At 40.6% G+C, this 72,089-nt stretch overlaps 1 protein-coding gene and 1 non-coding gene across 2 annotated transcripts; both read right to left on the bottom strand.

The window, feature by feature from the left end:
- Positions 1-36,686: 36,686 nt before the first annotated feature.
- On the bottom strand, positions 36,687-37,883 carry LOC122043828 (desiccation-related protein PCC13-62-like). The gene is made up of 3 exons (XM_042604402.1): positions 37,546-37,883; positions 37,237-37,462; positions 36,687-37,114 (listed from the first exon to the last, which is right to left on the bottom strand). Exons 1-3 carry the CDS (start codon positions 37,881-37,883, stop codon positions 36,737-36,739), a joined length of 942 nt encoding a protein of 313 aa, XP_042460336.1. The 3' UTR covers positions 36,687-36,736.
- A 10,965-nt stretch (positions 37,884-48,848) lies between these two features.
- LOC122044562 lies at positions 48,849-48,954 on the bottom strand. The gene has a single exon (XR_006129597.1). It is a non-coding gene; the product is annotated as a small nucleolar RNA R71 (small nucleolar RNA).
- Between the last annotated feature and the right edge of the window lie 23,135 nt (positions 48,955-72,089).

Genomic DNA, 72,089 nt, shown 5'->3' with positions numbered 1-72,089 from the left:
ATGTTGTTAGATAAATCTTGATTTATTAAAATCATATTTATAACATATTTTTTTTCTAAAATATAATTATAATATATGTAAATTTATGCCATGTTCATACCATATTGTATGTCTTGTAGATGTATTAATTATGACATGATTGTTGGGTTCTTCGAGCCGCGAAAACCGCTTTTTCGCGTCGCGGAAACCCCGAAGGACCCAAAGCCGTAGATCCGTGCAAAGATTCGTATAAAAAATTCGAAAAACTATTTCTTGTACGAGTTCAAAAACTGATCTACTACTTAGATCTATGAGGAAAAAGTGTTTACCCTTGATGCGATGCCCTTCGCGTTCCCGCTCGTCCAAATGATGCCGGATCTCAAGACCGTCAAGCGCCGGTCCTCTAGAAGTATCCACACGGACACACTAGATGGAGATGACCAAAAACCAAGGTGTGCTAGCACCTATGTGGTTCGGCCAAGGGAGGAGAGGGAGAGGGAGAGCTTGAGAGGGAGAAGGAGGAAGATGCACACAAGTGAATGAAAAATGAATTTTTCACCCAAAAACCAAGTGGCCGGCCACATTTCAAAATTCACATTAATTGCATTAATTGCAATTAATATGAAACCATAAAATCACATTAATTGCATTAATTGCAATTAATATGAAACCATTAAGAGAGTGGCTTTGTTACTTCCATGAGGTGGCACCCATGATGATGTGGAACATCATTATTGGTCCACCTAATGCCAACTCACCAATGAGGTGGCAAAAGGTCAAGTCAAAATTGACCTTTGGTCTTCCTTCTCAAGTCAAGTCAAACTTGACTCCATCTCTACCATGGTGGATCTAATCCAACCATTTGATTCGAGCCAACTTAATATAATGAATCTAATTCATTAAATTAAATTGATTCAATGAGTCAAAATCTAAATTAGACTCATTTAACACATGAATCAACTTGAGTCGAACTCAAGTTAGCCCAATTAGGATTACTCTTAATCCAATTTGATTCATCAAATGAATCTAATCCTCTTGGTTCATCATATGAACCTAATCTCCATCTAATTGTCCTAAGTGTGTGACCCTATAGGTTCTTGTAACGTTGGCAATGCCCTAAACCCATTTAGGAGCATAAGTAATGAGCGGTATCTAGCAACACATCATTACTACCCAAGTTACAAGAATGTCGAGATCCGACATCACCTTGTGACTACCAATTGTGACTACTCACAAAATAATGACAAGTGTCATTCTATCCTAGACATCTAGATTGATCAATATGAGGCATAGACCGTGTCATCCTCTAATCAATCTAAATCTTGAACTCAAAGTTAGACTCACTCGATCAAATGAGCTCAACATCTAATGTTGACTCATTTGGGCATGGCCATGCACTTAGTGGTCTCACTCTATCAAGAATACCGATGTCGCTCCCGTCATATGGGAGGGATAGATTCCATCTACATCACTCACATCCCTCTACATAATTCATTATATACCCAGTAATCGCCTTTATAGTCCACCCAGTTACGGGTGACGTTTGACGAAACTAAAGTACATAACTCCTTATGTAGGGATCCATTGTGACTTCAGGTCTAAGGACTAATAGTCATACTAATAGCCACATGAGAAAGTATATGACACTCATATAACGATCCATGATACTTTCTCATGGCGGGTCATTCAGTATACATTCTCTAATGCATACCCATGTGTCAGCTTGATATCTCTATATCCATGACTTGTGAGATCAAGTCATCGAGCTGACCTACATGCTAGTCTTATTGTATTAACATTATCCCTGAATGCTAATACTCGACTAGGAATGATTTAGAGTAGTGTTCCCTATATCATCTCACTATCAATTCAACTAATCGATTGATATAGGTATGAACCTTCTACTCAAGGACACTATTATACTTAGTCTATTTGGCACTAATATAAATAAGTATAATAACCAAACAAATGCCTTTATTAATATACAAGAATATGATATACATGAGTCCGTACAATCATCAAATGATTGGCTCTAGGGCTCTAACTAACAATCTCCCACTAGCACTAGTGCCAATCAGTATAGGCTCTAAGGCCTAAAGACCTAGTGTGACCATCATGCTTCCTCTGTGCCAAAGCCTTGGTCAAGGGATCTGCGATGTTAGCCTCTGTAGGTACTCTGCAAATCTTCACATCTCCTCTATCGATAATCTCTCGAATGAGATGGAAGCGCCGTAGTATGTGCTTGGTCCGCTGGTGTGAGCGAGGTTCCTTCGCATGCTATAGCTCCATTGTTGTCACAATAGAGCTCAACTGGGTCGGCGATGGTAGGAACCACCCCAAGTTCGATGATGAACTTGCGGATCCAACGACCTCCTTTGCCTCCGATGCGAATATACTACATTGTAGAATCGACTCGTATCACCTTGAACTCTTCGGTGTGACACCACCATTAATGCAAAATACGAACCACGATTGCGATCGGTAATCATCCCGATCGGTCTGGAAGCTACTGTAACCCTTTACAGTTAGCTCATCATTGCCTCCATATATCAAGAAATATTCTTTAGTCCTTCGTAAGTACTTAAGAATATTCTTGACCGCTATCCAGTGACTTTCACCTGGATCTGACTGGTATCTGCTCATCATGCTCAAAGCATACGAGACATCAGGTCGAGTACACAGCATGGCGTACATGATCGATCCTATGGCTGAGGCATAAGGGATCTGATCCATGCGGTCTCTCTCCTCTCTAGAAGAGGGACCTTGAGTCTTCGAAAGACTCACGCCATGTGACATCGGCAGAAATCTCTTCTTGGAATTCTGCATGGCAAACCGAAGGAGTACCTTGTCAATATATGTACTCTGACTTAGGCCAAGCAATCTCTTAGATCTATCTCTATAGATCTGTATCCCTAGAATGCGGGATGCCTCACCTAAGTCCTTCATTGAGAAGCAACTCCCTAGCCAGGTCTTGACAGACTGAAGCATAGGGATGTCCTTCCCAATGAGTAGTATGTCATCCACATACAATATGAGGAAGACAACTATATCCCCTACAACCTTCTTGTAGACACAAGGCTCATCTTCGTTCTTGATGAAACCAAACTGTTTGATTGCATCATTGAATCGAAGAATCCAGCTCCGAGAAGCTTGCTTTAGTCCATAAATGGACCTATGTAGCTTGCATACTCTGCTAGTATGCTGTGGATCTACAAAACCCTCAGGTTGTGTCATGTACACATCCTCGAGTAGGTTTCCATTCAGAAACGCGGTTTTGACATCCATCTTCCATATCTCATAGTCATGGTAGGCTGCAATAGCAAGCATGATCCGAATAGACTTAAACATCGCTACTGGAGAAAAAGTTTCATCATAGTCAATACCATGAATTTGCTTGAAACCTTTAGCTACCAAGCGACCCTTATAGATAAGTCCATCCATGTTAGTCTTTCTCTTAAAGACCCACTTGCACCCAATGGGTTTTACCCCTTCAGGTGGATCAACCAAAGTCCATACTTGGTTTGTGTACATGGATTCTATCTCGGATCTCATGGCTTCTAGCCATTTCTCAGAATCTGGTCTCATCACAGCTTCTTGATAGGTGGTAGGCTCATCCTCTATGAGCACAATGTCATCATGGTCAGATAAGAGAAATGAGTATCTCTCAGGCTGACGACGTACCCTATCAGACCTGCGAAGAGGTATGTCTACTTGAACTGGTTGTTGTTCCTCAACTCTTTGTGGAACAACATCATCCACAACACTTTGTGGTTCCAGTTTAACTTCCATCGAGGCATCAGTGCTATTGTTCGCATCTTGAACTTCTTCAAGATCGAACGCGCTCCCACTAGTCTTTCTAGAAACAAAGTCCCTTTCTAGAAAGACCCCAGTCTTTGCCACAACTACCTTGTGCTGACTGGGAATGTAGAAGTAATATCCCTTAGTTTCCTTGGGATATCCGATGAAATAGCACTTGTCAGATTTGGGTCCTAATTTGTCTGAGACTTGACGTCGTACGTAAGCCTCACAACCCCAAATCCTCATGAAAGACACCTGGGCATCTCTCCCAGTCCATATCCTATATGGTGTCTTTATCACGGCCTTGGATGGAACTCGGTTGAGAATGAAAGCTGCTGTATCTAGAGCATAAGCCCAGAGGTATGTCGGAAGATCTGTGTGACTCATCATAGACCGTACCATATCTAATAAGGTACGATTCCTCCTTTCGGACACACCATTCCACTGTGGTGTTCCAGGAGGAGTGAGTTGAGATAAAATCCCACACTCAGCTAAGTAGTCACGAAACTCATGGCTTAAGTATTCACCACCTCGATCTGATCGAAGTACCTTAATACTCTTGCCAAGCTGGTTCTGTACTTCATTCTTGAATTCTTTGAACTTTTCAAAGGATTCAGACTTATGTGTCATCAAGTACACATAACCGTATCTACTAAAATCATCAGTAAATGTGATGAAGTATCTATAACCGCCTCTAGCAGCAACATTGAAAGGGCCACATACATCACTATGTATGAGTCCTAACAAATCAGTTGCTCTCTCGCTATGCCCACTAAAGGGGGTCTTGGTCATCTTGCCTCGTAGGCATGACTCACATATCTCATATGATTCTAAATCAAATGAGTCCAGCAAACCATCCTTATGGAGCTGGGATAAGCGCTTGTCATTTATATGACCTAAGCGACAGTGCCAGAGGTATGTTTGGTTCATGTCATTTGACTTGAACCTCTTGATACTAATGTTATAGATAGGGCTCTCAAGGTCTAGAATATAGAGTCCGTTTATTAGTGGTGCACTACAATAGAACATATCTTTCAAATAAACATAACAACATTTGTCTTTTATTATAAAAGAGTATCCTTTCTTGTCTAAACAAGAAACTGAAACTATGTTCTTAGTAAGAGCAGGCACATAACAACAATCATCTAAATCTAGTACAAGCCCAGAGGGCAGAGATAGCTGATAAGTTCCTACAGCAACAGCAGCAACCCGTGCTCCATTGCCTACTCGTAGGTCTATCTCACCCTTCGTCAATGCCCTACTATTCCTCAGCGCTTGTACATTAGTACAAATGTGCGAAGCACATCCGGTATCTAATACCCACGATGAAGAAATAGAGAGGTTGACTTCTATAACATTTATACCTAAAGTAGAAATCTTATTTCTCTTCTTCTTAAGATCTTCCAGGTATTCTTTGGAGTTCCTCTTCCAGTGCCTTGCTTGTCCTTGATATAGGTGACAAAGATGTTCAACCATATCGTAAGCGCTCATCAACTCATGTTGCTTCTGAAGCTCAGAGTTCATGGTTGCGAGCATAAGACAAGACACATCTAATGCGTCATCTTGATGCTTCTTGTAAGCTTCTCGGTCTGCTCGCGTGGCAGGAGGAGCCTCCGGAATGGGCTGCTCCAGAACGTACAGTTTACGTTCTTGGGTGAGAACTATTCTCAGGTTTCTGTACCAGTCCAGGAAATTTGCTCCGTTGAGCTTGTCCTTCTTAAGGACAGATCGCAGAGAGAAAATGTTCGTATTTGACGTCATGATTATCTACAACAAAAAATAAATGCAGAAATAAATATCATATTCTTTTAAAATCATTTAATTAGGCCTTTAATTAAATGATGCTCCCACTGAATTCTATAATTCTTGTGGGACAAGATCCACATCATACTAACCCTTGAGTTAGCTTTGGCTAATACGCCCAAGGCTTAGTATGATCGGTAGGTAACGATTACCAATTACATCTCTATGCAACTCTTGTTTATAGAATCAATATCCGCATTTATATTAAAACTCGAGTTAGCTTTGGCTAATACGCCCGAGAGTTAATATAGATGTGATTTTTACCTATCTTTCCAACTATTGGAAGAATGCCTATAGTTGACTCGATCCAACCGAGTAACTATGAATACTCAATCTAATTGAGTTTTTATTCACCCATGCGTTGATAGACGGGACCAAGATTGTCCCTCCGTACCCTACCAAGATAATATGTATTGCTCTGCTTTGGCAGATTCAACAATACATGTGATCGAGGTAGTGATAGGTATCACGGCACGGTTAGGCATTTTAGAGTTGGTTCGATCTAGATCTAATCTAATCGAGAAGAATGCATCTTGTGCACGACTTAGATCTAATCTGATCGCAAGGGTGCATCATGTGCACGACTTAGATCTAATATAATCGTTAAGGCACTAATTAATTAATTAATTATTAAACATACATCAAATACATAATAATTAATTAATTAATCTATTTGTGATTTAGTCATGGCCCTACTACGATCTTCTCAAGACAATGAGAAGATCAATTGGTCAACCTAGGGTCAACAGCTTCTCCAAGCGCCTCCCTTTGACCACCTTGTGTTGCTCGTGCCTGCCTCGGAACTCCGTCTCGTGTGGACCCTCCACCGCTCCAATTTGTACATTACAATTTGAAACTCGAGTTACATTCGAGTCTAAATCTAATTTACAACAAGAATAAAAGACGAGGCACGACGCGCAGGTCGCGAATAATAAAATAAATACAACACGCGAAAACACATCACGGCACGCAGGCCGTATTATGAATTACAACACAACCAATCATATTGGGCTTTGGGCCATGACTATCACAAATTAATATATATAATTCAAAATTATATATTTTCATAATTTTCTATAATTTTAAAATTAATTTTTACAATTTTACAAGTAAAATTTCCCGGCGGTCCCGTTTAGCGGTTTCGGGCGCAATCGTGAACGGCCAGGGGCAGCGCCCCTACCCATGATCTAACCATCGCGAGGGTTCCTTTGCGATCCAACAGCGCCTAAACCCGCTGTCCCAAAACGATTTGGGCCGAGACATTACCGTTTCGGAAAAATCTTCCCGACGGGTTCGTTTTTAGCGATTTCGGGTGCGATCGTGGAGCAAATCCCCTTGCGGGGTTAGGGGCAGCGCCCCTACCCACGATCTAACCATCGTGAGTTGCTCCATTGCGATCTAAAGGCACTCGAGTCCGCTGTCCCAAAAGATTTTGGGTCGAAACGAAGCCGTTTGGGAAAATTCTTCCCGATAGCCGAAGCCTACAAGTGCCGAGACACTTGTGCTTCGCCTATAAGGAAAAATTACCCATAAAAACATAAAAATTGAATTTTTACAGAAAATCACAGAAGTTTTTTTGTTTTCCAAAAACCAAAAACTAACTCGTACAAGTCTTTGCACGTGGCTCTGATACCACTGTTGGGTTCTTCGAGCCGCGAAAACCGCTTTTTCGCGTCGCGGAAACCCCGAAGGACCCAAAGCCGTAGATCCGTGCAAAGATTCGTATAAAAAATTCGAAAAACTATTTCTTGTACGAGTTCAAAAACTGATCTACTACTTAGATCTATGAGGAAAAAGTGTTTACCCTTGATGCGATGCCCTTCGCGTTCCCGCTCGTCCAAATGATGTCGGATTTCAAGACCATCAAGCGTCGGTCCTCTAGAAGTATCCACACGGACACACTAGATGGAGATGACCAAAAACCAAGGTGTGCTAGCACCTATGTGGTTCGGCCAAGGGAGGAGAGGGAGAGGGAGAGCTTGAGAGGGAGAAGGAGGAAGATGCACACAAGTGAATGAAAAATGAATTTTTCACCCAAAAATCAAGTGGCCGGCCACATTTCAAAATTCACATTAATTGCATTAATTGCAATTAATATGAAACCATAAAATCACATTAATTGCATTAATTACAATTAATATGAAACCATTAAGAGAGTGGCTTTGTTACTTCCATGAGGTGGCACCCATGATGATGTGGAACATCATTATTGGTCCACCTAATGCCAACTCACCAATGAGGTGACAAAAAGGTCAAGTCAAAATTGACCTTTGGTCTTCCTTCTCAAGTCAAGTCAAACTTGACTCCATCTCTACCATGGTGGATCTAATCCAACCATTTGATTCGAGCCAACTTAATATAATGAATCTAATTCATTAAATTAAATTGATTCAATGAGTCAAAATCTAAATTAGACTCATTTAACACATGAATCAACTTGAGTCGAACTCAAGTTAGCCCAATTATGATTACTCTTAATCCAATTTGATTCATCAAATGAATCTAATCCTCTTGGTTCATCATATGAACCTAATCTCCATCTAATTGTCCTAAGTGTGTGACCCTATAGGTTCTTGTAACGTTGGCAATGCCCTAAACCCATTTAGGAGCATAAGTAATGAGCGGTATCTAGCAACACATCATTACTACCCAAGTTACAAGAATGTCGAGATCCGACATCACCTTGTGACTACCAATTGTGACTACTCACAAAATAATGACAAGTGTCATTCTATCCTAGACATCTAGATTGATCAATATGAGGCATAGACCGTGTCATCCTCTAATCAATCTAAATCTTGAACTTAAAGTTAGACTCACTCGATCAAATGAGCTCAACATCTAATGTTGACTCATTTGGGCATGGCCATGCACTTAGTGGTCTCACTCTATCAAGAATACCGATGTCGCTCCCGTCATATGGGAGGGATAGATTCCATCTACATCACTCACATCCTCTACATAATTCGTTATATACCCAGTAATCGCCTTTATAGTCCACCCAGTTACGGGTGACGTTTGACGAAACTAAAGTACATAACTCCTTATGTAGGGATCCATGGTGACTTCAGGTCTAAGGACTAATAGTCATACTAATAGCCACATGAGAAAGTATATGACACTCATATAACGATCCATGATACTTTCTCATGGCGGGTCATTCAGTATACATTCTCTAATGCATACCCATGTGTCAGCTTGATATCTCTATATCCATGACTTGTGAGATCAAGTCATCGAGCTGACCTACATGCTAGTCTTATTGTATTAACATTATCCCTGAATGCTAATACTCGACTAGGAATGATTTAGAGTAGTGTTCCCTATATCATCTCACTATCGATTCAACTAATCGATTGATATAGGTATGAACCTTCTACTCAAGGACGCTATTATACTTAGTCTATTTGGCACTAATATAAATAAGTATAATAACCAAACAAATGCCTTTATTAATATACAAGAATATGATATACATGAGTCCGTACAATCATCAAATGATTGGCTCTAGGGCTCTAACTAACAATGATTAGATTTACCATGCATGTGATGTGTCATAGTATGTCATGCATGCGATGTGTCATGTCATCATTTATGTCATGCATACGATGTGTCATGTCATCATTTATGCCATGTGTGTAATGTCATGTAGATATAATATTTTCATGATGTAGATAAGACCAAATCCCTTACACAATATTAAAACCCTTTCATTAATATGGTAAGAACTAGAGTTTAAGTTCTTGTTTGAGTTGTTGGCTAAAGTCAAGCTCAAAACTTGAAATTAAATATGTTCAAACCATAGAGATACAATCTCATGATTAACGGGCCAATTTTAAACTTGAAGCATTGATTTGTTGTGCCAAAGTCATGATCAATGTGGATAGAAGTGAAGTTAAGTAATATGCATTTGATGTATACTTGTTAATGTGTTAACAACTCAATGTTTATGCGAAGATCAATCAGTTGCTAGTATAATGTGATAGTTGTATATAAGTGATATACAATCGGTAAACTTGTTATCTATCGCTATAGCTAAGAATGACTTGTCAGTCAAAGTCAAGGTTATTCTTATCTGTAGTGGATATCAACCCACTTGGAGAAAACCTACCATCTCCCGAATTCAAAATAAGGATATTTGAATTTGATAAATAAGTGGGCTTTTATGTAAATTGTTTACATAAATAATATAATGTCTCTCATACACTCTCATTTTTGTATTTCTAGGTTAATCATTTAATTATGATTTCTGTTAATTTACGTTCGATTTTGGACTCGAATAAACTGACTGGGTCAAATTTCTTGGACTGGTTTCAAAATTTGAGAATTATTCTCAAAGCTGAGAAACTAGCTTATGTCCTTGATCAACCTCTTCCCACAAGTCTTGATGTCGATGCAACTGTGGACTAATTGTTGGCTCTTCAGAAACATAAAGATGATTCTGTACTTACAAGTTGTATCATGCTAGCTACTATGACTCCTGAACTACAAAAACAACATGAGCATTTAGATGCTTATGATATCGTCTATCATCTTCGTGAGCTATTTGATGAGCAAGCTAGATCTGAAAGGTTCGAGGTCTCTAAACTTCTCTTTTGCTCAAAGATACAGGAGGGTTTGTTTGCAGTACAATATGTACTAAAGATGAACGGCTACATAGATCGTTTAACATTTACAATGGATAATGAGTTAAATATTGACTTAATTCTACATAGTTTACCGAAAGGTCATTCACAATTTATGGTGAATTATCGGATGAACAATTTGGAATCGACCATTTTCAAGATAATTAATATGCTCAGGACTGTGGAGCCTTCTGTTAAAGGTGAACAGAAAACTATGATATTAGTAGACTCCTCCAAGAAAGGTTCTAAGAGAAAATCAAAACATCAGGCTAAGAGGAAAAGCAAAAAGGCCAAGACAGTAGAACCGACACAAAAGAGCTCATGTAATCATCGTGACAAGATGGGGCACTGGAAAAGAAAATGTAAGATCTATCTTGAGTCTGTAAAGAAGAATAAGCCATCTGTGTCCCATCCTCTTCAGTTATTTTCGTTATTGATTGTCATGTTATTTCCTCAGACACTTGGATATTAGATACTGGGTGTGACTCACATATATGTAATGACATATAGGGGCTAAGGAATAGCAGAAGACTCATCAAGGGAGAAACAAGTCTATGAGTTGGGAATGGAGCAAAGGTTGCTGCAGTCAGTCAGAACATAGTTGTTACAACTTCTTAGTGAACTTGTTTTAGAACTAGATAATTGTTATTTTATTTCCTCATTAAGAAAGAACATTATTTCTATTTCTTACTTAAATAGAAAAAATTTCTATTTGACTTTTAATAAGAATTGTTATTGTATAACGTTGAATGGTGTTCTTATGGCACGGGAACTTTAAGCAATGACATCTACACGTTAGATACATCTAGTGATGAATTCAATATCGATACGAGCAATAAATGCACCCGATTAGATAATTAATTAACCTCTTCACTACAAGAAAAAGCTGAAAGACAATGCTTTTTATGCGTTGCCTATGTGACTAAAAAAATATTATTAAAAGCATTGTTGTTAAAAGTCTACTAAAAGACAATGCTTAAAAAGCATTGTTGTTTTCTTGCAAAGACAACACTTTTGCAATACTTAAAAAGTGTTGTCTTTTTTTGCAAAGATAACACTTTTGCAATGCTTAAAAAGTGTTATTTTTTTATTTACAAAACTGTCGTCTATTATATTTACATCATGAATTGATTAATTAAACCATTATAAAAAATATAAATTAAAATATAATGAAAGTACAACTAATTAAATTTCTTATTATTAAACCATAAATGTGTCATACAATTTAAACAAAAAATAAGTAGACATAATCCACAAACTTTGGATCCATGTTAAGTCTAATAAAAGTAAAAACCCTACCTACTAGACATGCATATCAGTTCCAATATATCTTGCTTCTTGGATTGAAACTTTTCTTCTTAAAAATATATGAGTGCTCTTCTTGGTAAAATAAAAACTCCACTTTCAATTTCTTTCCACATTCATGTACGTGAGGAAGAAACATATTACATTATAATTAAGATGAAACAACTCACATAATCAATATATTAAATTGTCATATTATAATTAAGATGAAGCAACTCATATAATTAATACATTAAATCCAACCAATGAATAAATTTAACAAAGATAATAAGCTAACAACATATGCAATATCTATATATTAAACTCAAGACAATAAACAAGCTGATATAGTTAATACATTAAACTTAATGAACAAATCCTACATCTATAAAATGATTTTCTTTTAAGTAACAGATAATGAATTTCACTTTGAAAAACCAAAAAATAGATACCTTGTTAGTGATGTTGCTAGAGAGATAATCAAGTCCTTCATACAAACCTTCACCTAGCACAAGTGCTAAACAAGTATGCGTGAGTGATCAATGCGCAACCTCAAAACCTGAGTAATATAGAAAAGAAACAAGTATCCCATAAACCAATAGAATTAAATTGTGAGATTTAAATGGGTATCAATGATGGGTTAAGCTCATTAATTTATCACAAGATCTAATAACAGGAAGCCTAGATTCTTAAGCATTTCAGAAAACTCAAATTCCACTACAAAAATACTCTTAGAATATCAATTTTCATTAAATTGTTGTTTTATAGCTAGTCATTCCTTATTTCATTTAAATAAGTACATATTCTTACTCTACTCCGTTATCCAAAGAATATTTAATATACATGTTACAGAATTATGAAATTCCTCTAGTAGTGCATTTGACACCATTTAAAGTCCTGCTTGAGCAATCGGGGCCAGATCATTGAATAATCAGGGCCTGCTTGATGGCATTTTGTTTTATTACTAGTGCTCGAATTTTAACTAGGGATCAATTACCTTCCATCCTATTGATTTGGCATGATTCATGGCTACAACAAGGTCACCATTCGTAGCTAGAAGAACTTTATCACCTTCACTGTCTTCATACTGTAATGTGTATACATAATGACCAAGGCTCAATCCTTATAAAAAAATACATAATGAAGTACTAAGATCTCAACTTACCAAGAGTTTGATTTTGCATTTCTCTCCATCAATTGCTATACTCTAACCAATACTCATTTGAATCCTTTTTTGTAAAGGTAACAAAAGGATATATCACCAATACCAGCAACCCTAAAATATAAGAAAAGTTCTAATAAAAGTATACTTGAATATATATATATATATATATATATATATATATATATATATATATATATATATATATATATATATAGACACTAACTACATGCATTACTGATGAAATCTGCAACAAATTCATAAACAAGAAATTATCTGCACGCAATAAATTAGTTGAACTACCAAATTGATTTCCAAATTATGAAATGATCGTATCAAGAAAGAGTAGTATATGATTAACAACACACACACAAATGAACTATCCTGCAATTCATTTCTAGATAAGTAAAAATAAAGAGTTGGAAACTCTTGCTTGCATGAAGAGAAACTAAAACTTTTGAATTTTTAGCAACATAAAGATAACTATTAGACAAAAGTTAAAAGGTGACGTGTCTTATCGGTGCCCAATCTTTTGGCACTAGTAAAATGATGAACTAGTCTATATGAAAGTCAATGTGGAGACTAGAGAAGAGGAATTGGAAATCCAAAACAAAATAGTTTAACTATTCCTCTGTCCTCAAAGTCTCTTGTACTTGCGAACAAAGAATTTAGAGCATCCATGAGTATTTACTTGAACATGTCTAACATCTAAATTTAAATCTTCAAGCTTTGAGCATGGTTCAAATTCAATACCTGTTAGAGTGTATACTAAAAGTTTAACTTTTGTAAATATTTATTTTGAAATAAAAAATCACATTGGTCAAATGTCTATATTTATATGCTAAGTGTAGTTATTCAATTAATTTATATTGTAGATAACATGGTGTGGTGTCACACACAGAAGATCATGTTATCAGTTCCTTATAAATTATAAACAATAGCTCACGACTAAGATGGATAGGAACAAACCATTGGAATAGTCGTAGTGTAATTTGGTATTAATTTATTTTGACTATAAAATTATACTAGTATACTTTGAGTGTATTGAGCAGGACCATTTAAGATAAGTTCTTTTTATACTGACTGCATAAAAGAACAAGACCTTTGTTATTATGGAAGTGTGTGCTCTTAATCATGATATAATAACAAGCATATATACTCAATATTCATTTCTTTAATTTATCAAAGGGTGTGATTTAGTTCGATAAATCAATAGGTCCGATAAGTTGGGAAATGATATTATTTATATGGTATGTTGTTGATTATAGAATAAAACTGTGTCCTAGTAATCTAGGTTGATAATGTCCCCAAGAGGAGCTTATAAGGATTGTCATGTAAACCCTACAGGTGGACTTAGTCTGACATGACGATAAGGTTGAGTGGTACTACTATATTAATTAAAGTGAATTGCCAGTAACTCATTTAATTAGTGGACATTCAATATCTTAAACACAGGGAGATTAACACACTTATGATAAGAAGGAGCCCATATAGTAATATGGGATTGGTGCGGTAGTTCAATAATAACTCTTTAGTGGTATGAGTTATTATTGATGAACTCGATTTGGGTGTTTGGGGCGAACACGGGAAGCTCAAGTTCATCGGGAGACCAAAACCAATTCCTCCTCTCGGTCCCTGTCATAGCCTCTTAGTTATAGAGTTTTATACCCACATTCTTACCCATCCCAAGGTGGCCGACCAAGCCTAGCTTGGAGCCCAAGCAAGGGCCAGCCAAGATAATGCTTGGATGGGTTGAAGTGTGGCCGACCTAGCATGAACTCAAGCTTAGTGGCCGGCCACAATAAAATTAAAAGGATTTTATTTTTTAAAAATATTTCCTTATGTGGAATCTATGATTTAAAAGAGAGTTTTAAAATTAAATCTTTCCTTTTATAGTTTCTACAAAAGAGAGAAAGGTTTAATATCTTTCCTTATTTGTAGATTGAAAGGAAGATTTTAATTTTGAAGAAAACTTTCCTTATTGTAATCATCCACATGTTTTAATAGAGAGATTTTAATTTATAAAAGTTTCCTTTTATAACCAACCATGAAGGGAATTTTTAAAGAGAAATTTTTATTTTAAAAATTTCCGGAAACAAATTAAGAAGTTTTAATTTTGTGTTTAAAACTTTCCTTCTTTGGAGGATTTTAGGTGGCCGACCACATTAATAGAAGAAAATGAATTTTTTTATTAATTAAATTTTCTTTTCAATGGCAAGGAAATTAAGTTTTAATTAAAACTTTCCTTATTTACCAAGACCAAGGAATATAAAAGAGAGGGTAGAGGTGCCTCACCTCATAACAATATATCTTCTATTATTCCTCTCTTCCTTGGCAGTGGCCGACCCTCTCTTCCTCTTCCTCTCCTATTCTTCTTCCTTGTGTGGTCAGCGGCATCTTCATCTCAAGGAATTTGGTGGTGGCCGAATCTTGTTAGAGGAGGAAGGAGAAATAGGAGACTTTGTTTCTTAGCATCCCTTGGAGTTTGATTGGTGGCCGAAAGTTCTTCATCTCTTAAGAAGATTGTTGGTGGCCGAAACTTACTTGGAGAATAAGGAAGCTTGGGTGGATTCTCGTCTCGGTAGATCGTCGCCCACACGACACCTGAGATAAGAAGAGGAATACGATAGAAGATCGTGAGGTCTATAAGCTACAAAAGGTATAACTAGTTATCAGTTTCCGCATCATAACTAGTTTATTCTTTTTTTTAGATCTTGAAATACCAAACACAAGAGGCTAACGTTTCTAGGTTTCAAATTTATGATTCGAGTTTGTGTTTCTTTTATTTTTTCAATCTTGTGATTCAATTGTTCTTAATGGTTAAACCTAGGGTTACTATATGGAGATTAAATATTGAATTTCGTTGAAAGACTTTGTCTAGGAAGTGGTGGATGCTTTTATAACCAAGAAGGCCTAGTGCCTCGCCATGTTTAACCTGGAAGCCAATATCTGAAATAAATATTTAATCAAATTTGGAATATAGGTGGATTTGGATTAAGAATGTTAAGCATCGTTTGTGATCCAAGTCTAAACCTTTAAGAACAGATAAATTGAATTTGGAATCAATAATGTTAAGTTCTGTTTGCGATTCCAAATTTAATTTCTAAAAAATACAATAGGTTGTTATGAAAGGTTCAGGACTTGTACAAAATTTTTGTACAGGGGAACCGGTGTAACGCACGAAAATTGTCAAATTAATTTTAGAAATATTCTATTATTTTCTAGAATTTTAGGATATTTTTATGGAATTTTTGGAGTAGAAGAAGTAGAAAAATTAAATAAAAACATAAAACAGCCTAAGCGGGAATTGAACCCGAGACCTATTAGACCCTACGACTTATAGATGACTCTAGTAACCAAGGGGCCCCAGCAGGGGTGTGCTGAAAGGAGAGAAATTATATTTATGAGTTAGTTGGGAAGTATTAATCACTTAACATAAATAGGGGAAATTAAGTGAGGATTTATTATTTGATCGACAACTTTCCCCTCAAACCCTCACCACTGACCCCTCTCTCTCTCCCGCACCCTCTCGGCGCACAAGTCCCAAGAAACCTAGGGTTCCATCCCTAGGATCATAGGAACACTTTCCGGTGACAACTCCGGCACGAGGACGTTCCTCTCCGCGAGAAGAACGCGTAGACGTAAGAAGATCATCGAAGAGATCTTCTTCTCCGGAAACTTAGCGATCAGATTGTAAGGAAACTTAGCGCAGGATGTAAGTAACCCCTCACCTGCAGTATAAGTAGCTAATTGTATGCTTTTATATTCTTAGTTCACTTTTATACCCTTAGTGCAGCCATATGCAGAGTTAAAGCACGCCAGGTGATCGATAAAATGACTAGTACAGTTATATGCTACAGTAGCCATTTTAATAGTTCAGTTAAATGCCATAGTTGCATTTTAAATAGCATACATAGCCTTGCTTCAGTTTATATGGGACTACGGTCCAATGGGTGGGCTCCCATAGTCGCCTCTAGGTTCAGATAACCTAGCTCAAGGTTCAGATAACCTAGTAAAAGCAAGATGAGATAAATTAGTTATGAACAGTATTTTACTTTTATCAGTGACACTGTACTGGACTCTTAGATGTCCTTGGGTTGGGCTCCTATAGTCGTCCCTAGGTTTAGATAACCTAGTAAATCCTACTAGATTCGGGACTAGCTACCTCGGGTCTAGTTAGGGATGCGCGCATAGCAAGTACAGTTATCGGGCCCATCAGCAGCATGATTAGTATTTTTATCTATTTATGAAAATAGTTTTCAAACTTCATAAACCAGATATGTGAATACAGCTCAACTTTAGTTTAGTTTTCTTATTGATATAACAATTAGCTTTATGTTCAGTCTTTGATTACCATGACTTGTATGTCCATATGCCATGTTTTAGCATGTTCATCATGATCATCAGCATGTATTTCAAATAGCATCCTTGAAAGCATGATTTCTTCATATGCATGTTTTTGTGAGGTAGATGGTTCTTACTAAGCTCCCAAGCTTATAGTTTCATTTTCCTTATACTGCAGATAAAGGTAAAGGGAAGATGGATTAGCGGAGGCTGGAGTTCAATGCGACCAGATGTGTGTGAGAAGGAACTTGGAATAAAGACCTTGGAGACCAGCAAGTTAAAGGATTAGAACTCCTTATAGTTTATTTTCTGCACCTTTTTAGTGTCTAAATGTTATGAATCGTGAAGGTATGCATTAGGTTATGCCTAGACTTCTAGTTACCTTGATGTTAGTCGGTAAGTTATGAATCATGACCTGTTTAGTAAGAGTTTAGTGTTTATTAGTTGATATATCCATGTTGTACATGAAATTCTAAAATGCAGCAGAAATCAGAGCTCCAATTGATCAGCCGATCGATTGGAGGGTCCCCAATCGATCAGCCGATCGATTGGGAGGTAATGACCTAGGTGACCCGACTCGAGTTGACCTGACTCGAGGTATATTTTGATGTTTGACAGGAATAGAGAAGTTGTATTTTGATGTTTGACAAGAATAGAAACTTGGGATTGTGGGTGCAACCTTTGGTCAAGGTTAACCTGGTTGACCCGACTTGAGTTGACCTGACACGGGAAAAAGTCCAAGTATGGAGACTTGGCACGGAAAAGTCCAAGCAGGGAGCTTGGCACGGGGAAAAGTCCAAGTATGAAAGCTTGGCATGGGAGGTCGGAGAGGGCTCGGTAGCTCGTTCTCTGGACTAGGTCAGAGAGGGCTCGGTAGCTCGTTCTCTGGACTGGATGGAGTCGGAGAGGGCTCGGTAGCTCGTTCTCCGGACTACGTCAGAGAGGGCTCGGTAGCTCATTCTCTGGACCGGACGAAGTTGGAGAGGGCTCGGTAGATCGTTCTCCGGACTAGGTCAGAGAGGGCTCGGTAGCTCGTTCTCTGGATCGGACGAAGTTGGAGAGGGTTCGGTAGCTCGTTCTCCGGACTAGGTTAGAGAGGGCTCGGAAGCTCGTTCTCTGGACCGGACGAAGTTGGAGAGGGCTCGGTAGCTCGTTCTCCGGACTAGGTCAGAGAGGGCTCGGTAGCTCGTTCTCTGGACCGGACGTGGAAGTCGGAGAGGGCTCGGTCGCTCATTCTCTGGACCGGACGTGGAAGTCGGAGAGGGCTCGGTAGCTCGTTCTCCAGACTAGGTCGGAGAGGGCTCGGTAGCTCGTTCTCCAGACTAGGTCAGAGAGGGCTCGGTAGCTCGTTCTCTGGACCAGGAAGACGTTAGGTTTTAGGGCTGGGAAGCTCTAAAACCAACAGAGGCATTGGATCGGTCTGTTGACCGATCCAGTGATACTTTGGCTGTCTGGATCGATCTGTGGACCGATCCAGTGATGCCTTAGTTATTTGATCGGTCTCGTGACCGATCAGTAACCACACAGTAGCTCTCTGTGGGTTATCTGATCGGTCTGGTGATCGATCAGTAACCGCTACTGTCTTCGGAGAAAGGAGAGGGATCGGTCTGTGGACCGATCAGCCTAGGGCCTGATCGGTCCACAGACCGATCAGGATCGCAACCGACTCGCTGATCGGTCTGGTGACCGATTAGCCTAGGGCCTGATCGGTCCCCTGACCGATCAGATCCATCCTGGACCGATCAGGGTGGAGCCTGATCGGTCCAGGTCTAGCCGTTGAGACACAACGGCTAGATTTCTTCTTTCTTCTTCTTCGCAGGTTCATATAAATCAAGGGCCTCTACAGTAGAGCTGTGTTCTTGTGCTTGCTGCTTCTTGTTCTTGCTGCTTCTTGTTCCTTACGATCAGAGCTTTGCTGAGCTCTCCATTACTGAAGCTTCGTGTGAGCTTCCCTCGGCTGGACTCCAACTGATCAGTTGCTGCTGTTGTTGGCATGAAGTTGCTGCTTCATCAACAGTCGACAAGAAGGCAAGCAAACTAGTGTTTTTACATTCATATTGTTCTTGGCTTCTTGTTGTATTTCTTGTACGCTAATCTTGTTGTTGCAAGAGAGATTGTGGCGAGGTTTCTCCACCCAGAAGGTGTTTTTATTAGCCGGTTCTCCGGGGTCTCATCCACCGACGGATTGATAGGATTCGTCCACCTTACGGACACGCCGAGGAGTAGGAGTATCATCTCCGAACCTCGTTATATCGTCGCGTTTGAGGTTTGATCTTCTCCATTTTCGTTTCCATCTTTTATTTCCACTGCGCTAACTAAAATCGTAGGAAGAAACGTGAATTTGGGGTCGGCTATTCACACCCCCCCCTCTCTAGCCGCATCCAAAGGTCCTAACAAGTGGTATCAGAGCTAGGTCGCTCTTCGTCGGATTAACACCCGGGGGAGCACGAGCTAGAGAATGGATCAACTTGGAGAAGACATCACGATTCCACCCTTCTACGATCGCGACGACTTCGCGTATTGGAAGGTAAGAATGAAGTATTTTCTTATGACTAACCTAGTAAATTGGAATTGTGTACAAGTAGGTTTTATTCCTCCGGTGGATAAAGAAGGAGAACCTCTTGAAAAGAAGAAGTGGACGAAGGAACAAATCCACCAATCCATAATCAACGACGAGGTAACGAAAATCTTTGAATTTTCATTACCTAATGATATCTTGTGTAAGATAGGTGGATACAACAATGCCAAGGAGTTGTGGAACAACTTGGCTAAGTTTCATGAGGAGAGCTCCAATTCAAGTCATGAAGAGGAGTCAAGTGAGCCAAGTAGCTCACATCATGGAGATGTGGAATTAGAAGTTGAGGGATACTCAACATCTAAGGAAGAAGAGGAGGAGAGTTCTTCTTCAAGATTGGAGCAAGAAGAAGAAGCCTCTACCTCTGGAAGGGATGAAAGAGAGAGCTTATATCCATCTTCAACCCTAGGTAACTCAAGCAACTTAATTTCAAGTAAATTACATATAATGTGCTTTGAGTGTAGGGAATATGGGCATTACAAAAGTAAATGTCCAAAGAGGATTAGGAAGACTCCACCGGCACCAAAAGTCAAGGAAGCCGGAGTCCCGATACGCAAGGGCAAGGAGCACGTGGTGTGCTTCCAATGCAAGCAAAGGGGACATTATAGGAGTCAATGTCCAAGGGGGAGGCAACCTCACAAGGACAAGAGACCAAGCACCTCTATAGGGGGAGCTAAGGCAAATCCTAAGGTATCCTTTAAGGCACATTCTTGCAATTCTAATAAGACACATGCTAGTAGGTTATTGCAATTGTCAATAATGATAAGCATGATAACCATGGAAACCAATACATGTGCTTAGGTGCCAAACATGTTAGCCTAGATAAGGACAATGCTAGAAATGTCAACCCTAGAGTTAACTCATCTAAGGTTAAGGAAAACCTAGATAGGAATCCCAAAACATCTAGACATATGCCTAGGAATACCTCAAAGAAAAATGGAAAATTAAAGCTTGAGGTATTAAAGAAGGAAAATCAAGTCTTGAGGTCAAGACTTGACACTTTAGAAAAGGCTCTTAAGAATTTGGAGAAGTCAACTCTAGGGTGTAAGGGTCAAAAATCAAAGCCCAAGGACATGAGAGGTTTGGGCCACAAACCTAAGTCTCAAGTGGTCAAGCCCGCTTATCATAATGTTCCATTCGATTATGGAACAAGACCTAGGGCTAAGAAGACCATCACCAAGGTCACAAGGGGAGTTACCCCTAGAGTTGATCTTGATGAGTACCAAATGATCAAGGCTTTAAAGCCTAGGAGGGTCATTAGGAGGGTTGCTAGGGAAGTCATCCCTAGTGAATATTTAGTGAACCCAATGAGCTCAAATAGGTATTGGGTTCCTAGGAGCGTGATTCCTTCACGCTAGATGGTTTAGGGTGTGCCAACCTTAATTGGATAGGTAGTTAACCTACTCATGGCAAAAGGTGGCATTTTAGGAATTTTCAAGGTGTAATCAAGACTTGAAAATGAAATTAAAAATTATTCCTAAGGTGATTAGGATGTGCCAACCACATTTGAGGAGTTTCCTAGGATCAATCTAATTGGCACATAGTGATCTAAAAATCTTTAGTATATGATTTTAGGTCTATTTCACTTAGGAATATGGAATTTATGGTAAAATGATCAAAATTATCAAAAATGGCAACTAAGGCTAGAATTAGGTATTTTCTATATCTTTATATGTTATTTGTCATACATTGTTTGTCATATGCCATGTCATGACATCATATTTATTTTATTATCATTTGAAATGTCATGATAATGCTTAGGTTAGTTATATGTCATGCCTTATTTAAGTTTCATACTTTATGCCATGACATCATGACATTGGCACATGTTTCCACTTATGATATTATTTTATGCCATGTCATCATCTCTTGCATTTATGATCAATTAATTTGATTTAAGGATAGAAACACAATTTGATTTGGAGATCAAATTGTTGTTTAGTAAATGCATGAGAACTTAGCTTAAGATGACCTAAACCCATATCTCACATCAAAATTGACTTGGATGTGTTTGATACACCTTAGATGTGTGTGAGATATTAGGATTATGAGTTAGGATCAAGGTGCATAGTTCTTGTACTTAGATGAGCCTAATTCGAATTTGAGGATCATAGCGAAAACTTGTGTACAAGTCATGTACATTTAGTCCTAAGATTGTGGTCCTAAATTGAATGGTTTAAGATCATTTCAAAATTGATTTGAAAAACCTTGATGAAGCTTTTCTAGTGATAGCATTCATCATTGAGCAAGTTGATACAAAGATGGATTAACCTTGAGCTATTTCAAAGTCTTTCGAACTTTGTATCAAGATTTAAAAATGGAAGTTATTTTCATAGAAAATTATTTTTCCATGATAATATATGTTATGAGGAATGTATCCTCAAAATTTTACAATTTTTGGAATTTTCTGTAATTTTTTAGGGGTTTTTGAATTTCGGGAGAAAAATTAAAAATTCTTATCAGAGAATCATGGATCGATCAGAGAAGAATCTGATCGGTCCAGGGCAGTGTGGATCGGTCACTGGACCGATCTAGGGCAGTGTGGATCGGTCTGGTGACCGATCCAGTGAAGTCCTGATCGGTCTGGTGACCGATTAGAGCATGTCAAATTGCTGATTTTCGACTGTTGTCTGAAATTTCAGCTATGGAAGTTGTGTTTTAGATTTCTAAATGGTTGAAACTCTCCAAGACATTGTTGGTGCGATGGTCAAGGAGGAGTTGACCTTTAGGGGGAGTTTTACCTATTGGTCAAGGGGAAGTTGACTTTTAGGGGGAGTTTTTACTCGTCAAGATTTCTGAGGATGAGTGATATGGGATTATCACTAAGTTGATTGTTGACTTTAGTATCAAGGGGGAAATTAAGGGTTTCAATGAAAGGTATGGGACTTTCATTAGGAAGAAACTCTTGACCTTGATTCACTCTTTTTGATGTGTGTCAAAAAGGGAGAGAATGTCCGGAGAATGTTCAAGGAAGAACATTAGAGTTTGGGGAGAATGTTCAGAGAATGTTCAAGGAAGAACATTGGAGAACTATTGGAAAACCTATGTTAGGTTATCGGGTTAACCTAATTTGATTATGGTTTTTATCAAACATCAAAAAGGGAGAGATTGTTGGTGCAACCTTAGGTCAAGGTTGACCTAGGTGACCCGACTCGAGTTGACCTGACTCGAGGTATATTTTGATATTTGACAGGAATAGAGAAGTTGTATTTTGATGTTTGACAAGAATAGAAACTTGGGATTGTGGGTGCAACCTTTGGTCAAGGTTGACCTGGTTGACCCGACTTGAGTTGACCTGACATGGGAAAAAGTCCAAGTATGGAGACTTGGCACGGAAAAGTCCAAGAAGGGAGCTTGGCACGGGGAAAAGTCCAAGTATGGAAGCTTTGCATGGGAGGTCGGAGAGGGCTCGGTAGCTCGTTCTCTGGACTAGGTCAGAGAGGGCTCGGTAGCTCGTTCTTTGGACTGGATGGAGTCGGAGAGGGCTCGGTAGCTCGTTCTCCGGACAACGTCAGAGAGGGCTCGGTAGCTCGTTCTCTGGACCGGACGAAGTTGGAGAGGGCTCGGTAGCTCGTTCTCCGGACTAGGTCAGAGAGGGCTCGGTAGCTCGTTCTCTGGACAGGACGAAGTTGGAGAGGGCTCGGTAGATCGTACTCCGGACTAGGTCAGAGAGGGCTCGGAAGCTCGTTCTCTGGACTGGACGAAGTTGGAGAGGGCTCGGTAGCTCGTTCTCCGGACTAGGTTAGAGAGGGCTCGGTAGCTCATTCTCTGGACCGGACGTGGAAGTCGGAGAGGGCTCGGTAGCTCGTTCTCCGGACTAGGTTAGAGAGGGCTCGGTAGCTCGTTCTCCAGACTAGGTCAGAGAGGGCTCGGTAGCTCGTTCTCTGGACCAGGAAGACGTTAGGTTTTAGGGCTGGGAAGCTCTAAAACCAACAGAGGCATTGGATCGGTCTGTTGACCGATCCAGTGATACTTTGGCTGTCTGGATCGGTCTGTGGACCGATCTAGTGATGCCTTAGTTATCTGATCGGTCTCGTGACCGATCAGTAACCACACAGTAGCTCTCTGTGGGTTATCTGATCGGTCTGGTGACCGATCAGTAACCGCTACTGTCTTCGGAGAAAGGAGAGGGATCGGTTTGTGGACCGATCATCCTAGGGCCTGATCGGTCCATAGACCGATCAGGGATCGCAACCGACTCGCTGATCGGTCCCCTGACTGATCAGATCCATCCTGGACCGATCAGGGTGGAGCCTGATCGGTCCAGGTCTAGCCGTTGAGACACAACGGCTAGATTTCTTCTTTCTTCTTCTTCGCAGGTTCATATAAATCAAGGGCCTCTACAGTAGAGCTGTGTTCTTGTGCTTGCTGCTTCTTGTTCTTGCTGCTTCTTGTTCCTTGCGATCAGAGCTTTGCTGAGCTCTCCATTACTGAAGCTTCGTGTGAGCTTCCCTCGGCTGGACTCCAACTGATCAGTTGCTGCTGTTGTTGGCGTGAAGTTGCTACTTCATCAACAGTCGACAAGAAGGCAAGCAAACTAGTGTTTTTACATTCATATTGTTCTTGGCTTCTTGCTGTATTTCTTGTACGCTAATCTTGTTGTTGCAAGAGAGATTGTGGCGAGGTTTCTCCACCCAGAAGGAGTTTTTATTAGCTGGTTCTCCGGGGTCTCATCCACCGACGGATTGATAGGATTCGTCCACCTTACGGACACGCCGAGGAGTAGGAGTATCATCTCCGAACCTCTTTATATCGTCGCGTTTGAGGTTTAATCTTCTCCATTTTCATTTCTATCTTTTATTTCCGCTGCGCTAACTAAAATTGTAGGAAGAATAATGAATTTGGGGTAGGCTATTCACACCCCCTCTCTCTAGCCGCATCCGAAGGTCCTAACAGGTAAGTTCTGAATCATGACCTGTTTAGTAAGAGTTTAGTGTTTATTAGTTGATTTATCCATGTTGTACATGAAATTCTAAAATGCAGCAGAAATCAGAGCTCCAATCGATCAGCTGATCGATTGGAGGGTCCCCAATCGATCAGCCGATCGATTGGGAGGTAATCTGTCGCGTACAGAGAGCTGTTGAATCAATTAGCTGATCGATCGGCCATGGATCGATCAGCCGATTGATCGGGAATTTAATTTTCGCGAACAGAGAGCCTCTGAATCGATTATCGGATCGATTGGCCAGGCTGGATCGATCAGCCGATCGATCCAGAATTGACCCCGTGCACAGTAACACGTTGAATCGATCAGTGGATCGATCAGACCACTCCAATCGATCAGCCGATCGATTAGAATGTCTGATTTCAACTAGAAGTGTCAAATTTTAGCTTTTTGATTAAATAGAAAGTTAAGTTCCCTTCTTTAGCATATGTACAACTTCAGAAGTGTATTCTGAGTTTAATTTCCAGATTTTATAGTAAATAGCAGAGAGTTTTAATTATTTCAGCTTTTCCGCACCTTAATACTTAGTGATATCCCAAGAATAGTTTAGCATAATGTAACCCCCGGCCTTACAACCTAGTAAGTAAAGGCGGGTCGTTACAGAGTGGTATCAGAGCAAGTTCCATATTTCCTCCACACACACATCAGCATTGAATCTGCAGCTTCCAAGTAAGAATGTCTCTCACTTTATTTATGTTTCTTGCTTTCATGTTTAGAGATAACTAAAGCATGTTCATATATGATAGCATCCAACATGATAATAGTAGTTATGTAAATATGATTGTATTAGTTATGTATGTCCTCTATTTCTCTAGAAAATGGTACGAGGACGCCCAGCAAAAAGTGCACCAGCTACTAAGCCCCAGCATGAGACAGACAGCTCAGTACCTCCCCCAAACCTTACAGAGGTAGTGGCTCAGTTACAGAAGCAATTAGCTAAATAGCAACAGGAGATAGCCACCTTAAAGGCTAATCAGCAGAACACTCCCACTGTCACTCCAGAACCTAACCTAGCAACCCCAGTAGTTACAGAGGTTCCACCAGTCCAACCTACAGCGCCAGTAGCCCCAACAGTAGGGGCAAGGAGAAAAGTCTATCTGATCCAGTGGCAGAAAATCAAACCAGAGAACTTCTCAAGCACCAGTGAACCATGGGATGCCCACGCCTGGTTCAAAACACTGGAGAGTACGATGGAGCTTCTGATTGTCCAGAGTTTGAAAAGGTGAAATGCGCCTCATTCTCCCTGACAGGAGACGCACGTATGTGGTGGAAGAGGATTAAAGCAAAGCGCCCAGTGAACCAGATGGCATGGGCCAACTTCGAGAGAGAATTCTTTGAGGAGTTCTTTCACATGCGGGTCACAAACCGCCACTACGACGAGTTCACTGAATTTCATCAGAGCAACCTTTCAATTAAGGAGGCCGTGAAGAAATTCAACAGGTTGGCTCATCTATGCCCTGAACTAGTCAGCACTGAAAGAGAACGAGTCCGGTTGATGCTCAAAATGCTAAGGCCAGAAATAGAAATAAACGTGGCCAGCGGTGTTCATAGGTCGCAAACCACTGAAGAACTAGTAAGTAGTGCTCTAATCACCGAGCATTACCAGAATAACATCAAGCAGCAGAAGCAAGCCTTCTCAGAGTCCAAAGGCCAAGGAGGCTCAGGTACTCAGAAACACCAGGGCCACAGCTCTAACTGGAAAGGGAACTCCAGCAACAAACGTAAACCAGGGAGTTACCCAAAAGGAGGACCAGCTAGCAAACAGCCTAGCTATCCCAAGTGTTCTACTTGTGGGAAATTCCATCCCGGAGTTTGTCGCAAGGGCACATGAGGATGCTTCAAATGTGGCCAGGAAAGGCATATGGCTAAGCAATGCCTGAACAAAACCAGTTTTCCCCCATCGCAGCCGATTCAGTACGGAGACAGACCAACCCAGTTGCACCAGATGCAGGCTGCTTTAGATGGTCCACACATCAGCTAGGGCAGACTAGAAGCCCCCTCAGCCACAACAAACGCGAGGATCTACTCACTCACAAGAGAGGATGTAGCGAATGCCTCGACAGTTGTTACAGGTCAGATCAGTATTTTACAGCAAAGTGCAACTGTCTTATTCGATACTGGGGAAACCCATTCTTATATATCCAGGACATTCGCTGAAAAGTTGGCAATATCTCCAGAGGTACTTAGTGGTCAGTTTTTGACAACACTACCTTCAGGAGAAGTTATGGCATCCACGCACTGGCTCCGAGCAATGCCAGTCATTATAGCAGACAGAGAGCTTTTTGGTGATCTTATAGTGCTATATATAGCTGACTACGATGTCATCTTGGGAATGAACTTTCTGATCAAGTACGGTGCCTCCATAGAGTGCCGTAAACAGAAAGTTGTATTCCAACCTGAAGCAGGAGTGCAGTTTGGGTACATCGGAGAACCAAAGAGAAAGGCCAAGAAGTTTCTCTCAGCTCTGAAAGCACAGAAATTACTGGATTCAGGATGTAAGGGATTCCTAGCACATGTAGTCAGTACCAGTCAGAACAAGGACCAAAAGCTAGAAGAGGTCTGAGTTGTATGTGACTACCCAGCAATCTTCCCTGAGGAGTTACCGGGCCTAGCACCTGACAGAGAAATTGAATTTGAGATATAACTCATCCCCGGTACGAATCCCATCTCCAAAGCACCCTACCGCATGGCTCCAGCCGAACTGAAGGAACTTCAGGAGCAACTACAAGAGCTGCTTGACAAGGGTTTCGTACGCCCTAGTCACTCACCATGGGGAGCTCCTGTATTGTTCGTGAAGAAGAAGGACGGGAGCATGCGCCTGTGTATAGACTACCGGGCACTAAACCAAATCCTCTTCCCAGGATAGATGACCTGTTTGATCAGCTAAAGGGAGCAGCAGTGTTCTCTAAAATAGACCTCAGATTGGGATATCACCAAGTGAAAGTTAAAGAAGGTGGCATACCCAAGGCAGCTTTCAGGACCAGATACAAACATTATGAGTTCATAGTCATGCCCTTTGGTGTGATGAATGCTCCAGCTACTTTCATAGACCTCATGAACTGAGTATTCAGAGAATACTTAGATAAGTTTGTTATCGTGTTCATCAACGATATTCTTATCTATTCCAGAACTCAGGAAGAACACGCAGAGCACCTGAAGATAGTACTGCAGACCCTTCAGCAGAACCAACTATACGCCAAGTTCACGAAATGTGAATTCTGGCTCGATCAAGTATCCTTCCTGGGTCACATCATCTCCAAGGATGGTATCATGGTAGATCCCAGTAAGATAGAGGCCGTGAGTAACTGGAAAAGACCTAAGAACGCCAGTGAAATCAGAAGCTTTCTGGGACTAGCAGGCTATTACAGAAAATTTGTAGAGGATTTCTCCAGGATAGCCTCCCCACTAACAGCTCTCACCAGGAAGAACAGGAAATTTCAATGGGCAGAGGACTGTGAGAACAGTTTCATTGAGCTAAAAAGAAGATTGACCAGTGCACCCATTCTGACTCTGCCAGAAAACACAAACAGTTTTGATATTTATAGTGATGCCTCTAAATTGGGACTAGGAGCAGTACTGATGCAAAATGATAGGGTGATCGCCTATGCCTCCAGACAACTCAAGGACTATGAGAGGAACTATCCTACTCATGACCTTGAGCTTGCAGTAGTTGTTTTCACCCTCAAAATTTGGAGACATTACTTGTATGGAGCTCAGTGCAGAGTGTATACAGATCATCAGAGTCTGAAGTACTTCTTCACTCAGAAGGATCTGAATATGCGACAGCGTAGATGGCTTGAGCTGGTCAAGGACTATGACATAAGCATCCTCTACCACCTAGGAAAAGCCAATAAGGTGGCAGACGTACTTAGCAGGAAGTCCAGTGCCACCTTACTATCCCTAGCAGCCATGTCACCGCCCCTACAAAAGGAGATTACAGATTTCGATCTCGAACTTGTAGATGGGCAACTCTCTACTATGACATTAGCATCTACCCTGCTTGGTGACATCCAGACAGCTCAGGAGTAGGATCCTAAAATTCAGAAAATCAAGCAAGGGTTAGCAGAATTAGAAAGTGGAGAGTTCAGAGTATCTGATAGTGGGGTACTGTATTTTGGTGATAAACTGTGTGTTCCAGATCAGGAGGAACTACCAAGGAAGATCCTATATGAGTCTCACAAGACTCCTTATTGTAGGACCATTGGGTCGGCTAGAAGGGGGGTTGAATAGCCCTGAAAAAAAATAACCCTTCTCGAACTCTTAAACTAACACTTGTATAAAATTAGCTAAGCAGAAATACAAGAAAGAAACGAGGCACCGTGTTTGACTTGGTTACAACCGGGGAGGTTGTTAATCCACGGAAAGTGATCGCACTAAAAACTCCTTCGGGCGGAGAAGCCTCTTACACCGGTGAAAGCACAAAACCAGAAGCTAAACTAGAACAGTGAGCGCACAAGTGTTTGGAATGCTAATTACTGAGTTAATGAAAAGCTTCTAGACCAAAGCTATATTTATAGCCTTGGTTGGGGCGCCTGGAAGGGTTCCGGGCGCCCTGGGGGGATAAAACTTTATCCTCCAACGTTCAGATCGCGTAAATCGTGATCCTGGTCAAAATCAGGGTCCGAGCGCCCGGAAGGGTTCCGGGCGCCCCGGAGGGCTCCGGGCGCCCCGGAGCCCAAAGTCAATAGGCGTTGACATTTTCGTCCGGGACCTCTTCTCTGGTTCAGTCCCGCCTCGGTCCGGTTCTTCTCCTCCGGATCCGCTCACTTGGGGGATCTCTGCCATCCGGAAAAGGGCTCACCCGAACCCAACTTCCGGTCTTCTCGAGCGTGCTTCCCTCCGGCTTCTCGTCCCTCGGAATCGCCGCGTGTTTCCTTCTCGTCCGCCGGCGTACTCATCCGTAGTTTTCGTCCCTCAGAAGCACCGCGTGCCGTCCTTCTCGCTAGCTGCGTCTCTTGCTCCTCGAGCAATCTTCCGCTCCGACTTTCGTCCCTCGGAACCATCGCACGCTTCCTTCTCGTCCATCGGGGTACTCTTCCGCAACACCTCGTCCCTCGGACTGTCGTCCTTCTCTCTAGCTGCGTCTTCCTCTCGACTACATGTGTTCCTAAGCTCCTGCACACTTAGACACAAGGTTAGAAACACACAGGACCTAACTTAACTTGTTGATCACACCAAAACAACCTTGGGGTTCCAACAATCTCCTCATTATTGGTGTGATCAACCCAAGTTAAGCTAGGGTAAAATAGACATTAAATAAGATTAAGTAAACTAACTTAATTTACAATTTAAGTGCAAAAGTAAAATGAGTTAATATTTTGGTCTACCTCCCCCTAGACTTATACTAATCCTTCTCCCCCTTTGATCACACAAAAAATGGGGTTTCAAGAAAAAAAAATCTAAGGGTTAAAGACTTAGAAAATATTGAAATAATTTGCAATAATTGGAAAAAAATAAATAAAATTTTCTAAGGGAAATTATAAAAAAATCTAACTTAGGCATTTAAAAAAAACTTGAAGCAGAAATTTTCAATTTCATTATAACCTTTAACTAAAGACATCTTCTGAGAATTTTTCTAAGTGTTAAAGAGAATTTTCAAAAACTTTCTAAGTAAAAAAAAATTTTGAAAAAACTTTGACAGCATTAATTAATTCTAAATTTAATGCTTTGACAGAAAGTTAATTAAACATTTATTTCAATATTTTGGCTTCCAGCTCGTGGCGAGGCACTAGGCCTTCTTGGTTATTGGAGCAACAACCACTTCCTTAGACAAAGCCTCATAAAGAAATTCATTGTTTAATTTTCTCACTTAAAGCGCTAATTTTAATTTTAAAATTTAGTTTAAGCATGATTTAGGAACCCAATATAGGTTCCAACCTACTGGATTAACTAAAAAGTGTTTAGGAGCATATTTTCTTGAAATGTTCCTATTTTGTCCAGGGTGATATTTAAAGTACCAATTTAAATTATTAAATCTTCTAACATTGGTTTTAGATGAACATGCATGGTTTTTCAAGTTATCTACTTGAATTTTCAAATCATCATTTTCAAGTTTCAATTTTCCATTTGCTAGTTTTAATTTATCTAATTCTTCTAAGGGACAAGACTTAGCTAGAATTACTTTTAAATTTTTATTTTCACTTTCTAATTTGCAGCAATCTTTTGTTAAAAGTTTAACGAACTTAAACATTTTATCGGGAGGAAGAGATCGTACCTGACTTACCTTGCTGATCTCGTTGTCCGTTTCTCCCCCTGAGCTGCTGCTTTCTTCCGACATGTCTCCCCCTTCATCGATGCTATCGATGCTCATTTCGGAAGAGCTTGAATCGCAGTCGTCGTCTTGATGACTCACCATCAGTGCGAGTCCGAAGAAAGCTTCGACTTCCGATTCGGACGATGTATCGTCCCACGTCGCCTTTAGGGCCTTTCGCTTTTGGATAGGCTTCTTACCCTTCTCCTTGTCCTTTTTCTTCATCTTGGGGCAGTTGTCCTTGACGTGCCCTTCTTCGTCGCAGTGGTAGCAACGGATCGTTCTTCTCCTCTTACCCTGCGGATGGTTAGTAGATCTGGATTTACAAAGTTTCTTGAATCTTCTTACCATCATTACCATTTCCTCGTCGTCGAGAGAGGATTCCGATTCTGGTTCGTCTCTCGAGGCTTTGAGGGCGATGTTGTTTTTAGGCTCCTTCATTCCTGCACATCTTGACTCATGCACTTCAAATGTTGAAAAGAATTCTTCTAATGAAATCTTTTCTAAATCTTTAGAAATATAAAATGCATCTACGAATGATGCCCAATTGGTATTTCTAGGAAAGGAAATTAAAGCGTACTTGAGCGAATCTCGGTTACTTACCTTTTCTCCGAGATTCGAGAGTCCGGTGATAATTTCTTTTATTCTCGAGTGCAGATGCGCGACTGACTCGTCTTCCCCAAGTCACAGGCTGGTGAGCTGATTGCGAAGCAGATCTCTTTTGGCGAGCTTGGCTTCGGACATCCCTTCGTGCAGCTCGAGGAACTTCTCCCAAAGTTCCTTTACGGATTTGTATTTACCGATCCTGTTGACTTCTTGAGGCGGAAGAACGCTTAGCAGATGGTACTCTGCTTTGCCGTTCGCCACGAGGTCGGCCTGCTCCTTTTTTGTCTATTTATCTATTTCCTTGTCCTTTGGAGCTTCAAAGCCAAGTTTCATCGTTAAAAATAATTCAATATCTGTTGTAAGAAATACCTGCATCAGTTTTTTCCAGGTAACGAAGCCCCCTTCGTATCTCGTTGCTTCGTTCGGCGGTTAGTCCTCCTGAAGCGTTTCGTCTGATACCACTTGTAGGACCGTTGGGCCGGCTAGAAGGGGGTTGAATAGCCCTAAAAAAAACAACCCTTCTTGAACTCTTAAACTAACACTTGTATAAAATTAGCTAAGCAGAAATACAAGAAAGAAACGAGGCACCGTGTTTGACTTGGTTACAACCGGGGAGGTTGTTATTCCAAGGAAAGTGATCGCACTAAAACCTCCTTCGGGCGGAGAAGCCTCTTACACCGGTGAAAGCACAAAAACAGAAGCTAAACTAGAACAGTGAGCGCACAAGTGTTTGGAATGCTAATTACTGAGTTAATGAAAAGCTTCTGGAGTAAGGCTATATTTATAGCCTTGGTCAGGGCGCCTGGAAGGGTTCTGGGCGCCCTGGGGGGATAAAACTTTATCCCCCAATGTTCAGATCGCGTAAATCGTGATCCTGGTCAAAATCAGGGTCCGAGCGCCCCGGACTGCTCCGGGCGCCCCGGAGCCCAAAGTCAATAAGCGTTGACTTTTTCATCCTGGACCTCTTCTCTGGCTCAGTCCCGCCTCGGTCCGGTTCTTCTCCTCCGGATCCGCTCACTTGGGTGATCTCTGCCATGCGGAAAAGGGCTCATCCGAACCCAACTTCCGGTCTTCTCGAGCGGGCTTCCCTCCGGCTTCTCGTCCTCGGAATCGCCAAGTGTTTCCTTCTCGTCCACCGGCGTACTCATCCGCAGTGTTCGTCCCTCAGACGCACCGCATGCCGTCGTTCTCGCTAGCTGCGTCTCTTGCCACCCGAGCAATCTTCCGCTCCGGCTTTCGCCCCTCGGAACCACCGCACGCTTCCTTCTCGTCCACCGGGGTACTCTTCCGCAGCACCTCGTCACTCGCACTATCGTCCTTCTCGCTAGCTGCGTCTTCCGCTCGACTACCTGTGTTCCTAAGCTCCTGCACACTTAGACACAAGGTTAGAAACACACAGGACCTAACTTAACTTGTTGATCACACCAAAACAACCTTGGGGTTCCAACACTTATGCGATGCATCCTGGTTCCACTAAGATGTACAAAGACCTAAAGAAACATTTTTGGTGGCCTGGGATGAAAAGAGACATCGCTAGATATGTCAGTACCTGTCTGACCTGCCAGAGGGTCAAGGCAAAACACCAGAGACCAGGAGGAGTTCTGCAGCCCATTCAGATCCCAGAATGGAAGTGGGAGGATATTTTTCATGGATTTTATAGTGGGACTACCCAGAACCACGAATGGTTTTGATGCCATCTGGGTAATAGTCGACAGATTGATTGAATCAGCCCACTTCTTAGCTATCAGGATATCCTACTCCATGGAGCAGCTAGCTCAGTTGTATCTCAAGGAGATCGTCAGACTGTATGGAGTCCCACGGACCATCATTTCAGATAGATACGGTAGATTCACATCACACTTCTAGGAGTGTGTACAGTCAGCACTGGGCACCAGGTTAAAGTTTAGCACAACTTTCCATCCTCAGACAAATGGTCAGATGGAGCGAGTAAATCAGGTACTCGAAGATATGCTCCGAGCATGTGCCCTAGACTTCAAGGGAAGTTGGTGTAAATATCTGTGTTTAGCAAAATTTGCATACAACAACAGCTATCAGACCACTATCAGCATGGTACCCTACGAGGCTCTCTACGGGCGGAGGTGTAGATCTCCAGTCTGTTGGTATGAAAGTGGTGAACAAAAAGAACTAGAACTTCAGACAGATCTAGTAGCAGATACCACAGCAGCTATACAGCAGATCCGCCAGAGGATAGAGACAACTCAGAGCCGCCAGAAAAGCTATGCTGATACACGACGCCGACACTTAGAGTTTTCAGTTGGGGAAACAGTATTCCTCCGAGTGGCTCCCATGAAGGGAGTAATGCGTTTTGGGAAGAAGGGCAAATTAAGTCTTAGATATGTGGAACCATACCTTATCATCAGAAGAGTTGGCAAGGTAGCATATGAGCTAGAGCTACCCCAGGAGATGTCAGCTATCCATAACGTATTTCACGTCTCAATGCTGAAGAAGCATATCTCAGATGCCACCCAGGTGATTGAGCCCCAATCGATACAAGTCCGCGAAGACCTCGGCTATGACAGTCGGCCTATTCTGATAGTAGACCGAACAGTTAAGAAATTACGGAACAAGGAGGTACCATTAGTAAAAGTCATTTGGCAGAATCACACAGCAGAAGAGGCAACTAGGGAGACAGAAGCTAGTATGAGACAGAAGTACCCAGAGTTATTCTAAGTTCGAGGATGAACTTTTTATAAGGTATGGGGGATTGTAATGCCCGAAAATTCTCAAATTAATTTTAGAAATATTCTATTATTTTCTGGAATTTTAGGATATTTTTATGGAATTTTTGGAGTAGCAAAAGTAGAAAAATTAAATAAAAACATAAAACAGCCTAAGCAGGAATTGAACCCGAGACCTATTAGACCCTACTACTTATAGATGACTCTAGTAACCAAGGGGCCCAGCAGGGGTGTGCTGAAAGGAAAGGAGAGAAATTATATTTATGAGTAAGTTGGGAAGTATTAACCACTTAACGTAAATAGGGGAAATTAAGTGGGGATTTATTATTTGATCAACAACATTCCCCTCAAACCCTCACCGCCGACCCCTCTCTCTCTCCCGCACCCTCTCGGCGCACAAGTCCCAAGAAACCTAGGGTTCCATCCCTAGGATCGTAGGAACACTTTCCGGCGACAACTCCGGCACGAGGACGTTCCTCTCCGCGAGAAGAACACGTAGACGTAAGAAGATCATCGAAGAGATCTTCTTCTCCGGAAACTTAGCGATCAGATTGTAAGGAACCTTAGCGCAGGATGTAAGTAACCTCTCACCTGCAGTATAAGTAGCTAATTGTATGCTTTTATGTTCTTAGTTCGCTTTTATACCCTTAGTGCAGCCATATGCAGAGTTAGAGCACGCCAGGTGCTCGATAAAATGACTAGTACAGTTATATGCTACAGTAGTCATTTTAATAGTTCAGTTAAATGCCATAGTTGCATTTTAAATTGCATACATAGCCTTGCTTCAGTTTATATGGGACTACGGTCCAATGAGTGGGCTCCCATAGTCGCCTCTAGGTTCAGATAACCTAGTAAAAGCAAGATGAGATAAATCAGTTATGAACAGTATTTTACTTTTATCAGTGACACTATAGTGGACTCTCAGATGTCCTTGAGTTGGGCTCCCATAGTCGTCCCTATATTTAGATAACCTAGTAAATCCTACTAGATTCGGGACTAGCTACCTCGGGTCTAGTTAGGGATGCGCGCATAGCAAGTACAGTTGTCGGGTCCATGCAGCATGATTAGTATTTTTATCTATTTATGAAAATAGTTTTCAAACTTCACAAACCAGATATGTGAATGCAGCTCAGCTTTAGTTTAGTTTTCTTATTGATATAACAATTAGCTTTATGTTCAGTCTTTGATTGCCATGACTTGTATGTCCATATGTCATGTTTTAGCATGTTCAGCATGATCATCAGCATGTATTTCAAATAGCAACCTTGAAAGCATGATTTCTTCGAATGCATGTTTTTGTGAGCTAAATGGTTCTTACTAAGCTCCCAAGCTTATAGTTTCATTTTCCTTATACTGCAGATAAAGATAAAGGGAAGATGGATTAGCGGAGGCTGGAGTTCAATGCGACCAGATGTGTGTGAGAAGGAACTTGGAATAAAGACCTTGGAGACCAGCAAGTTAAAGGATTAGAACTCCTTATAGTTTATTTTCTGCACCTTTTTAGTGTCTAAATGTTATGAATCATGAAGGTATGCATTAGGTTATGCCTAGACTTCTAGTTACCTTGATGTTAGTCGGTAAGTTATGAATCATGACCTGTTTAGTAAGAGTTTAGTATTTATTAGTTGATATATCCATGTTGTACATGAAATTCTGAAATGCAGCAGAAATTAGAGCTCCAATCGATCAGCCGATAGATTGGAGGGTCCCCAATCAATCAGCCGATCGATTGGGAGGTAATCTGTCGCGTACAGAGAGCTGTTGAATCGATTAGCTGATCGATCGGCCATGGATCGATTAGCCGATCAATCGGGAATTTAATTTCCGCGAACAGAGAGCCTCTGAATCGATTATCGGATCGATTGGCTAGGCTGGATCGATCAGCCGATCGATCCAGAATTGACCCCGTGCACAGTAGCACGTTGAATCGATCAGTGGATCGATCAGACCACTCCAATCGATCAGCCGATCGATAGGAATGTCTGATTTTAGCTAGAAGTGTCAAATTTCAACTTTTTGATCAAATAGAAAGTTAAGTTCCCTTCTTTAGCATATGTACAACTTCAGAAGTGTATTCTGAGTTTAATTTCCAGATTTTATAGTAAATAGCAGAGAGTTTTAATTATTTCAGCTTTTCCACACCTTGATATTTAGTGATATCCCAAGAATAGTTTAGCATAATGCAACCCCCGGCGTTACAGCCTTGTCAGTAGAAGGCAGGTCGTTACAACTGGTACGATATTCCGAGTAGCAACCAACAATTGGTATCAGAGCTAGAGTTTGCCTCTGTGTGTTTGGTTTTCAGTTAAATTATATACATGTCAAACATAATTTAGGTAGGATAATAGTAGAATATGCTAACTCTGTGGTTGCAGACTCCAACTATTGTGACATAATGATTGTGTGTGATTAGACCCCTGGAAATGTCAAAGACATCTTATGTGTGTGCATGATTGTATGATTGGCGATGAAGTTGACTTTTGTTTGACCACTTTTTCTGATCAGTTTCTGTTTTTGTCTCTTTTACAAATTTATGTTAAAATAAAGGCCAAATATATTGCTTGAGATGGACACTCACACATAATCTCGAAGATTACAACGCGATTATACACATAATCTCATAGATGCCATCATTATTCAATCCGAGCTATCACTCTAATCTCTTCTCAAGGAGATGCCAAGAATGCCCTTGCGATTTTCCCATCCCCGCCTTTAGGGAGGAACCCTCCGGGCACATGCTCACTCCCAGTCCCATACACCACCCGGAGCACCTCTGCCGGTGTTCGCTTGTAGCCGAGGGAATCCTTGTTGGCCGACAGTATGTTGGTGGACATCCTTGCCTCGGCCCCCAGCTCCCGCGGCACCAGCAGCCCTTCGTCCTTCATGCCGCACATCGCCAGCCGGTTCCTCAGCTCCGATATCCGAACCGTGAACTCCGCCACCGTGATATTGTACGGCGCCACCAGCTCGTCCTTGCGCTGATACAGAATCGCCCTTATGATCGCATCTTGCCCAGCTTCCACGGCCAGCAATCCCGCCAAAAGCTGCGCAAATTTACAGTTACAAACAGTTAATCTATAATAATATAATTATATATATATATATATATAATTATATATATATATATATATAATTAAGCCATTCGACGATCGATCTCTAGGATTACCCTCTTGGCGACGAAGCCATTGGTGTTGGGGTTTGCGCCGACGTAGGCGACCAGGCCCATGTAAGGGATCGCGTAGGAGGCGAGGAGGTAATTGAGAGTGTCAACGTAGGGATCAAATGGAGGATTCAGATGGTATCCCAAAGCATTGTCCATTATGTTCGCGAAGTTGTGAGCGCTCAAATCGAGTTGAGGCCTCGGGAACCCTCCGACAGTGCTCTTGATCGCCCTTCATATATCAGTTACGATGCGCGATCGATCAGCTAGTTCAGAGTGAATCAGGAGGCGTAATTTAATTTAATGAATATATACCTCAAATGGCCGACTTCTTGATAGGCAAACTCCTCGATGATGAGCTTTGTGGTCGCGTCGAGGTTGGCCTTCCTCGCGCCGATCGGCGGCGGCCCGCCCATGGCCAGCTCCGGCGCGACGGAGTCGAGCCCGCGGCCGAGGGCGCCGAACAGGAAGAAGTCACACTCCGTGTGCTCCAGGTTCAGCGCGAACTGCAGCAAGTCCCTGTCCAGGGGGAGCAACGGCTCCCCGATCGTCGGCGACCCACATGTTGGATTCTTGGCTGCTCCGATCACCGTCACGACCGCGGCCGTGGAGAGGACGAAGAGAGACAAGACACGGACCGCCACAAAAGCCATGCCGATCGACCAAGCTCCAAGCAAGCGAGTCTGATGCACGAGATCAAGAGGGTTCCCTGGCTTTATATAGATCGAGCTGAGCTGAGCGGGATATTAATGCGTTTTCCAATTTTATGTATTTTTTTTTATTTTACACTTGTAATAATTATTATTATGGAAAACTTATTTATTTATTTCCAGTATTTTAATGTGTTTCTCGTATTTTCCTATTTTACATGTGTAATAATCAATGTTTATTTATTTATTTCAATGTGTTTTCTTAATTTAGGTATTTTTTTTCTATTTTATACTTGTAATAATTAATATTTATTTATTTATTTCCCAGCATTTTTTTAGTATGTTTTCCTAATTTATGTATTTTCCTATTTTATACTTGTAATAATATTTATATACCATATATTATTATTAATAAACTAGTGTATTATATTGTCAATATGGTATCAAAAAGCTAAGCTTAACAGTAATTTTCCCCCTCAAATCCTAACCGCCGCCCACAATACCCACCGACTACCTCGTACATTAGCTGTCGCCGACGACATCACCCGTCGATTATCTCTCATAAATGCTCCTGATTCACCTTCCTACATTATAGTTCTCAACGTCAATGCTCAGGCACCTTTGAAACTCACCACTTCCAATTATTCTGTTAGCACTTGTAGTTCACTTCTTTTATTTGGATTTGACTTACTGGGATTTATCGGTGGCTGACGTTCCTGCCCCTTATGTTGATAACACCTACAGGCGCTACGTTCCCTTAGGCGAATCCTGATCATATTCTCTGGCTCCGTTAAGATCAACTTCTCCTCGACGCTATTGTAGGTTTGATGTCTCCTACTCTTGTGGAGTTTATTTCTTCATCAACTTCATCTAGAGACGCGTGGCAGACGCTGGAGAGAACCTATGCTGCTCCCCCATATGACAGGATTATGACTCATTATCAAAATCTTGCCAACCCTCACCAAGGTAATAGATCTATCACTGATCATATGTAAAACATCAAAAGAAATATTGATGTTCTTGCGCTTATGGATGTCAAAGTTGACTTTGATGAGCTTTCCATTCGTGTCATGAATGATTTTAGCCAAGACTATTGCAATATCTAATATGCTTTGCAAGTTAGTTACCTTTGATGAGTTATTTGAGCAACTTCTTAGCTAAGAGGCCTAGTTAAAAGTTTCGACTCCATCTCCATCTTAGGCATGTGATTCAATCTCCTTATATTTATATTTTCTTTATCTTCTAAGTTTATATTATTAGTTGAATTTTTTAGATTAATTTTATCTAAATTATTATCCTTAAGATTTAATTTTTTATTAATTAAATTATCTTAGTTTTGAATAGAAATTTCTAGATTAATGTTATCTAAATTGTCAAATATTATTTTAAGGTATTTATTAATTTTATCTAGATCTATTTTATCATTTTAAGTTTCAAATTTTTATTTATTTTAAGCTTTTGAATTGATTAAATTATTATTATCAATTAGATTATGAAGGAGAAAATTTGAATTAGTTAATTGAGATTTATCTTGTTTAGTTAAGTTTTAATTTTTTAAATTTAAGTTATTTAAGTTTGAAATTTATATATTAATTAAAGTCATATTTTTATTAATTTTAGAATTAATTAATTTTATTAATTTCAGAATTATTTGAATTAATATTTAAATTTTTAGAATTATTTAAATTTGATTATTACTAAGATTTGAATTAGTTAAATTTGACTTATCTAGATTTATTTTGATAATTAAATAAGTTTGAAAAAAAATTAATTAGATTTCAATTATTCAACTTGGATTTATCTCAAATAAAGAGAAAACTCTATCAAAGATTATAATTAATTTTATCAAGATTTAGATTAACTTGGTTATTTTCTTGATTAAATTTACTAATTAATTTTGAATTATTGAAATTATATTTATTTTTTAATTGAATAATTATCTAAATTCATATTATTAATTAAATTATTTAAATTTAAATTATTAAATAAATGATTATTTGAATTTATATTTTAAATTAAAATGGACTTTTTCATAGTAAAATTATTATTATTAAATAAATTATTATTTAATTCTAAATTTTTAATTAAATTTGATTTATTTAAATTCACTAAATCATGTAAATCTAAATTATCATAAAAAAAAATAATTTTTTCATATAAAATACTAAGTGTTTTCAGAAATATCTAAATTATCATGCATGTTATCTAAAGTACTACTGATAGAGATATTTTTAGAAATATCTAAATTATTATGCATGTTATCTAGATTACTAATGACAGAGGTATTTTGGTAAATTGTACTAACATTAAATGTAACCCTTAATTCTGTATGCTTCTCCGTTGATTTGGACTCGAGTCTGGATTCACTTTTGACTCGATCCTCCGGCTTCAAAAACTCCTCAAGAAGCTTGATTAGTTGAGTCCAAAACTCGTGGGCATCTCCGTGTTCTCTTATTCTTGAAATAATTTTGTCAGACAATAAACTCGAAATTAACTTCATTACCTTTATATTTGATTCCAAATTTTGAGAAGATTGCTTCAGTGCCATGCCACCATCAAAGTCATTCATAAGCATGAAACTTTTCATCTACATCCTCCATTGATTGAATTCATCCATCTTGTATATCTCGATGGTTGCACTATCGATGGTTGCACCAAATTAGAGCGTCCTTGCTCTGATACCACTTATAAGATCGATTGCACGTGAGAGGGGTTGAATCACGTGTATTTTAAAACTTTTTTTTTTTCAATTTTATAAAATGAGTGTACAACATAAAAATAAACTTAGTAAGAAAAATAGAAAGAAATAAAGCACCATTATTTTTACTTGGTTTAGAGCCTTAAACGACTCCTACTCGAAGACCGAAGCCCTTTGGATCTTTCTGATGGATAGTCCACTAATCAATCATAATTGAATACTCAAAAAAAGAAGAAAGTGTAACAACTATAATTTTTTTAAGCAATAATTAACTTTAAACCAAAACTATTACCCAATACTTAGACAAAGATTTGAATGCGCTTGTGCATTGGTGTTGGTCCTTCTGTAGTAGTATGGTGTAGCAGCATCGTAGCATAGTAGTAGTACAAAGTCGAAGCAGCCGGCCGATCGAGAAATCGTGTAGAAATGTTATTTTCTTTCTTGGATATCTAGCCTCCTTTATAGATGAACATGTTCTTATCAAATCCATTGAATTCGAGATAAACTTTCTGACTTCAGATCTTACGGATAATTATGTAGAGAAAACTAATTAAATAATTTAAATCTTATCTATTGCTTCAGTTCGGTCTGATTTAGTTTGGTTTATTTTGGTTCAGTCCAGTTGGGTTTGGTTCGGTTCAATTTACTTCATCCACTTAAGACACCTCCAATCACTATTCAACATAGTAATCTTCCGGAGGTCATATCTTTTGACTCTGGACTCGGAATCAAGCTTTGTCAGTGGTCACGCATGCAGGATTTGATGATCTACGTATGTATCTACAAGACAGAGTTAGAAAAATATATGCATAAATAGTTTATTTATGAGTTATATCCAGTCTTACGAAGACCATGATCTAGTCATGGTCTTAGCTTAGACTTTCAAAATGGATCTAAGCTGGATCAGCGCCTATAGTCTTACTAGGACTCATCCTCACTAGATCACTCTCCTTCAGTTGACTTACCTCATCATTTGCAGTCTCTTGACTTGCCTCTTGACCCATCATGTCTTCCTATCAGAATCGTACATCTGAACTTCAACCAATTGTCTAGAATCGAACATCCCGACTAGACTTCAATCAGCTGTCAGGTCTCCCAAACCAAGGCAGCTGAACTTCCTACTAGAATTGCACATCTGGACTTCAGTCTGATGTCTGGTCCTCTAGACTCATCAATTCTTACACACTCGATAAAGAGGTTAGACAAACATAACATTTAAATTTAAACCAATTGTCATTCATCAAAACCTGAGTTTGATCATTAATGTTAATTGCACCAACATATTACACATCCTCCGGGCCTACTCACTTAAGTAATGGTTGAGAGAAAGCCCTCTTGTATAAATGATCTCCGACCAAGCTGAACCGACCAACTCTTTTCTTGATCATATGTGCTTGTTCCCGGTTGGATGGTAAGGTGCCTTGTTGAAGAAATGAGATTAACGGTGCCGACCAATCACTTTGTAATTCTAACTCGACCTATCTTTTAATATGAGCTAGTAGCCCACCGGCTTGTCCAGAGTCCACGGGACCAAGGAGTTAGCCAATTTGTCTAACTCGTCTGCATTTTAATTTTCTGCTCAGGGGATTTTCTATAAAGTAACTCCTTAAAACTCTGCTTTTAACTTCTCAAATGCCTCCACATATATCTTGAGCCATTCATTATTAATCTCAAAATTAACCTACAATTACTGAGCGGCTAACTGAGAATCTGAATAGATTAAGACCCGGGTGGCTCCCACATGCCTTGTAGCTTGCATGTCGGCTATCCATGCTTCATATTCTGCTTCATTATTGGTAAAAGTTATCGAATAGCCATCCAAAAGGAAATATAGGCTGGATGGTGCGCCTTCCGATTTGGAGGGGGGAAATGGATTTGGATTGAAAAACAGAGAGATGAAAATTTACTGATATAAGACATCTAAAATAAATCCCTTTTTTAGCAAGAAAAATAATCATCTGATGCTGATCGATGAAATAACATCAAGAAAAAAAAGAGTAAAATCAAGGTTCAAATAAAAGGAGGAGCAATCGGTAAAATATATCGACCGATAGATGGAGAGCTCTTGAATAAGGTCGGGTTGAAAGGACCAGAAGGGCGGTTCCATCATCTCCCTGATGAGCTTATTCGAAAGCATAAGGATAGCAGCACGGAAGGCGTCGATGGTTCCAGGCTAGACCGTTCGGGATTTAATAGCTTCGTATAATTGGTGAGGAGGAAGAAGATATACCTGACTTATCATGTCAGATTTAAAGTTGGATGCTTCCCCTTCACTGTCACTTTCCTCTGAAGTAGCTTCCCCTTCATTGATGCTTTCCTCTTGGTAGTTGGTTGTAAGTGCGATTCTAGTGTGGGTCTCAATTTTAGATTCGGATGATGATGATTCGCCCCACGTTGCTTTAAGATTCTTCTGCAAGATACAATCATGCAGACAAGATCATAAAATATAATGAAATCGAATAACAATTATTCTAGATATACCTTACGGATGACTTGTAACGAGAAGGGCATCAACCTTTTATGACGTTATCAAATCTCACATCTATTCATATCCACGCCGAGCTCTTTAAGATAACTCCAAGAGAACAAGTTTTACTTTTAGAAGGTACTAGCCACGAGCGAAGGAGAAGGATCAAGAAGAGGAAAAAGAAGCAAAAGGAAGATCTTCTTCCTTTAGGTAGCTTATGATAACAAGAGGAGACCCTCTTGTTGTGGTCGGCGGCAAGAGATGTTAGATTTTAAGGGATGTACTTAGGCAATCATCTTACAGCTTGTACTAAATATAGATTCACTATTTGAGTTCATATTATATGTTTGATTGTCTTAAACTCATTTACTGAATGCATGTAATATAATTCATAGCATGAGAGAAATTGTGATTGAATTACAACTAGTGATTATCTCTACATGTGTAATTATGAATATATTGGAATTTCCCTAGTCGTTGAATTGATGCATTTAGATATCATTAATTCTATAAGTCTAACATGGGTTATACTCCTTGGTTCACCAAGCATCTATTTTTTCACTGGTTGGAGATATTGGGATGTCGAGAGTTAAACGTGGATATTAGTTATGGTAACTAGTATATTGGAGTAACTCGCTGTAAGACTTCATATGGTTAACTATATATATGGATATGTTTGTAAAGCTTTTACTGTAACTCGAGTGCTAGTTTCCTTCGATTTAAGGTATACAAGTCATCTTGGTCATGAAGACATATACTTTGACATCTTAAGTAAGCACCTTATTGAGGTGTGGACCCGGGATGATTAGGTATAAGTTGAAATGCTCAAAGATATTTAGATAGCCCACAGAGGATTCACCGCTGTTTGTGAGTAGATGTTAAGGAAAAGGAAAAGAAAAAATAGTTATTCAAGTCAAGATTTCTTAAGTACTCTAACCCTATGTCAAATAAAAAAAGAGACGAAAGATACCAGAGCAATCTTGTATCAGACTACTTGTCTCCTTGTAGTTGAACCTCTTATTTTTTGGAATGCTCCAAATTCCACTTGAACATCCAAATCTGGATCAATACCAGCAAAAACATCTCTGAACAAGGTTCTAGCACCATGCCAAATGTGTCCAAAAAAGAAGAACAAAGCAAACGTAGTGATCCCGTCCGGAAGCTTAGTCGGATGAAGGCGGGCCTTGTTGTACTGGAAGTTGACGAAAAGTCACTGAAGGGTTGAATCTACCGGGTACCCCCCTAGAAAGGTTCGCACGGGCGACCGACGGAGAGAGATGACCTGGACGATGACGCTGTCGCTCTGCCTACACTCAGACGAGTCCACCAGTTGTTAAAGACTAGAAACCAGGGAAAAAGTCCCCGGGTCCGGCCCTCCGATGCTCAAGTTAGGTACTTTTTCCCCAGAAATCACAGAGAAAGGACGAAAAGTAAAGACTAGTGAGAAATGACGAGTGAGCGTACCTGTGTAAGGGACAAAGCCTCCCTTTTTATACTGCAACGGAAGTTTCTGGGTCTGACGGGTGTCAGGGAATGTCGGTTGTCAGACTTTGTCTGGCGGTGGATGACAGGTGGCACCTGTTCATAGGCTGGCGACGGAATCAAAAGGGGTAATGAGCCCTGACTATGAGAATATTCCCTAACATGCTGATTATTCTCTGACATTCTCTGACAAGCGGTTACAATTCCTTGGCTTGTTCATCTTGTAGCGTCTAGACAACGAGTCTGTAATTTGAGATCTGTACCCCGACCTACTTCTATCTGCTGTTATCCCTGGCTTGCACTTCCTGACCTGCACACTAGGTCTGTATCCAGACCTGCCTGTATACCTATTATCCTTGGCTTGTACGTTCTGACTTATTCGCTGGGTCTGTATCCTGACCCGCTTCTATCTATTATTCTCCATGGCTTGTGCGTCCTGACCTGCACGCTAGGTCTATGTCCATACCTGCTTGTATACCCGTAATCCTCGGCTTGTACGTTCCGACCTGCTTGCCAGGTCTGTGTCCAGACCTGCTTCTATCTGTTATCCTCCATGGCTTGTGCGTCCCGACCTGCATGCTAGGTCTATGTCTAGACCTGCTTGTATACCCATAATCTTCGGCTTGTACGTTCCGACCTGCACGCTAGGTCTGTGTCTAGACCTGCTTCTTTCTGTTATCCTCCATGGCTTGTGCGTCCCGACCTGCACGCTAGGTCTATGTCCAGACCTGCTTGTATACCCGTAATCCTCGGCTTGTACGTTCCGACCTGCACGCTAGGTCTGCGCCCAGACCTGTTGTACACCTGTTATCCTTGGCTTGGATGTCCCGACCTGCACGCAAGGTTTGTGTCCAAACTTGCTTATATGCCTATTATCCTTGGCTGGGATGTCCCGACCTGCACGCCAGGTCTATGTCCAGGCCTGCGTGTACACCTGTTATCCTTGGCTTGGATGCCCCGAACTGCACGCAAGGTTCGTGTCCAAACCTGCTTATATGCCTATTATCCTTGGTTGGGATGTCCCGACCTGCACGCCAGGTCTGTGTCAAGGCTTGCGTGTACACCTGTTATCCTTGGCTTGGATGTCCCGACCTGAACGCAAGGTTCGTGTCCAAACCTGCTTATATGCCTATTATCCTTGGTTGGGATGTCCCGACCTGCACGCCAGGTCTGTGTCCAGGCTTGCGTGTACACCTGTTATCCTTGGCTTGGATGTCCCGACCTGAACGCAAGGTTCGTGTCCAAACCTGCTTATATGCCTATTATCCTTGGCTGGGATGTCCCGACCTGCACGCCAGGTCTGTGTCCAGGTCTGCGTGTACACCTGTTATCCTTGGCTGGGATGTCCTGACCTGTACGCCAGGTCTGTGTCTAGGCCTGCGTGTACACCTGTTATCCTTGGCTTGGATGTCCCGACCTGCACGCCAAGTCTGTGTCTAGACCTGCTGATATTCGCTGTTATCCATTACTAATACTTCCGGACCAGGCACGTGGGTCGGATCCTTGACCGCTATCAGGGCTAGTCCTTGTCCGGCATATAATTCTATCTTTTGATCGTCCCCTCTGATGAGACTTCGACCCTGTCCATGTAAGCTCGGCTTTTGACCTCATTGACCTCCACGTCTCCTTGATTTCTGACCGGCCACGGAGGCTTGACTTTTGACCTCATTGACCTCCACGTCATCTGGATTTCTGACCGGCCACGGAGGCTTGACTTCTGACCTTCTTGACCTCCAGGTCAACTTGACTTCTGACCCCTTGTGGCCTTGACTCATAACCACATCATCTTATCGACCCCTGATGTGCGTAGATTATATACTCTTTTATGCATATTTTTACGCACATTTACATACTTTGAGCATGCTTGATCTATGCATTTTTATACTTCCAGCTTTCCTTTTAGCATATTTACTCTTTTGGTTCGGAGATCTGCTTTTTGTGCATTTTCTGTACACAGGAGTCGAAATTGGTGAAGATTAAGTGTCCTTGAGCAAGCTTGGAAGTAATTGAAGGGAGAAAGAGCATCGGGCCGTGTACCACACATGGCCGTGTGGTCCTAACAGGAAGGGAAGAGGACATGGCCGTGTGAATCCCACACGGCCGTGTCTCGATTTGAAGAAATCAGAAAGAAGCCTTACATGGCCGTGTAGATCTACATGGCCGTGTGGAGTTTCCAGAGGCCAAGCAGATGGTGGCCATGTGCACCACACGGCCGTGTGGATTTTCCAGAGACCAAGCAGGTGGCGGCCGTGTGCACCACACGGCCGTGTAGCATTTCCAGAGAGCAGGAGGGCCTTGGCCGTGTGCACTACGCGGCCGTGCAGCATTGGCAGGGAAGGAACTGGACATGGCCGTGTGGATCTCACACGGTCGTGTCGAGGGGCCGTGTGGCGCCCGATTCCCTCCTCTATTTAAACCTTCCTTTATGAATTGAAAGGGGATCTATCCCCCTTTGGGAGAAGGCAAGATTTGGTGGTTTCCTCCCAATCTTGGGAGGATTTCTGGGCGATTCAAGGGGAGATCTTGACGATTTCGACTCCGGAGCGAGGATTGGATCCGAAGACGAAGCTTCTTCGTAGATAAGTTTTCTTTTTCCCCTTTTTCTTGGTTTCTTGGATTGGGGATTTAAGAAATGCTTGTATTCTCTATTTCTTCGGGTTTTCTTCCTCGATTCATGGAATAGATCTTGTATTCTAGGATGAAGGGAGTATTTGTATGATGGATTGATGTAATCTCTTATGGATTTGCCATTTTCTTGTTTCAATGACATTATCTTGCTTGTATCAATTAGATCTTGAATGATTAATGGTGATTCGTGCTTAATTCTCATTCTTGATTAATTGTTTGGATTTCTTATGGACTTTGTAAAGATAAACTCTCACTCGATCATCCGAGGGATCCACGTGACAGGTGCAAGCCCGTGTAAGGACGTTTGAGAGACAATCTTGAAGAGGAAATAGGAATATTCAAGAGAGTAGGATGGATTTTGTGATTAGTTTCTTGTATCTTGATAGATTAATAAGTCGTGGGCATCTATGTTGATATCCGAGGAAGGCATAGTAATAGGTGCACTTCTGTGTAAGGACAACATAGGTTCATGTCTAATTAATCCTATTTAGATACATTTCTCAGTCCTTAGCCGGTTGTCTATTGCAAGAGAGAACCGACAACTTTCTGCATGTTTGGCAATTGAGGGATAAGAATTGGTGAACCATTTACATTCGAGAAATCCTACAAAGAAACCGAAACTCCTAGAATCTCCCTTTATCATAACCCAAAACACTAAACTCTTGTTTGTTGATCTTTAATATTAGATTTGTTTACCTTCACTTTGCATTCGAAACAATTGGATAGTTGTTTAGCTAATTCGCATTAAGACATTTCTAGTGCTTATTCCAGTCCCTGTGGATACGATAATCTTTTATATTACTTGCGACATTTCCGTACACTTGCGGAGCGTGACAAGTTTTTGGCGCCGTTGCCAGGGACTGCGCTATAACATTGGAGATTATCAATTGAGTTAGACTAAACATAACTTTTTTTCTTTTGATTTGCATAGTTATAACTAATTGTTAGAATTCTGTTTTCGTAAGTTTTTCCTTTCTTGAATAACATTCTTGACAATTCTTTTTGTTGCAATTCTAATTCTAATTCTAATTTTGCATTCTTGATTTCTAGTACTCTAATCTAACTTTTCTCTGTTTTCTCTTTTGATCTTGTTTCTTTCTTCTTTTCTTTTGTAAACATATCTTGCAATTTTTAGCATATGAATTATTCTAGATATTTTTCTTTTTCCTTTTATCTTTTCTTTCTTGTCTTCATTATGCACTTTCTTTCTTGCAATTTAAATTCTGCATTTGCTTTCTTGCTTTTCATATTGCATTTTATTTCTTGTTTTTTATTCTTGATAATTTTCTTTTTTCTTCTTGAATATCCATTAGCACTAACATGTCAAGCAGGCCCATGAGAAATTTTTCTACACCCTTTTCTGCAAGATTTTTATCTCCCATTGTGCAACCTCAAATTGAAACAGAAAGTTTCCAACTAGACCCAGAGATAATTTTCATGATACAAGGTCACAAATTTGGAGGAGATGTATCAGAAAGTCCTTATCTGTATCTTGAAACATTTTTAGAGATTTGTGATTTGGTGAAATGTGAAGGAGTATCAGCAAATGCAGTTCGATTGATGACATTTCCTTTCAGTATCAAGGATAAAGCAAGGACTTGGCTATATTCTCTCTGTCCTCAAAGCATCACAAGTTGGGAACAATTGGAGAAGCAATTTCTGAATCATTTTTTCCCTCCAAGTAGAACGGTGTATATGAGGAATTGCATAACAAATTTTTCTCAGGCATATGGAGAATCATTATTTGAAGCATGGGATAGATTCAAGAGTCTTCAAAGACAGTGCCCTCATCATGGTTTTGAAAAATGGTTGATTTTGCACATATTCTATGGGGGAATTTCTTTCTCAGACAAGAGTTTATTGGATTCATCAGCTGGAGGTTCTTTTATGGACAAAAGTGTAGATGAAGCTTATTCATTAATTGATCAAGTGACATTGAACCTCCATGAATGGTCGAACAAAAGTTGGATGGAATTTCCCTCAGATATTCAAAAAGTGCAAGCCATAAATGTAAGAGAGCCTGTCAAACAAAATGAAATTCAACCACCTAAAAATGTTGAAATTCACAAGTCACAGAGTGAGGAGTTCAAACATTTGGGGGCAAAACTTGATAGTATTGTTTCAAAATGGTTTAAAGAAGATCCCCCTCCTACACAGTCAAGATCCAATGAAAAGTGTGATGATGTTGGGTTGAGAAGGGGCAAACATCATAAAGAACTTCTGAAGAATGACATGTTTAAAATTGAGGAGAAGAATAATAGAAGATCACAAGAACTCAGTTCCATTTCTCTAGGAAGTTCCCAGAGGCCACAAGTACCTTTCCCTCAACGATTAATCACACCAACATTAGATAAGCAAGTTGGACCTCCTCCAAAAGCTCAAAGGGAATTTGGGAAAAAGGGAGTTCAGTCTTTCCCAGGACCTTCACTAAGGGTTCCTTTTCCACAAAGGTTAGTGGGGGTCAATGAAAATAAAGATCTCGGCAAATCCTGTGACACTAATATGGTTGAGTGTAGATTTCTGAATATATATGAAGATGAAGATTTTTCAGATGAGGATTTTATTGATAATGTAGTGGTAAATAAGTTTTCAGATCTACCTCAAAATTTTATAAGGTGTTATAGTGACATTGAATTTTCAGATGATGAATGTGATATGGTAGATCAACTTAAAACTGCAAGTGAAGTTATTGATCTTCTTGTTATTGATTCTCCTATTGAGGACATAGATGTTGGTTTATTTTTTGATGTATGTGTTGATGATGATGATACGGAAGAATGTGTAGGGAGCTGTGTTGTGGAAGCAGCATCTCAAGGATCACCACCTTTGTCAAGACAACCCTTAGAGGTTTTAAGAATTGATCATGTTGTGGAACAATGTGTAGGGACTTATACAGAGCTAGTAGAGTCTCAAGAATCACCATCATTGATATCATCAACACCTAAGCTAGAGCCAGAACCATCAATTGATTCAGCGGAAGTCACATCTACATGTTTAGAAATTTCAGGTATTTCTCAGCAAAGTAAGGTTAGTATTTCTTGTGATCTTTTGGAAAACTTTATGGAGGTACCTATAATTGACTTTGTTGGATGTGATTCAGTTTTTATTACTTATTCATCTTATCTTGATATGGTTCTAGCTCTATACTATATAACATGTTTGTGGGAGATTTGTTTTTCTTTTGGATGTGCAGATTTCACATGGGCCAATAATTGGAAGCTCAATCTGAACCGTCTTCGACCACCTGAAAAAATTTCCAAGAAGACGAAGATGGAGAGAGTTATACTTTACTTTGTAGCTTCTTTGATGAAAGCTCCCTCCATAATAAGAGCCCTTGGTAGGAGGGTTCTAAAATATCTTACCCCTCCAAGAGCAAGATTTAGATGAATCTAATGAGGTGGTCGAGCTAATGACCTTAAACAAGCGCTTCTTGGGAGGCAACCCAAGTTCATTTTCCTTATTTTCTTTTATGTCTTTAGTTCTCTCTTTATAATAAGCATGTATCCTCTACTTAATTTTTCTTGTCTATCTTATTGTTGTAGAATTCAAAGTTGTGGAGGATTGTGAACATTGGATAGAGGAGTATCTTAAAAAAAAACATGAATGTCAACCATTTGGAGCTCATCACTTGGTAACTTCTCTTAAAATCTCCTCCACATTGTTTTTAGTTTTCATTGGGACAATGAAAAATTTAAGTCTGGGGGGATGCATTAGATGCATTTGATTTGCTTTGTTTGTTTTTGTTTTTGCTTATGTCTTGCATTTTGTTTTGATTTTTTGTGGCATACATCTTGAGAACATCAAATCTTCACTTATATGCTTTCTTGGATTCAAGTGAAATGTTAGCACGATTATTGTCTTGATTCATGATGTTCGAATGATGCTAGTAGTAAATTTTGTGTAGTTCTTTTTTCTATCTTGGGAAGCATTAATAAGCTAAGAATCTTATGGTGATGAGTTTTAGTTTTGGCTCAACCTTAAGGATTTTATCTTCACTACACTTGTGCTTGATGCTTGAATAGTTGATGCCATTGAAATAGTCATGATTCATCTTGTTTGCTTAGTACTTGGTTTCCATGGTGATTTCTCAACTTTCATTTTGGTTACTGGATGAGGCTCAAATCATTAAATCTCATTTGGAAAAATCAAAATATCCCAACATGTGTGCTAAAAGTGCATTTGTGAATAAGTTTTGCACAATGCAAACACTAAAAAAAAAAAAAAAAAAGGGATATAAAAAAATAGTTGTTATGAGTGGAATCTAGCAAGTCACCCCTTTGAGACCGAGTTAGGTTACTGGGGAAATGACTGCTTAGCTTCTCTTGAGATTGAGCACACCTTTGAGACCTTGGGTTAGTTGAGAAATATGAACCAAGTGAATGGTGAGTAAGTGCCTATCACTGGTTACTTGTCTTTCACTGAAAACATTAGGAATTCAAATTTGATGACGACTTGACTAGGACATGGATTGAAACTTGAAGGGTGTTGAGTTACTTTTACACTGTGCACAAGATTCTTATGCTTGAACCATACTTTACTTGTTTCCATGATCATGTTTGTTAATGAAACTTTTTGATAGAATTAGGAAAGTGCACTAGGTTTTATGAATGTGTTGTAGAACTTATGAATTTAGACTGCAGCATTTTGCTTGAGGACAAGCAAAGGTTTAAGTCTGGGGGTGTGATGTGCGTAGATTATATACTCTTTTATGTATGTTTTTACGCACACTTTGAGCATGCTTGATCTATGCATTTTTATACTTCCAGCTTTCCTTTTAGCATATTTACTCTTTTGGTTCGGAGATCTGCTTTTTGTGCATTTTCTGTACATAGGAGTCGAAATTGGTGAAGATTAAGTGTCCTTGAGCAAGCTTGGAAGTAATTGAAGGGAGAAAGAGCATCGGGCCGTGTACCACACATGGCCGTGTGGTCCTAACAGGAAGGGAAGAGGACATGGCCGTGTGAATCCCACACGGCCGTGTCTCGATTTGAAGAAATCGAGCGAAGCCTTACATGGCCGTGTGAACCTTGCACGGCCGTGTCAAGATTTGAAGCCAACCAGAGCAGAAGCCTTACATGGCCGTGTGGATCTACACGGCCGTGTGAGATTTCCAGAGACCAAGGAGGCTGTGGCTGTGTGCACCACACGGCCGTGTAGCATTTCCAGAGAGCAGGAGGGCTTTGGCCGTGTGCACCACACGACCGTGCAGCATTGGCAGAGAAGGAACTGGACATGGCCGTGTGGATCTCACACGGCCGTGTCGAGGGGCCGTGTGGCGCTTGATTCCCTCCTCTATTTAAACCTTCCTTCATGAATTGAAAGGGGATCTCTCCCCCTTTGGGAGAAGGCAAGATTTGGTGGTTTCCTCCCAATCTTGGGAGGATTTCTGGGCGATTCAAGGGGAGATCTTGACGATTTCGACTCCAGAGCGAGGATTGGATCCGAAGACGAAGCTTCTTCGTAGATAAGTTTTCTTTTTCCCCTTTTTCTTGGTTTCTTGGATTGGGGATTTAAGAAATGCTTGTATTCTCTATTTCTTCGGGTTTTCTTCCTCAATTCATGGAGTAGATCTTGTATTCTAGGATGAAGGGAGTATTTGTATGATGGATTGATGTAATCTCTTATGGATTTGCCATTTTCTTGTTTCAATGACATTATCTTGCTTGTATCAATTAGATCTTGAATGATTAATGGTGATTCGTGCTTAATTCTCATTCTTGATTAATTGTTTGGATTTCTTATGGACTTTGTAAAGATAAACTCTCACTCGATCATCCGAGGGATCCACGTGACAGGTGCAAGCCCGTGTAAGGATGTTTGAGAGACAATCTTGAAGAGGAAATAGGAATATTCAAGAGAGTAGGATGGATTTTGTGATTAGTTTCTTGTATCTTGATAGATTAATAAGTCGTGGGCATCTATGTTGATATCCGAGGAAGGCATAGTAATAGGTGCACTTCTGTGTAAGGACAACATAGGTTCATGTCTAATTAATCCTATTTAGATACATTTCTCAGTCCTTAGCCGGTTGTCTATTGCAAGAGAGAACCGACAACTTTCTGCATGTTTGGCAATTGAGGGATAAGAATTGGTGAACCATTTACATTCGAGAAATCCTACAAAGAAACCGAAACTCCTAGAATCTCCCTTTATCATAACCCAAAACACTAAACTCTTGTTTGTTGATCTTTAATATTAGATTTGTTTACCTTCACTTTGCATTCGAAACAATTGGATAGTTGTTTAGCTAATTCGCATTAAGACATTTCTAGTGCTTATTCCAGTCCCTGTGGATACGATAATCTTTTATATTACTTGCGACATTTCCGTACACTTGCGGAGCGTGACAACCCCACAAACATGCACCGTATCACAAGCCTCCCCCTCAAGTCTAGTCGAAGGAGGCTCTAGTCTGACTGACCAGACCACACTCCTTGTGTTAACTGACCTGGTTCCCTCTTCCTTTGCTGTCCTATCTTTCATTCGTATTCTGCAAAATTTCCCTCTATCTTGGGAGATGAACAATCTCCTTCTAAACTTATGAGGAATCCTCAACTTCTGGGCGCGCTTCCTTCCTATAAATGTTATGTTGTTTTCCGAGTACCGCCTCAAGTTCCGAGGAAATCCCTTCACCTTCTCCTTTCTTATAAAAGATCTGAACGTCCAATGCTTCCAGCTATCCTCTTGTTAATACAGTACCTTATTTCCATGGAACCTACCACAGAACCTAGGGAACTTGCTTCCTTGCTTCGACAGACTTCCCATCTGTTGGAGTTATCAGCTCAAAAAGAAGAAGTCTCGCTCTAGCAAATTGCCACTCTGACGGAGTTGCTGGCTCAAAAGGAAGACATCCTACAGGAAATTACCGCGAGCAGAGATCTTCAAGCTTCCCTTACTCATGAGATGGAGAGCCTCTGGCTGACCGCCAAATCCAGAACCCGAGCCGAAATCGCTCTTAAACATAAAGCTCAATCGGACTTTCAGAGTCAGGGGCAGTATATTGTTTATTTGAAGAGGAAGCATGAAGATGAAGTGGTTCTTTTGAAAGAGGAAGGACGGATCAAAGATGAAACCATTGGACAACTGAAGCGTACCATCGACCTTATTACAGAAGATCTAATTAAGGTCCGAGCTCATCTGACTAAGCAAGATCAAGCATTTGGCTCTGGTAGCCATGTAAATCCTTAAAGAATGTACCTCTGATTTTGAAGGAATAAAAGTTGTTTTTTGCATTCTCCTCTTATTGTAGCTTCTCACTTTGTTTCGGGTATCATCATGTTTTTATAGAACACCTGTCTGTCGAATATGTTAGAGTGTATACTAAAAGCCTAGCTTTTGGTATAAACATTTATCTAGAAACAAGAATCACATTGGTCAAATGTCTACATTTATGATAAATGTAGTTGCTCAATTAATTTATATTATAGATAACATGGTGTGTGATGTCACATACAAAAGATCATGTTATCGGTTCCTTATAAATTATAAACAGTAGCTCACAACCAAGATGGAAAGGAACAAACCATTGGAAGGTCGTAGTGTAATTAGGTATTAGTTTATCTTAACTATATAATTACACTAGTACACTTAGAGTGTATTGAGTAGGACCATTTGAGGTCGTTCCTTTTATACTGACTTTATAAAGGAACAAAGACCTCAGTTATTATGGAAGTGTGTGCTCTTAATCCTAATATAATAACAAGCACATAAATTTGATATTTATTTCTTTAATTTATCAATGGGTGAGATTTAGTTCGATAAATCAATAAGCCCGATAAGTTGGGAAATGATATCACTTATAGTGTGTGTTGTTGATTATAGAAGGAAACTATGTCCTAGTGATCTAGGTTGAGAATGTCCCCAAGAGGAGCTCATAAGGATTGCCATGTTAAACCCTGCAGGTGAACTTAGTCCGACATGACGATGAAGTTGAGTGGTACTACTCTTGGAGCTAGATATTAATTAAGCGAGTTGTCAGTAACTTACTTAATTAGTGGACATTTGTTATCTTAAACACATGGAGACTAACACACTCATAATAAGAAGGAGCCCAAAATGTAATTTGGGATTGGTGCGGTAGTTCAATAATAGTTCTTTAGTGGAATGAATTATTATTGATGAAATTAAGTTGTGTGTTCGGGGCGAACACGAGATGCTTAATTTCATCGGGAGACCAAAACCAATTCCTCCTCTCGGTCCCTATCGTAGCCTCTAGTATATAGAGATTTATACCCACCGCATACCCACCTTCTTACCCATCCAATGGGGCCAGCCAAGCTAGCTTGGAACCCAAGCTAGGGCCGGCCAAGACCAAGTGGATGAGCCTTGTAGGTGGCCGGCCAAAGCTTGGGTCCCAAACTTAGGTGGCCGACCACTAGAATATTAAAAGGGTTTTTTTATTAAAATTATTTCTTGTGTGGATATCATGATTTAAAAGAGAGTTTAAAAATTAAAATCTCCTTTTATTGCTTTCTACAAAAGATTAAGAGAAGAGATTAATCTCTTTCCTTATTTGTAGATTAAAAGGATGGTTTTAATTTTTATTAAAAACTTTTCTTATTTGTAAATCATCCACATGTTTAAAAGAGAGTTTAAAAATTTAAAATCTTTCCTTATTTATTGATTAAAAGGTGGATTTTAAATTTTAAGAAAACTTTACTTTTTAAACATGTTCATTATTTAAAAGAGAGTTTAAAAATTAAAAAATCTCTTTTATAAGTTTCTACAAAAGATTAAGAAAAGATTTGATATCTTTCCTTATTTGTAGATTGAAAGAGATTTTAATTTTTAGAGATAACTTTCTTTAATCCACATGTTTAAAAGAAAGATTTTAATTTATAAAATTTCTTTTTATTAACCAATCGTGAAGGGATAAAATTATTGGAAAAATTTTATAAATTTCCGGAAGCAAATAAGGAAGTTTTAATTTGTGTTTAAAATTTTATTTGCTTGGAGATTTGTATAATGGCCGGCCATTGTAAATTGAGAAGAGAAGAATTATTTTTAATTAAATAAATTTTCCTTTTCATGGCAAAAGAATTAAGGAAGTTTTTATTTAAATTTCCTTATTTGCCAAGACCAAGGATTATAAAAGAGGCGGTAGAGGTGCCTTCATGGGTGAACAACTCTATTATTTTTCTCCCTCTTTTCTTCCTTGGGTGTGGCCGGCCCTTTCTTTCCTCTCCTCTACTTTGTGTGGCCAAAACCTTCTCATGGTGGAGATAGCTTTGGTGGCCGGATCTAAGAAGGAGAAGAAGGAGAGAAAAGAAGCCTCTTTTCTATCATCCCTTGGAGCATGGTGGTGGTGGCCGAACCTCTTCATCCTAGGAGAAGTTTTGATGGCTGAAACTTGCAAGGAAGAAGAAGGTGTTTGGTGGTTCTCATCTCGGAAGATCGTTGCCCACACAACGTCCGAGGTTAGAAGAGGAATACGGTAGAAGATCAAAAGGTCTTTCTAAAAGGTATAACTAGTAATTTTTGTTTCCGCATCATACTAGTTATTTTTGGAAATAATACTAAATACAAGAGGCATACGATTCTAGAGTTTCGAATTTGTTTTCGATATAGTGTTCTTTTATTTTTCTTTCCCTTGTGATTTGATTGTTCTTTTCGGTTGACCTAAAGTTATTTTAGGAAATTAAATATTAGCTTTCCTTAAAAGGTTTTGTCTAGTCGGTGGTAGTTGCTCCCATATCCAAGAAGGCCATGTGCCTCGCCATGTCAGTACTGGGAACCAATTTTGGAAATTAATATTTAATGGAATTAATAACTTAGGTGATTTGGATCAAACGTGTTAAGTTCCGCAGGAGATCCAAGTCAAAACCTAAAAGAACAAATAAATTAAGTTTTGGATCAAACGTGTTAAGTTCCGCAGGCGATCCAAAATTTAATTTAAAAGAACACATGGTAGCTAGGAAAAAGGTTCAGACATTTGTACAAAATTTTTGTACAGTGGAACCTCTAGGTTTTCCAAGTAGCAACCAACAATTGGTATCAGAGCTAGGGTTTTGCCTCTGTGTATTTGGTATTAGTTTAATTATGCACATGTCATACATAATTTAGGCAGGTTAATAGTAGGATGTGCTAACTTTGTGGATGCAGGATCCAACTATTATGGCTTATAGTTATTATGTGTGTGATTGGACCCTTGGACATGTCAAGGGCATTTTATTGTGTGTGCATGATTGTATTATAAAATACAGCTGTATTTAGTTTTATTAGGATTTTATTTTTGATCTAGTTACATGTACATTCCTTTTATGGAATATAGGATTGATGAATGTAAATTTTATTTTATGTTCGATCTAGTTTACATGTACATTCCTTCGAGGAATATAGGATCAAAATGTAAAATTCTATTTATGTCGCGGATCGAATCTTGCAAAGCGTGGAACCTTCTAAGGACCAGAGGCGCAGCGGAACTAGGAGCAAGATGGATGCGATAGCTAGACCCGGTGGTAGTGGCTAAATATGGCAGCAGCTTGGGATGACAACACACGGAGGACAACAAGAGATAAAAGCCATAATAGTTGAAAATTAGATTTTCTATTTATTGCTTTTATATTGTGCTGTGTGTGCATGTTAGTTTACATATTTAGTAGGCTAGCATAGTTAAAATTCCTCATTTATAAATAACTAAGTGGGAGAGGGATTTTTAAGTAAATCCCATGGTCTCCATTACTGGTTTGTAAGTGATGCAAACAAGCTTGCGCGTTGGCTCTGAGTGCCTTCCTCCATAACGGATGAGCTTGTTTGTGGATCACTAGAACAGACTTCCATTTTTGGATGACTATAGGAAGTTAATTAAGAGCGTGTGATCTTTTCCAACGGAAGGGGCATAATCTTATTAATGGACTTAGTGTCAAGTAATGGTATACAATTAGACACATCTAATAGTATCCTCCCCATCGGAGTCACTGCTATTATGGTATACACTTAGACACATCTAATAGTATCCTCCCCATCGGAGTCACTGCTATTATTTGTGTGACCAAATGATACCAACTATTAATTTTATTTGTCAAGAAGTTAGGTTGACAAAATAATAAAATTAATGGGTTAAAACCCTCCTTTTACAAATGTTGAATTTGTATACGTCCACACTAACGTGACATGCAAAATTCACGGTGTTTGAGGTGTTGGTGAATTTAAATAATATTGTTTGAGGAATCAATATTTTTTTTAAATTCAAAAATTTTTGATCAAATATTTGATCAAAGACAGATCAACTATTAATTTTATTCGTCATAAAGTAAAGTTGACTAGATAATAAAATTAATGAATAAAATCTCCTCTTCGATTTTGTATACGTCCACACTATCGTGGCATACAAAATTCATGGGGATTTTTAAGGAGTTGATCTTGACCAAATATTTTTGTGATTCTTAGGATTTAAATATTTGTCAATCCCCTAGTAGTCATACTATAGAAAAGGCTTAGTAGTCCCAATTGTAATGATTGGAAATAGGACTTGGACATTAAGGTAGACTGTCTTCTTAAAACTAAGAACAACATAGGTGTATTTAATTCATTAGTTGAAACATGTTTAGTGGTTTTATCTACCAGAACCTGGAGTGTAGATACAGATGCCATTAATCATGTCCGCAATTCATTGCAGGGTTCCAGGAAACCCGACAACTAAATGAAAATTAAAACACCGTCCACATGGGCACTACTGTAAAAATGGTAGCTGTTGCAGTGGGAGATGTTTATTTTTTGATAAGAATAAAACATGGATTTTTGAGTAATTGTCTTTACGCACCAAGTTTAGAAAGAACTAGTTTTCAGTTTCTAAACTATTCAAAGAACTTGATATTCTGCCTCTTTTAATAACAAAGTTGTTATTAAGAAAAAGAGGGAAGTTATCTGTTCTGGTACGTTGGTTGGCAATTTATAAATCCAATAACTCTCACAATGCAACAAATGGAAATTAGTAACACATCTTCTAACTTTAAGAGAAAGTAACCTTCGGAAATAAACCAATTATATCTTTGGCATCTAAGGCTAGGTTATATTAACTTGAGTATGATTCATTGGTAGCTGATGAACTTTTGGGTTCATTAGTAGTGGAAATCTTTCCAACCTGCGAGTCTTACTTGGAAGGAAAAATAACCAAGAAGCTTTCAAGTCTAAGGGGTATGGAGTCAAAGATATGTTGAAATTGGTTCATTCTGATTTGTGTGATCCTATGACTATCCAGACAAGAGGTAGTATTGAATATTTCGTCTATTTTATAGACAACTATTCAAGATACAAATAAATTTACTTAATGTACCGCAAGACTAAGTACTTTGATTAGTTCAAAAAAGTACTAGGCTGATGTGGAGAAACGACAAAGTAAAAAGACACTATGGTGAAATCATAGTGGCAAGTACCTCTTGGGAGAATTTAGGAGTCACTTATCAGAAGTAGGGATTCAATCCAAACTAACTGCACCTGGTACACCTCTACAGAATGGTGTAGTAGAAAGAAGGTATAGGACTCTTATGGAAATAAGTAGATTGATGATGAGTTATTTTACCAAATTCATTTTAAGGATATACTCTGGAAACGGAAGTGAACATAGTACCTTCCAAAGTCAGAACTCTCTACTCATATAGAATTGCTGAATAGGCATAAGCTTATTTTGAAGCATATTTGGATTCGGGTAGTCCAGCACATATGCTGAAGAGAGACAATGATAAGTTGGACAGGAATTCACTTGTTTGTGGGTTATCCTAGAGAAATGAAAGTAGGTTTATAGTCTTAAAAATCAGAAGGTCATTGTTAGCATCAATGACCAATTTTAGAAAAAGGACTATGTAATAAACCATGTGCCCATAAGAAAACTTGTTCTTAAGGAAATAATAAAAGACATGTCTAATCTAATATCAATTGTACAAGATGAGATACCACAAGGAAACTGCAACACGTATCACAAATGATACACAATTGCAGAAAGTGCCTTGTCGTAGTGGGAGGGTTGTTAGGCAACCTAAAAAGATTCATGTTTTGGGAGAGTTTTTGGATTCGATCCCTGGAGGACATGAACCTGATCTCCGGACATATGACGAAGCACTCCAAGATAAAGATGCAATATCTTGGCAAAGAGTAATGAATAACAAAATTAGAATATATGTATTCTAATAAAATCTGGAAGCTTGTAGAACCACCAAATGGTGTAAAAGCCTTTGGGTACAAAAAGGTCTATAATAGGAAAAGAGGGATAGACAGGAAGGTAGAAACTTTCAAAGCAAGGCTAGATGAAAAAGGAAACTTTTTCACTGGTAGCCATGCTTAAGTCTATCCGAATTCTTTTATCTATTTGGTAAGTGGATGTCAAGACAGCATTCCTTAATGGAAGTCTTGAAGAAAGCATCCATATAAAGCAACCAGAAGGGTTCATTGCAAAGGGCTAAGAGCATCTTGTGTGCAAGCTCAATCAGTCTATGGACTGATATAAAGCTTCAAGGTCTTGGAACATCCAGTTTATCAAAGTAATCCAGACCTTTGGATTCATTTAGTAACTAGATAAGTCTTGTGTATACAAAAGGTGTGATGGAAGCGTGGTGGTATTTCTTGTACTATACGTAGATAACATTTTTGGTAGTTGGAAACAATATCAAAATATTGTCAGAAGTAAGGGTATAGTTGTCCAAACAATTCGATATAAAGGACTTGGGAGAATGTATATATTCTTGAGATCAAAGTAATAAGGGATCGCAAGAAAAGAATATTTTACTTATTCCAAGCTTCATACATCGAAAAAATCCTTGCTCGTTTTAAGCATACAAAACTCCAAGAAAGGTTTCTTACCTTTTCAGGATGGAGTAACTTTATCTAAAGATATGTCTCTGTAGACATCAAAGGAGATAAAGGAAATAAAGGCAGTTCTTTATGCTACGACTGTTGGAAGCCTAATGTATGCTATGCACGAGATCAGAAATCTGTTTTGCCAAGGGCATAGTTAGTAGATATCAAAGTAACCCTGGACAATGATAGTGGACTGTAGTAAAACATATATTGTAGTACCTTAGAGGCACTAGAGATTATATGCTAGCTTACAAGGCAGTTAATTTAGTCCTTGTGGGTTGCACGGATTTTGACTTCCAATCGGATAGGGACAATAATAAGTCAACCTCGGGGTTTTGTGTTTACTTTAGGAGGTAAAGTCATAACTATGGAAGAGTGATAAGCATAGGTGGTTTTCTGGACTCTACCATAGAAGCTTAGTATATGGCAAGCCTCTGAGGTAGCCATAAAAGCTGAATGACTCAATAACCTCAAGATAGACTTAGATATGATTTCTGGTTTGTCCAAAGATTATTACAATTTATTGTAATAATGTTGGTGCAGTAGCAAACTCGAAGAAACCATAAGTCTATAAGGCAAGTAAACACAATAGAGCGCAAGTACCACCCAATACGAGAAATCGTATAAACGAGGAGAAGTTGTTGCCGCCTAGATTGCATCAGGTGATGACCTATAGATCCTTTCACTAAGGTCCTTAAGGCAAGAGCTTTTGATGGGCATGTTGAAGGGATGTGAATCAGATGTATGACAGCAGATATGGCAGCTTAGTCTTTTAGTATAAGTGGGAGATTGTTAGAGTGTATACTAAAAGCCTAGCTTTTGGTATAAACATTTATCTAGAAATAAGAATCACATTGGTCAAATGTCTACATTTATGATAAATGTAGTTGCTCAATTAATTTATATTGTAGATAACATGGTGTGTGATGTCACATACAAAAGATCATGTTATCGGTTCCTTATAAATTATAAACAGTAGTTCACGACCAAGATGGAAAGGAACAAACCATTGGAAGGTCGTAGTGTAATTAGGTATTAGTTTATCTTAACTATATAATTACACTAGTACACTTAGAGTGTATTGAGTAGGACCATTTGAGGTCGTTCCTTTTATACTGATTTTATAAAGGAACAAAGACCTCAGTTATTATGGAAGTGTGTGCTCTTAATCCTAATATAATAACAAGCGCATATATTTGATATTTATTTCTTTAATTTATCAATGGGTGAGATTTAGTTCGATAAATCAATAAGCCCGATAAGTTGGGAAATGATATCACTTATAGTGTGTGTTGTTGATTATAGAAGGAAACTGTGTCCTAGTGATCTAGGTTGAGAATGTCCCCAAGAGGAGCTCATAAGGATTGTCATGTTAAACCTGCAGGTGGACTTAGTCCGACATGACGATGAAGTTGAGTGGTACTACTCTTGGAGCTAGATATTAATTAAGTGAGTTGTCAGTAACTTACTTAATTAGTGGACATTTGTTATCTTAAACACAGGGAGACTAACACACTCATAATAAGAAGGAGCCCAAAATGTAATTTGGGATTGGTGCGGTAGTTCAATAATAGTTCTTTAGTGAAATGAATTTTTATTGATGAAATTAAGTTGTGTGTTCGGGGCGAACACGGGATGCTTAATTTCATCGGGAGACCAAAACCAATTCCTCCTCTCGATCCCTATCGTAGCCTCTAGTATATAGAGATTTATACCCACCGCATACCCACCTTCTTACCCATCCAATGGGGCCGGCCAAGCTAGCTTGGAACCCAAGCTAGGGCCGGCCAAGACCAAGTGGATGAGCCTTGTAGGTGGCCGGCCAAAGCTTGGGTCCCAAGCTTAGGTGGCCGACCACTAGAATATTAAAAGGGTTTTTTTATTAAAATTATTTCTTATGTGGATATCATGATTTAAAAGAGAGTTTAAAAATTAAAATTTCCTTTTATAGCTTTCTACAAAAGATTAAGAGAAGAGATTAATCTCTTTCCTTATTTGTAGATTAAAAGGATGGTTTTAATTTTTATTAAAAACTTTTCTTATTTGTAAATCATCCACATGTTTAAAAGAGAGTTTAAAAATTTAAAATCTTTCCTTATTTATTGATTAAAAGGTGAATTTTAAATTTTAAGAAAACTTTACTTTTTAAACATGTTCATTATTTAAAAGAGAGTTTAAAAATTAAAAAATCTCTTTTATAAGTTTCTACAAAAGATTAAGAAAAGATTTGATATCTTTCCTTATTTGTAGATTGAAAGAGATTTTAATTTTTAGAGATATCCTTTTATCCACATGTTTAAAAGAAATATTTTAATTTATAAAATTTCTTTTTATTAACCAATCATGAAGGGATAAAATTATTGAAAAAATTTTATAAATTTCCGGAAGCAAATAAGGAAGTTTTAATTTGTGTTTAAAATTTTATTTGCTTGGAGATTTGTATAATGGTCGGCCATTGTAAATTGAGAAGAGAAAAATTATTTTTAATTAAATAAATTTTCCTTTTCATGGCAAAAGAATTAAGGAAGTTTTTATTTAAATTTCCTTATTTGCCAAGACCAAGGATTATAAAATAGGGGGTAGAGGTGCCTTCATGGGTAAACAACTCTATTATTTTTCTCCCTCTTTTCTTCCTTGGGTGTGGCCGGCCCTTTCTTTCCTCTCCTCTCCTTTGTGTGGCCAAAACCTTCTCATGGTGGAGATAGCTTTGGTGGCCGGATCTAAGAAGGAGAAGAAGGAGAGAAAAGAAGCCTCTTTTCTAGCATCCCTTGGAGCATGGTGGTGGTGGCCGAACCTCTTCATCCTAGGAGAAGTTTTGATGGCCGAAACTTGCAAGGAAGAAGAAGGTGCTTGGTGGTTCTCATCTCGGAAGATCGTTGCCCACACAACGTCCGAGGTTAGAAGAGGAATACGGTAGAAGATCAAGAGGTCTTTCTAAAAGGTATAACTAGTAATTTTTGTTTCCGCATCATACTAGTTATTTTTGGAAATAATACTAAATACAAGAGGCATACGATTCTAGAGTTTCGAATTTATTTTCGATATAGTGTTCTTTTGTTTTTCTTTCCCTTGTGATTTGATTGTTCTTTTTGGTTGACCTAAAGTTATTTTAGGAAATTAAATATTAGCTTTCCTTAAAAGGTTTTGTCTAGTCGGTGGTGGTTGCTCCCATATCCAAGAAGGACATGTGTCTCGCCACGTCAGTAATGGGAACCAATTTTGGAAATTAATATTTAATGGAATTAATAACTTAGGTGATTTGGATCAAACGTGTTAAGTTCCGCAGGAGATCCAAGTCAAAACCTAAAAGAACAAATAAATTAAGTTTTGGATCAAACGTGTTAAGTTCCGCAGGCGATCCAAAATTTAATTTAAGAGAACACATGGTAGCTAAGGAAAAGGTTCAGACCTTTGTACAAAATTTTTGTACAGTGGAACTTCTAGGTTTTCCGAGTAGCAACCAACATAATATTCCTAACAAAAATAACAGTAATAAAAGTAGCTTGCTTACCCAATGTTACCTCATACCATATGAACTTTTGACAAAAGCCAATGAGCCATTTGAGGCTATGCCTGCGAGATTCCCTATTTAACCAGAACCTTTGAATACTGCTTATTGACCAGCCGAACGCGATAACTTAGCTTGCGGCATGGCGTGTCAGCGAATATAAGGCATACTGACCGAGAAAATCATTGTCCGACCGAGAAGGTCGTTAGTCGTGAGAGCCCCGCTCACTTATAACTCGCACTGGGGCGAGAGTCTGGGACAGCTGATCGGGAATGTCATTGGGCGTAAGAGCCTTGCTCACTTATAACTCGCACTGGGGCGAGAGTCTGGGACAGCCGACCGGGAAGGTCGTTGGGCATGAGAGCCTTGCTCACTTATAACTCGCACCGGGGCGAGAGTTTAGGATAGCCGACCGAGAAGGTCATTGGGCGTGAGAGCCTTGCTCACTTATAACTCGCACTAGGGTGAGAGTCTGGGACAACCGACCGAGAAGGTCGTTGGGCATGAGAGCCTTGCTCACTTATAACTCGAACTGGGGCGAGAGTCTGAGACAGCCGACCGGGAAGGTCGTGGGGCGTGAGAGCCTTGCTCACTTATAACTCGTATTAGGGCGAGAGTCTGGGACAGCCGACCGGGAAGGTCGTGGGGCATGAGAGCCTTGCTCGTATTGGGCCGAGAGTCTGGGACAACCGACCGGGAAGGTAGTTGGGCGTGAGAGCCTTGCTCACTTATAACTCGCACTGGGGCGAGAGTCTGGGACAACCAACCGGGAAGGTCGTTGGGCGTGAGAGCCTTGCTCACTTATAACTCGCATTGGGGCGAGAGTCTGGGACAGTCGACCGGGAAGGTCGTTGGGTGTGAGAGCCTTGCTCACTTATAACTCGGACTGGGGCGAGAGTCTGGGACAGCCGACCGGGAAGGTCATTGGGCGTGAGAGCCTTGCTCACTTATGACTCGCACTGGGGCGAGAGTCTGGGACAACCGACCGAGAATTCTTACGAAAACCCCTTTGTCTATATATGTTGCTGACCTGGAGGTAATTTTCCGACCAGGCTAAATATTGATGCCCTGGGGGTGATTCCCTGACCCGGATAAATATCGTCGTTCCGGGGCTGAATTCCCAACCGGGCTTGTGTGAAGGAACCGCTTCTGTTTCATCTGCAGGCCAAAGATACATAGTATTAGATATATTATGAAGATAGAAACAGTGAAATCTCACTTAACCAGCGGAAAGGATGTCTTGTGGCCTCGTCACATTCAAATTTCTTTCCCGCCACTTTTCTTTGCCATTTCCCAAGAAAATCACGTGTAAAAGTTGTCGTACTCCCGCCTCATCTCATGATTTCCTTATCACGTCTATCATTAATACGCTTCCTAGGGGATCGACACCTGTCCCATGCCTTTATTGCTTATGCAGTATGACGCCTTCGACGCCACTCCTTTTTGTACACGATTCCCCATAAGAGCATGCCCCTCTACGATCAGACGACTTTAGGTTCTTCACCCAAAAAGATACTCGACATTTCTTTTCAATATTCCCTAAGAGAACTCCCTTTATAAACCCTAAAGGCAGTCCGCAGTCATTTCCTCGCACGTTTTGACTGCCTTCCTCTTCCTGTTGTTTCGACTTCTCCGGCGCCTCCACCCTTCCCCTTCTAGACTCCTCCCGCTTGGTGCTCTTCTCCCTCTCGACTGATCTCTTCTCCAACCTTCCTTACCTTGATAATGGCTGACGGTAAGACCGTCCTTTTGTATTCGTGCTTCATTTCTGATATAGATGATCATGACCTATCTGTGATTCAATCGGACCTGCGACTTAGTGATGCATATGAACTCAGAGTTCCTACGCCCCATGAACACCTCGCCAGCCCTCCGGGAGGCTTCATAACTATTTTTAGAGACCAGATTTTAGGAGGCCTTCATTTTCCCATCCATCCTTTCATTTCCTCCCTGAGCGAATACTTTGGCATCTGCATCTCTCAATTTGCTCCCAACTTCTTCAGAGCGGTTTGCGACACTGTCATTCTTTGTCACGTATACCAACTTCCCCTGACCGTTTAGCTCTTCCATCATTTTTATTCTTTCAAACCTTCAGAGCTAGGAGTGTTTATGGTACAGGCTAGGCCTGGGTATAAGTTTTTTTCTGACATGCCCTCTTCCAACAAGGGGTGGAAATCCCATTTCTTCTTTGTTAGATTCCCCGAGCCCCTAGTCGGGCTGACCCAGTGGTGCTCGGACATCCCTTCCAACCTTCCTGTACATCAACACCAGCCTTCCTATAACGCCGCTTTAGAAAAACTTCAAGGCATGAGTGTTAGCTTTTCTATATTACTTTTGGAAGGCTTTCTGTATTTGTTTGGGCTCAGCCCCATTCGGGCGAACATAGGGGCTCCGTTTGGTAAGACCCCGTTTTCCCCTCTGCTACTCTTCGCTAATTGAGGTATCTTTCTTTCTTATTGCAGAGGTTGCCATGCTCCGCGCGTACTCCTCAAACGTAAAATGCCAATCTGTCTCCTATTTGAGAGCTTTAAGTGCGGAGCTTACTAAGGGTTTGGCAGCTTCTTCTCAGTCTGGCCCTTTTGCCTCACGGTCTGCTCCTTCTGCTTCACAGCCTATCCCCCTAGCGTTGATCCCAGAGGAAACTTTCTCGGCCCTTCCTCTGAATGTGGCTCCTGTAGAGGACCCGACCATTGTGGTAGAGGACTTGGCCACTGTAGAGCAGGTCGAGGAAGAGCGGGCTGCCTCTCCCCCGCCGACTAAACGTCTAAAGCTCCAGCGTAAAAGGAAAAGGGTTATTCCAGCAACTCCGGCATCACCCCCGCCTCCTTCTAGTCGTCGCTCTATTGCTACTCCCCATTCTCCGGAAGCTAGGGCTGCCACCCCTGACTGGGAGATTGCTTTGGGGCCGGAGGTTCCCGTTATGTCGCCCCAGATATCTGCCCCAACCCCCGGTCTAGCTTTAACTTCCGATCAGGCCTCTATTCCTGCAAAAGCCTTCTCTCCCGGGCAGCTAACCCTTCCTTTAATAGACCAGCTCGGGAGTTCTGCAACTCAATCTGTCTCCCTTCCGTTAGCTGCTCCCGCCTCTACTTCTAGGTCTCGAAGGAAAATTTGCAAGAAGTATTTGTTTACCGACTCTTGGCGCCTGCCTTCTTCCACAGAGTCAGGCGCCACCGAAGGAACTGCAGAAGAGGCTCCTCCCCCGATTTCCCTGGTTGAATTAGAGGGCGATTTTGCAGCGTCCTGACGATCAGGCAATCGGAAGTTTTGGAAGAATCCTCCGATGGCGGGGATAGATCAAGCGGCCTGCCAGATTGTTTCCATAAGTCCTCTCATATCAAGGCTCCTGTGCTGGAATCTTTTTGTAATTTTTCTTTCTATATCTAACGCAGGTCTGCTCCGCCAATCTGAGCACCATTCAGTACGCCTCTCGCTTGCAAAAGGAGAATGAAGTGCTAAAGACTCGTCTCCAAGAGTTGGAGCTGCTGCTAACTCCCCGAGATCCCCTCAACCCGACCCCTGGGGATTTAGCTAGTTATCTTCGACTGATTGGGGAGTCTGCAGAGTCTGCCCGCAACATTTCACATGCGGCTTTTGACAAGATTAAAACTTTGGAAGCGACTCTACGGACAAGCGAGTCAAAATTAGCTTCTGAGGCAGAAAGGCGTCGCTCACTGGTGGCGGAGATGGATGAAAAGGACTCTTAGTTGACGAGTCTGCAGGAAACCCGGGAGGCTCTTCAGAAGACCTTAACTGAGGTCCAAGGTCAATTGGCCTCCAGTTCAGACCGGGAGAAGTCCCTTCGCAGCCAGTGGGAGGCCAGCCAAGTGACCATTAAATCAATGCAGGCCGACCTTTTGAAAGCTCAAGAAAATGTTTCTCAGGGTTAGCAAAATTTGACTTTGGCCCGAGCTGATGTAGAAAAGGCCCGAGCTGATACGGAGAAGGTCCAGGCAGAGTTGACTGAGTACCAGGCGGGAGAAGTGGGTCGTCTACGAGCGTACAGGCAAGCATACGTCTCCTCCCCCTTCTTCTTGAGGAAGATAGGGGGTTTGATGAATTTCATGCTCTGTTATGGTGCGGGTGGCGGGGCTCGACAAATGTTTGAGCAGAATCTACTTTGCGCTGCCCCCTCAGAGGACTTCTTAGATACCGCTCGCTTGATGAGAGAGATTCCAGACGGGTCACTTCCCACCTTCAAGGACGATGACGACTTATTCCTCCTTCTTGAGCCTCCGGCCAATTCTACGTCTTGCCCCCCTGAGCCCCCTACTAACAATGATCCAGGATGTGGTTCTTAATGTAAATTTAAAGCTATCACCCCTTTACTTGATCTATTTACGGTGTAATAATGGATTTGCCTTCTCTGCGAACTATTTATCACCCTTATGATATGGCATGACCCTTGGTTTTTGATTCTCTTATGATATGTAATGTTAACCCTCTTCTCAGTTGCATTGTATATTACCTGACCAATGCGACCCACGACCAAGAGAACATGTGCTTTAGCTGTCCATATCGTCTTATTGGACCTCGGCCAGGAATCCCCCTTTTACTCCGACCTATTTTCCTTTCTTTCTTCTGTGGACCACTTAACTTAGCTTAACCACTTGCCCGATCTGCGTTTATATCCCGACCTGTTCAACTTGCTCTCCTTTGCTGACAGCTCCGACTCGGTCCTATTTTCCAATCTATTCTTTCATCTCTACTCCAGGTCAGGATAACTTTAGACCGAGAAATTAGTTAACGGTTAAGCCCAGACCGGGAATGCGAAGACATTTTTCTATAAGGCAACTGCGCCTTTTCCCGAGATCTGTCTCCTCGTACTTCGCACCGGTACTTTTCTAAATATACCCTTGGCCGTTATTTTCAAGGAAGATCCGTCGGTCCTCGTTGTTTCCGCCTATTATTTTGCTCCGATGGATGATAGTCTGACGAAATTGGCCCTCTGCCTGGCGGCTATAAATAATCTTCTCAAGCTTCGCCCCTAGGCTTGGCCCGTCTTCCGCTTCCTTCCACTGGAGTCCAGTATCCTTCCCGAACCTTTGCTTTTGTATTGCTAGCTCCGCGCTCGATATTTTTTTCTTTCCTTCCATTTCTTTTCTCATGGCGTCCCCCTCTTTTCTTCCTTCTTTGGCGGCGGTGTACTACCTTGGTTCATCCACTTTCGATGAATTGGATTGAGATGACCTGCGCTATACCTACGGAGTTGAGGACGACGTACAGGTGGTTATCCCTAATGGAATACACTAATTCTTCAATCCTCCTGCTGGCTATTGCACCTTCTTTAAAGAGCAATTTGTGGCTGGTCTTCGTCTTCCTCTCCATCCTTTCTTTTTCGACATATGCCGCTACTTTCGGATTCCCCTGGGACAACTGACATCCAACTCTATAAGGATTATATGTGGCTTTGTAGTGCTATCTGATATGTGTGAACTATCCTGGTCCGCCCACTTATTCCATTGCTTCTTCACCCTCCGGTGCCAGGAGGAGGGCACATTCCGTTTTCAGCCCCATCTTCAAACTGCTTTTTTCTCATCTCTTCCGCCTTCCAACCCGAGCTGGAGGAACAAAATTTTCTTCATTAGCTTTCCCCGCGGGGTGGAGTGGCCCCTGCGATGGCAACCGTTACTTCCCCCGTCCCCAGAATTAGGGGAATTTCACCTTGATACCTCCTACATAGAAGCCTCGTCTCGTTTAGCCGGCTGGCAGCTGAATTTGATACGTCTATTATCTGAAGAGTTGTTAGCCTATTTCCACCTAAGTTATCTTACTCCGGAGACACCTCGTTCCCTGGGTAAGCCTTCCTTTTAATTCTGTCGCCATTTCATAAGCATTTGTTTTTTCATACTATTGCTAACTTCCTACTCTATCCTGTACAGCTGAAGTCTTAACTCGCGCTTCGGAGGTTCAGCCTCTTCCTCTGAGCGATATGGAAATAATGAGGCGTGGCCGAGTTGTCTTGCAGAGAAGAGCACTCCCCCACTCATCTTCGACTTCAATCGGCAGGGCTTCCCCGGCCAATCCTCCACCGCAACCTGCTCGACGAGGGTCTTCTGGTGTCCGACCTGTTCCCTTGGCTCGCCCTACTCGCCCGCGGACTGCGTGTCTACCCTGGCCAGCCGTCCCTGTTCTCCCCCGGGTCCCACGTACAGCCCGGCCTATTACCCCAACACCTCTTCGATCGGTTAATCCTCCTCTAACTACTTATATCCCTGGTCTGGGCCTTGGTAGAAGATCAGACAATGTTTCCTACGCAAGCCCTGCTTTCAGAGAAGCTTCTCAAGCAGCTCGCCAGGCCTGTGCTACTAATGATCGCCTGAGCCAGGATGCCCCTTCTGCTTCTAGACATAGGGCTCGACCTCATTCTGATGACTCTGATTCAGATGATCAGCCGTTGGCTCAGAGACTTCGACGCCGAGCCCCTCATCCGGTGTCAGACTCAGGCCCGTCCTCTATCCCTTCTCCTCCTCCAGTTGCAGCTGCCTCTCCTCCACCTCCTATTGTTCCTTCGCCTCATATCACAAGCCAGGCAGATGTTTCGCCAGATCCCACTACAATTCCAGTTGAGCCTCCCACTACTCAACCTTCTCCTTTAGCTCCACCTCCTACTCAACCTTCTACGTCACCGTAGCACCAGAGCACCGAGGCCGATCCCTCGCGTCTCTCTCCGCCAGCCACCTCGCCTCCAGAGCCATCCCTTGTGCCCCCCTCAGCTCCTTCTGGGTCAGCTGCTGGACCTTCTACCTCCGCTGCGGGACCTTCACAACAGCCTCCACCTGCCCCTCTTTATTATCGTACCACCGCTCCTCAAGAGGCTGGACTACAGTCGAGGCGCGACGTTCCCACCAGCTCCCTGACCATGAAAGGTCGTCTGGCTATGACATGGATTCTTGCAGCATGAGTCGAGAGGTCGAGGGTCTGCGGCAGCAATTGCGATAACATCAATATATGTCCGTGCTAAACACCTAAGACCGCTATGTCATAGCTGGGCCCGTATTCACCGTGATTTACTCCCTCTCATACTTGTGGGGCCGGGTTGAGGGGGCCGCTAGGTTGGCGGTTCCAACCTTTTTGCAGCATGAAAGGTCGTCTGGCTACTGTATGGGAAGAAAGCAAGCGTCAGATGGAACTTTTGCCACCCCCAGCCCGGATGGATAGATTTTCTGAGCTATACATCAAGGTCAGCTTCCATGATGGCTTACTGTAACTATTATCTTCCCCATTCTTATCAGATGTTTCTTCTATATCCTAGGCCTGTGCAGAATCCTTGACGATAAATCAATCCTATCACGCGCCCCATCATCAAAATAAGATGCTGCAAGACAAGGTAGCTGAACTGGAACTTCAACTGAGTAACCCGGCGCAGGCCAGTCACGCCCTGAGGGCTGAAATAAAAGCTCTAATAAAAAAGAAAAATAGTCTTGAAGTATCCTTGACGATATCTGACCAAAAGATCAAGGACCTCAGGGAAGAAAAAAGCCAAGTTGAAGTTATGCACCAGCAGCGCATGAACCAGCAAACTTTGGAGCATCAACGAGCTATAAACCAATTGGCTCAAAAGCTACGTGCCACCGAGACTTTAACGCAGGAGCAAGACAAGAAGTTGAAATCCCAGGAGGCCCAACTGACCTC

Source organism: Zingiber officinale, chromosome 2A (genome assembly GCF_018446385.1).
Source record: "Zingiber officinale cultivar Zhangliang chromosome 2A, Zo_v1.1, whole genome shotgun sequence".
NCBI lineage: Eukaryota > Viridiplantae > Streptophyta > Magnoliopsida > Zingiberales > Zingiberaceae > Zingiber > Zingiber officinale.
The sequence above is the reverse complement of the archived record's forward strand: the minus strand, read 5'-3'. Positions and strand labels throughout refer to the sequence as shown.

Excerpts from the sequence above, each read along its gene's own strand:
- LOC122043828 (XM_042604402.1), bottom strand. The coding sequence starts at position 37,883 with ATGGCTTTTGTGGCGGTCCGTGTCTTGTCTCTCTTCGTCCTCTCCACG. Across the intron at positions 37,463-37,545 it reads CAAGAAGTCGGCCATTTGAG|GGCGATCAAGAGCACTGTCG; the intron begins GTATATATTCAT and ends TGATATATGAAG. Across the intron at positions 37,115-37,236 it reads ATGGCTTCGTCGCCAAGAGG|CTTTTGGCGGGATTGCTGGC; the intron begins GTAATCCTAGAG and ends AAATTTGCGCAG.